At 52.3% G+C, this 72,089-nt stretch overlaps 2 protein-coding genes across 5 annotated transcripts; both read right to left on the reverse strand.

Annotated features, from left to right (window-relative positions):
* Positions 1 to 1,325: 1,325 nt before the first annotated feature.
* On the reverse strand, positions 1,326 to 18,400 carry AEBP2 (AE binding protein 2). The gene is made up of 8 exons (XM_032978174.2): positions 18,046 to 18,400; positions 14,311 to 14,593; positions 13,079 to 13,186; positions 11,543 to 11,735; positions 10,047 to 10,171; positions 5,814 to 5,881; positions 1,806 to 1,919; positions 1,326 to 1,497 (listed from the first exon to the last, which is right to left on the reverse strand). Exons 1-8 carry the CDS (start codon positions 18,279 to 18,281, stop codon positions 1,464 to 1,466), a joined length of 1,161 nt encoding a protein of 386 aa, XP_032834065.2. The 5' UTR covers positions 18,282 to 18,400; the 3' UTR covers positions 1,326 to 1,463.
* Positions 18,401 to 31,242: 12,842 nt separating this feature from the next.
* On the reverse strand, positions 31,243 to 59,316 carry KRR1 (KRR1 small subunit processome component). Of its 4 annotated transcripts, none has more exons than XM_032978170.2 (10): positions 59,213 to 59,316; positions 55,416 to 55,624; positions 53,076 to 53,210; positions 51,893 to 52,018; positions 51,405 to 51,488; positions 50,143 to 50,199; positions 49,502 to 49,672; positions 46,343 to 46,420; positions 45,583 to 45,676; positions 31,243 to 34,517 (listed from the first exon to the last, which is right to left on the reverse strand). In XM_032978170.2, the coding sequence occupies exons 1-10, from the start codon at positions 59,259 to 59,261 to the stop codon at positions 34,027 to 34,029; spliced, it is 1,494 nt and encodes a 497-aa protein (XP_032834061.2). In that variant the 5' UTR covers positions 59,262 to 59,316; the 3' UTR covers positions 31,243 to 34,026. The 4 variants fall into 4 exon arrangements, with proteins under 4 accessions (XP_032834061.2, XP_032834062.2, XP_075910364.1 ...); XM_032978171.2 differs by having other exon boundaries at positions 55,416 to 55,621; positions 59,213 to 59,314; XM_076054249.1 differs by lacking the exon at positions 59,213 to 59,316 and adding an exon at positions 58,744 to 59,171 and having other exon boundaries at positions 55,416 to 55,621.
* Between the last annotated feature and the right edge of the window lie 12,773 nt (positions 59,317 to 72,089).

Consider the following 72,089-nt stretch of genomic DNA (forward strand, 5'->3'; position numbering starts at 1 on the left):
CGCGCACGGGTGCAAAGTAAGTTCAACACACGCACAACTCTCTCGGCCTGATAACGCCCGTCAGCTACCACACGCGAGACTCTCCCTGCCCAAGTTAGTGGGAGGGGGGAGGAGGTGGGGCTGTGTTAATAGACCACGTGTGTGTCAAACACGTGTGTGTGTGTGTGTGAGGGATGTGCGTTTAGTTGGCTACGTACGGTACCAACGAAGTTAAACGTACATACACAGGCTCACCTAGTCACGCGCACACACACACACACACAGTCACTCACCATCACACTCACCCATCCTCCGATGACCACGGTTGGCTATGTACGGCGGTGCGAAAGAAGTGCAACGTGCATACGTACACGTGCGTTCGTACGAAGGACGTGCGTGCGTGAATGCGTGCGTGCGCGAAAGCGTGAGACTCCACCGTGACGGCGGTTGTGACGGCGGCCATAACGACGGCCATGACGACGACCGGCACCGGTAGAGGTGAATCCGCGGGTGCGCGGCGCGGACCGTCTCCACTGCCGCCACGCCTGGGCACGCCTGGGCACGCCGGGCGGGCCGGTGGTGGACCATCGCCGAGGCCTCCTCCGGAGCGGCCAGCGTGCGCACGACCCTCTCCACGGACGCGCTCGGCGGCACAACATCCTTGTTGTCGTCTCGGGCGGACTCCGGTGGTCTCGGGTGCACGAGGGTGGACTCGGGTCGACTCCGGTGGTCTCGGGCGGACTCGGGTCGACTAGGGTGCACTAGGGCGGACTCGGGTCGACTCAGGTACACTAGGGTGGACTTGGGTCGACTCCGGTGGTCTCGGGCGGACTCGGGTCGACTCGGGTGCACTAGGGTGGACTCCGTCCTTGCCGTCATCGCGAGGGGCAAGCGAGGTCCGAGTGAGCGAGTGGTGAGCAGTTCAATTGGTGGGCGGTTCGAGTGGTGAGCAGTCTGAGTGAGCGATTGGAGAGGGGTCCGAGTGGGCGAGTCGTGAGCGGTCGGAGTGAGCGAGTGGTGAGCGGTGGGAGTGAGCGAGTGGTGAGCGGTCCGAGTGGGCGAGTGGTGAGCGGTCGGAGTGAGCGAGTGGTGAGCGGTGGGAGTGAGCGAGTGGTGAGCGGTCCGAGTGGGCGAGTGGTGAGCGGTCGGAGTGAGCGAGTGGTGAGCGGTCCGAGTGGGCGAGTGGTGAGCGGTCTGAGTGAGTGATTGGTGAGCGATCCGAGCGAGTGGTGAGCCGTCCGACTGAGCAAGTGGTGAGCGGTCTGAGTTAGCAAGTGGTGAGCGGTCTGAGTGTGCGAGTGGTGAGCGAGTGGTGAGCGGTCCGAGTGTGCAAGTGGTGAGCGAGTGGTGAGCGGTCCGAGTCAGCCAGTGGGTGAGCGGTCCGAGTCAGCGAGTGGTGAGCGATCCGAGCGAGTGGCGAGTTGTTCCGAGTGAGCGAGCGGTGAGCGAGCGGTGAGCGCTGGGTCCAGCCTGCGAGGCTACCGCTACTTCCTCTTGTAGCGCTTCTGTGGCATCGCTCTGAGCAGAGGGAAGCAGCAGAGGGCAGCACCAACAGCGGCGAGAAACAGCCGATTAAATCACTCGCGCACTCACCTCCACGCCGACCCACTCACTCACTCACCCACCCGCCCGCCCGCACGATCACTCGCTTCACCCACTCGCTCGCCAACTCGCCCAACCCACTCGACCCAGGTTCACCCTCTCAGGACTCCTCCACCTGGAGGAGCCCCACAGAGGAGTCTCAAACCGCGCCCGGTGTTCGGCGAGGGTCGCGGCGAGGGGCAACGCCGAGTGGGGCGGGGGTGGGGGGGGGTAGCGACGCTCACCGGTAGATGTTGGGGTCCAGGAAGCTCGTCGAGTCCTTGGGCAGCTTGGAGAGGTGGACGAGCTTGGTGCGGAACTCCAGCGAGTCGTTCTCGCTCACCCACACGTCGGGGAGTCTGCGGAGAGGACGCGGCGCACCGTCGTCGTCACGGCGTCAACGCGGCACAACGTTGTCACGGCGTCACCAACGCGGCACAGCGTCGTCACACCGCCACCATCACCGTCAACGCGGCACCACTGCCGTCGCCGGCGAAACACGGTCAACTCTGCCTCCCCCCACCCCCACCCACCCGGTGCCGACGTTTGCAGCAAAAGCGCAAGGAGCCAGCGGTGGAAATTCCACGTTCCGTGCGGCAGCGGCGAGGGACGGCCGCCGTTCGACTTCCGCATCGACCCCCCCCCCCCCCCCTCCCGAACGGACGACGGATTGGCTGAGTTAACCCACCCACCGCCACCACCACCACCCCACCCCAACCACCAACAAAACCGGGGTTTGAGAAAAGGTGTTATGAAACAGGATGCCGAAACACCAAACAGAAACCAGAGGACGCCAAAAGGCGAACGGGCACAAAGACAATGCCACCGTCAGGGGCATTGAGATGCCCAGGGTGGGCGGCTACAATATGGGACCTTTTCTTGCCAGTGTTAAAATACAAGAATTTAAGTTTTACCCTTTCTGGCGAAAAAAAACACAAACCAGCCGTTAAAGATGTTAAAACACCAAACGGAAACCTCTTACAAGGAATCCTGTCCGCAATTAACCACACACGGTACCTTGCGGTGAACGTGCAACCAACAAACACGTGCTCTGCTGGTGTATGACGATGCCATCGTCTTTGACACCGATTGGTCCACACCAGAGACAGCTTTCTTTAAAACCTCGTCTCACAACGGCGTCAGAGACAAGAGGACGAGGCCAAAAGGCGAACGGGCACAAAGACAACGGCACCGTCACGGGCATTGAGATGCTCGGGGTGAGCGGCTACAATATGGGACCTTTTCAGGGTTTGACCTCGCGACACATCGCGACCTTTGCAAGCGGCCTCGCTCGAACCGCACAGGGGGCGTGCGCGCTTGTCCGAGGCCACCGTGAGCCAAGGCCCCGGATTCGAACTCGGCTCGTCCGACGTTTCTGGAGCCACCGTGCCCCCCTACGGTCAAACGAACGGGGGGTGACGTTCCTGCCTGCCCGCCTGCAGGTCCCACCCCCCCCCCCCCCCCACCCCGCGCCGAACTTCTTTCGCGCAGTACGTAGTCGACCGCGCTCGATGGGAGCCTACGCTCGGATGTTCCGGCCGCGGTCCGCGAGAGGAGTTCACGTGGAAGGCGGGAGGAGGGGATTGTGGGTAGCAACCCCATGTCGGTTTACTGTGAAGGTCATATCGGCCGGCTAGCGTCAAGCCTTTACTTCCCCCCGCCACCCTCCACCAGACACGCGCACACACACACACACACACGCGCACACACACACACGCAGACACACACACACACACGCACGCACACGCAGACAGACACAGTCACGCGTGGACGCATACTCCAGCGTGCAGACGCATGCTCCAGGCAGACGCACGCGCAGGCACACAGGCACACAGGCACACGTTCGCGGACACGCAAACACCCGCGCGGACACGGGGGGCGGGGGAGACACGCACGCGGACCAAGGCACACACAGACCCACGCACACACAGATAAGGCAAAGATACACACACACTAGCAGATACGTGTACAGACAGAGACGTACACAAAGACAAACATCCCCCGTATAGCCTTAACAGACTGTTGGGGCAAGTGCTCGGTACAGAGCGCCAATGAAGGCCGGCGCGGCACACGAGGGGGTATAGGGTGGCCAGCACCACGCCCGGCCGCCTTTGTCTCCCCAGTGTGGCGATGTTTACACACCGCGCCAGGTTACTCATTTGAGGCCGAGTCGACCTAGGGGAGGCCCAGGACCGGTTCAGATAATCGTCGCTGGTGTTGGCAGTGAGCGGGAATCGAACTCGGGTCACCGGTTCCGCTACACTGCCGCTCCCCACACACACACACACACACGTAGGCACGCACACTCACACACACGCACTCTAGCAGATAGGCGTGCAGACACGCATAAGCAGATACGAATGCAGGCACACATAAGCAGTCCCACGCCCGCATACACACGGGATGCACGGGGAGGAACACGACATGCAGACACACATAGGCGTACCAACAAATGAAGAAAACTACAGGCACAGACACGAAGAGAAAGCTGCCCCGTGTAGCCTTTCACAACACTGTTGCGGGCCAGTGCCGTTCGGGAGCACCCACTCAGGCTGGGATGGGACACAGATACGCACACGGACACATGTACACACACTCGCTCGCTCAGACGCATGTACACACTAATGCACGCGCACACACACACACGCACACACACGCGCGCGCGCGCACGCTCAAGCAACACACGCACACAAGCAGGAGCCTGCACGCACGACCCCAGACGCACGCACGCACGCGCGGCCTCATTAGATTGCGAGTTCCAGGAAACGGGCTCTGCCGCTACAAGCGCGCACACTCGCACACACACGCACACACGCACACACGCACACACCCCCCACACACACGCTCCCCCATCTCCCCGCTCGCCCCCCATCTCCCCACCACGCCCCCCGCCCCCCCACTCGCACACCGTAGCGGAACGGGAGCTCCCGTTCAACTTTCACGCTCGCCCGCACCGCGGCCACCGCCACGCGAATCGACGTTCGCGCTCGACAAGGCGCCCGCCCGCCCGCCCGCCCGCCCGCCCGCGCGGAAACTGCCCGTCGGCATCCGCCAGCGCTCTCGCCGGTGTCTGCCGGTGCCAGCGCGGCACCGGCGCTGCCGCTGGCGCGGCTTTGCCCCGGCAGACACCGGCATCGAACCGACGGTCGGGCGGGCGGGCGGGCGGGCGAGCAGCCCTCGCTAACTCAATCAATGCTCGTTTAATCAGCAGCGCCCGCTCGGAGCGCTGCTGCAGGAACACGCAACCGCCGTCACGAGGGACAACGGTGGTGGCGGTCGTGGTGGGGGGAGTGGTGGTATAGCGGTGGTGGTGAGAGTGGTGGTGGTGGTGGAGGTGATGGTAGTGATGGTGGCAGTCGCGGTGGTGGCGAGAGTGCCGGCGTTCATGGCGGTGGTGGCAGTGGTGGTGGTTGTGCAAGTGGTGGTGGTTGTAGCGGTGGTTGTGCAAGTGGTGTCAGTGGTGGCGGTGGTGGTTGTAGCGGTGGTTGTGCAAGTGGTGTCAGTGGTGGTGGCGGTGGTGGCAGTGGTGGTGGTTGTGCAAGTGGTGTCAGTGGTGGCGGTGGTGGTTGTAGCGGTGGTTGCGCAAGTGGTGGCAGTGGTGGTGGCGGTGGTGGTTGTAGCGGTGGTTGTGCAAGTGGTGTCAGTGGTGGCGGTGGTGGTTGTAGCGGTGGTTGTGCAAGTGGTGGCAGTGGTGGCGGTGGTGGCAGTGGTGGTGGGTGTGCAAGTGGTGTCAGTGGTGGCGGTGGTGGTAGTGGTGGCGGTGGTGGTTGTAGCGGTGGTTGTGCAAGTGGTGTCAGTGGTGGTGGCGGTGGTGGTTGTAGCGGTGGTTGCGCAAGTGGTGGCAGTGGTGGTGGTGGTGGCGGTTGTGCAAGTGGTGTCAGTGGTGGTTGTAGCGGTGATGGGAGTTGTGGCGGTGGCGGCAGTCGCGGTAGTGGTGAGGTTGCCGGCGGCGGCGGCGCCGGGAACGCCGCCTGCAATCTGCAGCTTTGTAGGCGAGGGTTGGTGGAACACGAAAACAGATTTGTTGACGCGCACGCACGGCACATTGAGCACGCATGGTGGGGGGGGTGGGGGGTGGGGGGGTGGCGGTGTCCTTGAGCGGCGGTCTCCCCAGGAGCACCGCCAGCCCAGGAGCACCGAGGCGGGAGGGCAACGACTCGCCGCTCCGCGCCCCGCGGGTCCCGCGGCCCCCGCGGGAGCGTGCCCCATGCACGCGAGACGATAAACCGTCGTGAAGACGGCTTCGGGCTCACATGTCCTCGGGGGTCCAGTGCAGCAGCACCTTCACCTTGCCCGTCTCGTCCTTCCTGCGCGCCACCACCTGCTCGCTCACAAGTGCAAAGGCAAAGATTCCCGTCTCCGTGTAGCCTTAACAGACCGTTGGGGCAAGAGCTGTTAGCGAGCAGCGCCTACAAAGGCCGGCACGGCACACGAGGGGCATTTTGTCTCCGCAGTGGCGATGTTTACTACACACCGCACCAGGGCTCATTTGAAGCCGAGTCGACCTAGGGGAGGACCAGGACCGGTTCAGATAATTATCCGAACCAGTGACGATGATAATCGTCACTGGTGTTGGCCGTGAGTGGGAATCGAACCTGGGTCGCCAGGTTCTTAGCGCAGTGCGCTAACCGCTACAATACCGCTCCCCACACACAGACACACACACCGTCACACACACAGATTCAACAGTCACTCAACAAGGGCCATTGCCATGAATGTTGAATTTGATGTAAATGCTTTCGCTTTACAAACACAGAGGCCAGGAGACACATTTTGAGTCTATGGGTCTCCGTGTGAGTCTGTGTGCGAGTCTGTATGCGAGACTATGGCTCCCTATGTGAGTCTATGAGTCCCTGTGTGTGTCTACGGGTCTCTGTGTGAGTGTATGGGTCTGTGTGTGTGTGTGTGAGTCTATGGGTCTCTGTGTGAGTCTATAGGTCTGTGTGTGAGTCTATGGGTCTGTGTGTGTGCGAGTCTATGGGTCTCTGTGGATCGAGGGGCTGTGTGTGTGCGAGTCTATGGGTCTCTGTGTGAGTCAATGGGTCTCTGTGTGAGTCAATGGGTCTGTGTGTATGTGAGTATATGCGTCTCTGTGTGTGTGTGAGTCTATGGGTCTCTGTGCGAGTCTATGTGTCTGTGTGTGTGTGTGTGAGTCTATGGATCTGTGTGTGTGTGAGTCTATGGGTCTGTGTGTGTGTGTGAGAGTCTATGGGTCTGTGTGTGTGTGAGTCTATGGGTCTGTGTGTGTGTCTATGGGTCTCTGTGTGAGTGTATGGGTCTCTGTGTGTGTGCGAGTCTATGGGTCTCTGTGTGTGAGTCTATGGGTCTCTGTGCGAGTCTATGGGTCTCTGTGTGAGTCTGTGTGTGTGTGAGTATATGGGTCTCTGTGTGAGTCTATGTGTCTCTGTGTGTGTGTGTGTGAGTCTATGGATCTGTGTGTGAGAGTCTATGGGTCTGTGTGTGTGTGAGTCTATGGGTCTGTGTGTGTGTGAGGCTATGGGTCTGTGTGTGTGAGTCTATGGGTCTGTGTGTGTGTCTATGGGTCTCTGTGTGAGTGTATGGGTCTCTGTGTATGTGTGAGTCTATGTGTCTCTGTGTGTGTGAGTCTATGGGTCTCTGTGTGAGTCTATGTGTCTCTGTGTGTGTGAGTCTATGCGTCTCTGTGTGTGTGTGTGAGTCTATGGGTCTCTGTGTGAGTCTATGTGTCTCTGTGTGTGTGAGTCTATGGGTCTGTGTGTGTGTGTGAGTCTATGTGTCTCTGTGTGTGTGAGTCTATGCGTCTGTGTGTGTGTGTGAGTCTATGGGTCTGTTTGTGAGTCTATGTGTCTGTGTGTGTGTGAGTCTACGGGTCTCTGTGTGAGTCTATGGGTCTCTGTGAGTCTATGAGTCTCTGTGTGTGTGTGCGAGTCTATGTGTCTCTATGTGTGTCTCTGTGTGTGAGTCTATGTGTCTGTGTGTGTGTGTGAGTCTATGTGTCTCTGTGCGAGTATATGTGTCTGTGTGTGTGTGTGAGTCTATGGATCTGTGTGTGTGTGAGTCTATGGGTCTGTGTGTGTGTGTGAGAGTCTATGGGTCTGTGTGTGTGTGAGTCTATGGGTCTGTGTGTGTGTCTATGGGTCTCTGTGTGAGTGTATGGGTCTCTGTGTGTGTGCGAGTCTATGGGTCTCTGTGTGTGAGTCTATGGGTCTCTGTGCGAGTCTATGGGTCTCTGTGTGAGTCTGTGTGTGTGTGAGTATATGGGTCTCTGTGTGAGTCTATGTGTCTCTGTGTGTGTGTGTGAGTCTATGGATCTGTGTGTGTGTGAGAGTCTATGGGTCTGTGTGTGTGTGAGTCTATGGGTCTGTGTGTGTGTGAGGCTATGGGTCTGTGTGTGTGAGTCTATGGGTCTGTGTGTGTGTCTATGGGTCTCTGTGTGAGTGTATGGGTCTCTGTGTATGTGTGAGTCTATGTGTCTCTGTGTGTGTGAGTCTATGCGTCTCTGTGTGTGTGTGAGTCTATGGGTCTCTGTGTGAGTCTATGTGTCTCTGTGTGTGTGAGTCTATGGGTCTGTGTGTGTGTGTGCGAGTCTATGTGTCTCTGTGTGTGTGTGAGTCTATGCGTCTGTGTGTGTGTGTGTGAGTCTATGGGTCTGTTTGTGAGTCTATGTGTCTGTGTGTGTGTGAGTCTACGGGTCTCTGTGTGAGTCTATGGGTCTCTGTGAGTCTATGGGTCTCTGTGTGTGTGTGCGAGTCTATGTGTCTCTATGTGTGTCTCTGTGTGTGAGTCTATGTGTCTGTGTGTGTGAGTCTATGTGTCTCTGTGTGAGGGGCTGTGCTGCCACCTGGTGGCGAGTGGCAGCCATGGCGGGAGAGAAAAGGGGCCCCTGGTGTAGTGCTGAACGATTTGGGGAAAATATTTAATTGCGATTTTTCTGACGATTGCGACTTGATTTGCGATTAAAATGTTTTAAGTCAAGCTCCAGTTCAATATTCACTGTGTAATAGATTTTAAACGCGTCATGGAGCATTACCACGTGACACCATCAACATATGAACTGCTCCATATATTCTAATGCAGGGATGATAACTTAAAAGACACGAATTGCTTCCAACGTGTATTTATAAAAAAAAAAAAATTCAATTGAAATAGAACAATCAAACATGGAACAATTGTTAAGTTAAATAAACAAAGTTAGAATAACATTAAAGTAAACCAATTCCAATAAGAAAGTCACAGGACCTTTTCAAATCGCAAAAAAACATTTGCAGCCTTTGCGATTTGCTAATCGCATTGTTTCAAATTGCGATTTCGATTTGAAATCGATTAATCGTTCAGCCCTAGCCGGGTGTGATTGTTGGCCACCCACCCCCTCGTGTGCCGAGCCGGCCTTCATAGGTGCTGCTCGCTAAGCGCACTTGTCCCAACAGTCTGTTGAGGCTCTACGGGGGATCTTTGTCTCTTTTGCGTGTACCGTGGTTTATACCGTGGCGTGTGTGTGTGTGTACTATGGTGTGTGTGTGTACTATGGTGTGTGTGTGTGTACTATGGTGTGTGTGTGTACCATGGTGTGCGTGTGTACCGTGGTGTGTGTGTGTACCATGGTGTGTGTGTGTACCATGGTGTGTGTGTGTGTACCATGGTGTGTGTGTGTACTATGGTGTGTGTGTGTACTATGGTGTGTGTACCATGGTGTGTGTGTGTACCGTGGTGTGTGTGTGTACCGTGGTGTGTGTGTGTACTGTGGTGTGTGTGTGTATCGTGGTGCGCACTGTGGTGTGTACCGTGGTGTGTACCATGGTGCGTATCGTGGTGTGTACCGTGGTGTGTACCGTGGGGCGTGTGCGTACCGTGGTGTGTACCGTGGAGCATACCGTGGTGTGTGTGTGTACCGTAGTGTGTACCGTGGTGTGTGTGTGTACCGTGGTGTGTGTGTGTACCGTGGTGTGTACCGTGGTGCGTACCGTGGTGTGTACCGTGGAGCGTACCGTGGTGTGTACCGTGGTGTGTACCGTGGTGTGTGTGTGTACCGTGGTGTGTACCGTGGAGCGTGTGTGTACCGTGGAGCGTACCGTGGTGTGTGTGTGTGTACCGTGGTGTGTGTGTGTGTGTACCGTGGTGCGTACCGTGGTGCGTACCGTGGTGCGTACCGTGGTGTGTACCGTGGTGTGTACCGTGGAGCGTACCGTGGAGCGTGTGTGTACCGTGGTGTGTACCGTGGAGCGTGTGTGTACCGTGGTGTGTACCGTGGTGTGTGTGTGTACCATGGTGTGTACCGTGGTGTGTGTACCGTGGTGTGTACCGTGGAGCGTGTGTGTACCGTGGTGTGTACCGTGGAGCGTGTGTGTACCGTGGTGTGTGTGTGTACCGTGGTGTGTGTACCGTGGTGTGTACCGTGGTGTGTGTGTGTACCGTGGTGTGTGTACCGTGGTGTGTACCGTGGTGTGTGTGTGTACCGTGGTGTGTACCGTGGTGTGTGTGTGTACCGTGGTGTGTACCGTGGAGCGTACCGCGCTGTGGAACACCACGCTGTGGCCCCCGCCCTGGCTGTCCACCTGGGTGTTGAGGTTGAAGCTCATGAGCCGGTGCCGGATGGCGTCCATCATCTGTGCGTCGAAGAAGTCGTCCGGCTTCGCTGTGCCGTGACAACACAGAGAGCACGCTCACCAGCCGCTCGCTCCCACGCTCACCAGCCGCTCGCTCCCACGCTCACCAGCCGCTCGCTCCCACGCTCACCAGCCGCTCGCTCCCACGCTCACCAGCCGCTCGCTCCCACGCTCACCAGCCGCTCGCTCCCACGCTCACCAGCCGCTCGCTCTCACGCTCACCAGCTGCTCACGCTCACCAGCCGCTCGCTCCCACGCTCACCAGCCGCTCGCTCTCACGCTCACCAGCCGCTCTCTCACGCTCACCAGCCGCTCGCTCTCACGCTCACCAGCCGCTCGCTCCCACGCTCACCAGCCGCTCTCTCACGCTCACCAGCCGCTCGCTCTCACGCTCACCAGCCGCTCTCTCTCACGCTCACCAGCCACTCTCTCTCACGCTCACCAGCCACTCTCACGCTCACCAGCCGCTCACTCCCACGCTCACCAGCCGCTCTCTCTCACGCTCACCAGCCACTCTCACGCTCACCAGCCGCTCGCTCTCACGCTCACCAGCCGCTCGCTCTCACGCTCACCAGCCACTCTCACGCTCACCAGCCGCTCGCTCTCACGCTCACCAGCCGCTCGCTCCCACGCTCACCAGCCGCTCGCTCCCACGCTCACCAGCCGCTCTCTCTCACACTCACCAGCCGCTCTCTCCCACGCTCACCAGCCGCTCTCTCCCACGCTCACCAGCCGCTCTCACGCTCACCAGCCGCTCTCTCCCACGCTCACCAGCCGCTCTCACGCTCACCAGCCGCTCGCTCTCACGCTCACCAGCCGCTCTCTCCCACGCTCACCAGCCGCTCTCACGCTCACCAGCCGCTCGCTCCCACGCTCACCAGCCACTCGCTCCCACACTCACCATCCGCTCTCTCCCACGCTCACCAGCCGCTCGCTCCCACGCTCACCAGCCGCTCTCATGCTCACCAGCCGCTCCCACGCTCACCAGCCGCTCGTTCCCACGCTCACCAGCCGCTCGTTCCCACACTCACCATCCGCTCTCTCCCACGCTCACCAGCCGCTCTCACGCTCACCAGCCGCTCTCTCCCACGCTCACCAGCCACTCTCACGCTCACCAGCTGCTCGTTCCCACACTCACCATCCGCTCTCTCCCACGCTCACCAGCCGCTCTCACGCTCACCAGCCGCTCTCTCCCACGCTCACCAGCCACTCTCACGCTCACCAGCTGCTCGCTCCCACGCTCACCATCCGCTCTCTCTCACGCTCACCAACCGCTCGCTCTCACGCTCACCAGCCGAGCGTCAGTCACTCGGGGGTCGCCCCGGGGTCACTCGTCGGCGTGGGTGGGGGGGGGGGGGTCCGCCAGGCGAGGGTTCGGGGGGGGCGGGCTGCCGACTCACGCAGAGAGAAGCGCCGCTTGCAGCGCAGACGCTGCTTGCGCTTGCCGGCCAGCGCCTTGCTGGGGGACTCCTCCTTGAGGCGGGGCTGGCTGGGCGGGCGCCCCGCCGAGGGCGAGCTGCTGAAGTGAGTGGGCACGTGGCGCGCCAGCCCCATCTGGGACGCGAACGTCGCCGTGCAGCCATCGATCACGCACTGCGGGGGCGGGGGGCGGGGGGCGGGGGGCGGGGGGCGGGGGGCGGGGGGCGGGGGGCGGGGGGGGCGGTGAGGGACGCGGCGCGTGGGGAGGTTGCCGGGCTGTGCCGGGCCCGGGTTGAAGTCCGCCACTCGGGCTCCTGGCTGGGCGGAGTTGGCGGAGTGTCAGTGAGAGCGTGTGCAACTGCGAGTGTGCGTTGGTGTGAGAGTGCGTGTGTGCGAGCGTGTGTGTGCGCGAGTGTTCGAGTGTGTGCGGGTGTGTTCGAGAGTGTGTGTGTGCAAGTGTGTGTGTGCGCGAGTGTTTTAGTGTGTAAGTGCGCGAGTGTGTGTGTGTCTTCGAGAGTGTGTGTGTAAGTGTGTGTGTGTGCGAGTGTTTTAGTGTGTAAGTGCGCGAGTGTGTAAGTGTGCGAGTGTGTGTGTGTGTGCGAGTGTGCGTGTGTAAGTGTGCGAGTGTGAGTGTGCGAGCGAGTGTATGTGAGTGCGAGTGTGTGTGTGAGTGTGGTGTGTGTGTGCGAGTGTGTGTGTGTGCGAGTGTTCGAGTGTGTCCGAGTGTGTGCGAGTGTGTTCGAGAGTGTGTGTGCAAGTGTGTGTGTGTGTGCGAGTGTTTTAGTGTGTCAGTGTGCGAGTGTGTGTGTGTGTCTGCGAGTGTGCGTGTGTAAGTGTGCAAGTGTGAGTGTGCGAGCGAGTGTGTGTGAGTGCGAGTGTGTGTGTGCGAGTGTGCGTGTGTGTGAGTGTGCGAGTGAGTGTGTGTGAGTGCGAGTGTGTGTGTGCGAATGTTCCGAGTGTGTGCGAGTATGTGCGAGTGTGTTCGAGAGTGTGTGTGCAAGTGTGTGTGTGTGCGAGTGTTTTAGTGTGTCATTGTGCGAGTGTGTGTGTGTGAGTGTGTGCGAGTGTGTGTGCAAGTGTGTGTGTGTGTGCGAGAGTGTGCGAGTGTGTGTGTGCGAGTGTGTGTGAGTGTTTTAGTATGCACGGAGTGAGTCTGTGCGAGTGTGTGTGTGTGAGTATGTGTGTGTGCGAGAGTGTGTGTGCGAGTGTGTGTGTGCGAGTGTGTGCGAGTGTTTTAGTGCGTACGAGTGAGTCTGTGCGAGTGTGTGTGTATGTGTGTGTGCGAGAGTGTGCGTGCAAGTGTGTGTGTGCGAGTGTTTTAGTGTGTACGAGCGAGTCTGTGCGAGTGTGTGTGTGAGTATGTGTGTGTGCGACAGTGTGTGTGTGCGAGTGTGTGTGTGCGAGTATGCGCGGAGTGTTCGAGTGCGCGTGCTTTTGTGCGATTGTGCGTGTGCGGAGTTTTGTTTGTTTGTTGACAAGAGCGATGGGGGAGGTGAGGGAGGGCGCGGCCGTGTCACCTTGAAGGGCTTGTCTCCGCTGTGCGACAGCACGTGCCTCTGGAGCCAGCTGTGGCTGGAGGACGGCGTGTTGAACACCTTGCAGCCCTTCCACAGGCACACGAACACCTGCCCGCGATTAGGGGGGGCGGGGGGGGAGACACATGCCGGCCGCTTGTTACGCTACGCGCGACCGGTGCGGATTCGTGGAGCATCCGAGGACGTGGAACCGAGCGGGCTGGCCGATGAGCGGAACCAGCGGTGTCAGGATCGGCCTCTGTGGAGGAGGAGGCTCGCAAAGGGCGCCGGCGCCGCCGCCGCTGCTGAGCAGTTGGAGGCAGTCGCCCCCCAGCAACAATGGGGGGCGGAGGGAGCGACGCTCACAACAACGAGCGGAGCGTTCACTGGTTGGCACAGTAGGGGGGGGGGGCACAGCCTGGCACATCGGGCCAGTCGCCTCGGTCGGTCAACCAACGACACCTGCTGGGTCTCTCCCGTGACCTCCGACCAGCAGCGAAAGCCTTCGACACTTCGCGTGGCCTTAACGTGCACCTGGCCTGGCACGAGCGCCGTGGTGATGTCGCCACCCCCAAGCGTTGTTGTGCGTGTTCGTACGAGTCTGTGCGTACGTGTCTGTGCGTCCGTACGTGTCTGTGTGTACGTGTCTGTGCGTGCGTACGTGTCTGTGCGTACGTGTCTGTGCGTCCGTACGTGTCTGTGCGTACGTGTCTGTGCGTCCGTACGTGTCTGTGCGTCCGTACGTGTCTATGCGTACGTGTCTGTGCGTCCGTACGTGTCTGTGCGTACGTGTCTGTGCGTCCGTACGTGTCTGTGCGTACGTGTCTGTGCGTCCGTACGTGTCTGTGCGTACACGCGCGCATGCCTGTGTATACGTGCATGCGCATCTGTGTGTACGTGTGCGCATCTGTGCGTGCGTGACAAAAGGCGGCGGGGCGTGGCGCTGGCCACCCCAACCACCTCGTGCGCCACAGTGCCGGCCTTCATAGGCGCTGCTCGCCAACAGCACTCGCCCCAACAGTCTGTTACAGGCTACACGGGGGATCTTTGTCTTTGCTTTATAGGCGCTGCTCGCTAACAGCACTCGCCCCCTACAGTCTGTTACAGGCTACACGGGGGATCTTTGTCTTTGCTTTATAGGCGCTGCTCGCCAACAGCACTTGCCCCCGACAGCCTGTTGCAGGCTACACGGGGGAGCTTTGTCTTTGCGTGCGCGCTCGGCGCTGCCCCCTCACCTCCCGGCTGGCCTGCCGGTCCACGTGCGCCGTGCGGATGTGCTCCGCCAGGTCGGGGCTGCAGCCGAACGCCGCCTGGCACTTGTCCCAGCGGCACACGCACGCGGCCGCCAGCGGGTGCACTGTGGGGGGCGCGTGCGGTGGGGGGCCTCCGCCGCCTCCGCCGCCTCCGCCGCCTCCGCCGCCTCCGCCGCCGCCCGCCGTGAACGCCGTGAACGCCGTGAACGCCGGGGTGGAGCGGCCCGACGACACGGTGCTCTCCGCGTCCGGGAACGTGCTCACGCTACAAAGAGAGAAAAGAGAGAAAAAGAAAAAAAAAAAAAGATCCTTTCTAGATTTGAAGCTTTCGTGACTGCAAGGATCCATACTCTTTGGTTCTATTCGGTTAAAGTCGCGTAGGTCAAAAAAATTTAAACAACCAAAAAATCACGGCGTTTCGGCCACAACACAAGCGGCCTTCGTCAGGTGAAGGGACCGGCGCCTGTCTCGAAGACTGCGCTGGAGCGAAACAGAGCACAAGCTCAGACCGCGGACCTTTAAGCTGTGTGAGAGGGATTAAGGTGCCTCGACAAAGGAATTGGCGTAAAAAAAATTCGCATTTGATTGGCGGACTTAGCATGATGAAAACAAAAAAAAAGAGATCCCCCACCCCAGCAGTAGCCTCAGAGCGGTTAAGGCCAAGCACGGCACACAAGGGGGAGCGGGTGGCCAGCACCACGGGCCCGGCCGTGACCGGCTTCTCATTCGAGACCGATTCGACTCGGCAGGGGGTGGGGGAGGAGGCCCAGAACCGGTTCAGATAATCAACGCCGCTGTCGACCACGAGCTGGAATCGAAAGCTCGGCCCGCCGGGTTCGTGGTGCGACGCGGCGGGGGCTGGGTGCACGATGAGGCGACGGGAAACGCGTAAAGCTCGCTGGGAGATGGCATAACGGACCCCGTGCGTTACAGGTTGGCCGAGATGACTGGCTCGTACTCCCCCACTACGTTTTAGCCACCCGGGCGCTCCACTCGTTGTCGCGAGCGGATACCTCCACCGCTTCCAACTTTCCAAGCAGCACAAATCCTGGCACGGTCCAGGGGCATTGTGCGAGAGAATCCTCTGATCAAGACACCGCTGGTACCGGTCATCGGCAGGCCCACTCAGCTCCACGTCCTCCTGTACCACGTCACTCCATCTCTTCTCTGGCCCGTGCCGTGCCTGCTTAGCCCCCTCTATCCGCCATAAACAGAAGTTGCTTGGGCATGCGGTGAGTGGGCATGCGGGCTACATGACCCAGCCAGCGCAGCCTTGCCTCCCGGAGGACCTTACGGATGGGACTTTGTCCAGATCTTTAAAGGATTGGTGAGCTCCTCACAAAATCCAGCCTGGTTAAACCCAGGATGGATCGTAGGCAGGCCAGCCTGAATGTTTCTAACCGGGGAAGATGTTCCATTACGGGGAACCCTTCTCTACGCTTGCAAAACATGGAGGGAATGACCATGGCCGAGAAGACCCGAAGCTTCGTGCGGAGAGCCAGACCAGATAGCTTCCACACAGCGTTACGCGGCCGATTAAAAGATAATGCCGCTCGACTGATTCGAAGTTAGACCTCTGCTGTCAAACCGGAGCTGGTCATAAGCACATTGCCCAGGTATAGGAAACTCTCCACTCTCTCCACTACTGCTCCATCACCAATGAAGAGCCACGGGGGTAGAGTGTTTGGAGGCAGGTGTTTAGTGGCACGCTCCAGGTTCAGCAGCAGTGCCTCCAACTCCTCCTCTGAGTGAGCAGAAGTCACCAGATCATTAGCATACATGACATGGCTGACCAACAGGAAGCCATCCCTTTACCACACCCGGGCATCGATCAGCCTCCCGTTATATCTGTACCAGATGGAAATTCCTTGCAGTACAGCCATGGAAAGCTTCTCGAATTACGTGGCCAAAGATGATGTTTAATAATATGGGAGGACAACCCTGTCACACCCCAAGGTGTACAGGGAATGCCTCCGACTCCTGGCCACAAAGCTTTACCTGGGCCTGCCCACCATCATGAAGGCCATTAATGATTGTGAGCAGAAAGTCAGGGACTCCGAAAGCACGAAGAACTGCCCACAGCCCTGGCCTGTTGATGGTTTCATAGGCCTTGGCCAGGTCAACAAAGCAAAGATGTAGGTCTAGTTGGAATTCCCTACACCTCTGCTGTAGCAGACGGACAGAGAATATGGCATCCGTGCAGGACCGCCCTGGTCTGAAACCACATTTGGGGCTCCGTAATCCTCTCCTCGGCGTGCCTGGCAAGGCGGTGTTGAATAATCCTTGCGAGGATCTTTCCTGGCACACCGAGAAGAGTGATGCTCCTGTAGTTGTTACAATCTGTGCGGTCCCCCCTCTTAAGGAGGGGGGGGGGGACTGCCAGGGACAACCAGGGTGTCATTCCAATCCTGCGGAACCCGTCCTGTGGTCCAGACAGTTGTGATGATGTCATGTAGAGCAGCCTGCAGACAAGATGCCACCCTCCCTCGGCGTTTCACTTGGGAGATCGTCTCTGCCCTGCACGTTTCCTGGTCTCGGACGTCGGATCGCCTCTCGCGCTTTCTCCACAGATGGCACCTCAGCCAACCATTCAGAAGTGGGGTGGCTACTTCTGTTAATATTTGAGGCACGGCAGCCAAAGCATCACATAACCAACACACGCACAGATATACAGATACACACACATACAAGATACACACACACAAGACACACACACACACGCGCAAACACATTCCCAGATACACACACACAAAGACACACACACATGCAAACACATTCCCAGATACACACACACAAAGACACACACACATGCAAACACATACACAGATACACACACATGCAAACACATTCCCAGATACACACACACATACAAAGACACACACACATGCAAACACATACACAGATACACACACATGCAAACACATTCCCAGATACACACACACACATACAAAGACACACACACACGCGCAAACACATTCCCAGATACACACACATACAAAGACACACACATGCAAACACATACACAGATACACACACACATACATGCAATACACACTTGGAAGAGACAGAAGGACAGGGAGAAAGAGAAGGGCTGGCGAGAGAGAAGTGCAGGAGAGGGAGAGAGGACATGCAAGAGAGAAGGGCAGTGAGAGAGGGAGAGAAGGGCGAGAGCGAGAAGGGCATGGACAGAGAGGGCAGGGAGAGAAGGGCAGGCGAGAGAGAGAAGGGCAGGGGGAGAGGGAGAGAGAGAGGGGCAGGCGAGAGAGAGGGAGATCGACAAGGGCAGGGAGATATAGAGAGGGCATGCGAGGGCAGGGAGAAGGGCAGGCGAGAGAGAAGGGCAGGGATAGGGAGAAGGGCTGGGATAGAGGGAGGGAGAAGGGCAGTGATAGAGAGAAGGGCAGGGGAGGGTGGGGGGAGAGAGAGAAGGGCAGAGAGAGGGAGAAGGGTAGGCGAGGGAGGGAGAGAGAGGGAGAAGGGCAGGGAGAGAGAGAGGGAGAGAGGGAGAGAGAGAGGGAGAAGGGCAGGGATAGAGAGGGAGAGAGAGAAGGGCAGGCGAGGGCAGGGAGAGAGAGAGGGAGAGAGAGAGAGGGAGAGAGAGGGAGAAGGGCAGGGAGAGAGAGAGGGAGAGAGGGAGAGAGAGAGAGGGAGAGAGAGAGGGAGAAGGGCAGGGAGAGAGAGAGGGAGAGAGAGAAGGGCAGGCGAGGAGGTGTCCACCTGTCCTCGGAGTCCGCTCCACGCGGCCCCGCGTCTCCGGCGCCCTCCCTCGCCTTGCCGTTCGTCAGCGCTTCGGCCTTGTCGGCAGCCTTCTCGTCACCGTCGCCACCGCCTCCACCTCCCGCGGTCGCCGCCACCGCCGCCGCCGCCTCGGCCCTCACCTCGGCCCTCACCCCGCTCCTCACCTCGCCCCTCACCCTCACCACGCTACCATCACTCTGAGGCCTCGAGGCCATCACAACAACCACCACCACCACTACACTGCCCCGATCGATTCCCCGGATCGCGCTGACGACTCGGCGTCGCCTCTCCGATCGATTCTTTAAAGCGCTTCAACACGCGGGGGAATCGATAGCTACGGTGGAATCGTTGGCTCCGACAAAATGTTACCACAAATCGGTCGGCGGCTGCGCGCCGCTAAACGCGTCTCTCTCGCTCGAAGCGATTCGATTCCCCTGACAAAAATAAAATGGTGATATCGAGCGGCTGTCGATTCCTCAAACAACTCGATTATTTTATTGTTTCCCTTCAACGTGACTTTACCGAAAGAACCAAGAATATGAATCACTGCAGTCACGAAAGCTTTAAATCAAAATTTAACTCGATTACTCTTGGTGGACGCCTGATGTCGGTTGTCATTACTGCTGGCGAAACGTCGGACTCGAATTGTCAACGTTGTAGTGGCTTTACTATCCAACACACCTATATTAGGGGCCGTCCATAAATGACGTCACGCGATTTTGGACGATTTTTGACCCCCCCCCAGCCTCGTCACAAGGCGTCACAAAAAGTCAGACCCCCTCAAATTTGACGTCACAAAGCTCTGCCCCCCCCAAATTTTTTTTTAAACATGATTCAAATCGCTTTCAACTATTGTCATTGTATTCTTGGTTCTTTCGGTAAAGTCACCACGTAGAAGAGAAACAAATAATAAAAATATAAAACAATACAATTCTCACGACGTTTCGACTGCAACACAAGCAATCATCATCAGGTGTGAAAACCACAGCAAGAAATTTAAAAAAGTGGCGTTTATTTCACGTTAGCACCACGGATAGCGATTTGACACTTTGTTCCTGATGGACTCGTCCATCCGAACAAACTGTCAAATCGCTACTCGTCCATCTGAACAAACTGCCAAATCGCTACTCGTCCATCTGAACAAACTGTCAAATCGCTACACGTCCATCTGAACAAACTACCAAATCGCTACTCGTCCATCTGAACAAACTGTCAAAATCGCTACTCGTCCATCTGAACAAACTGTCAAATCGCTACTCGTCTATCTGAACAAACTGTCAAAATCGCTAATCGTCCATCTGAACAAACTGTCAAATCGTTACTCGTCCATCTGAACAAAGTGTCAAAATCGCTACTCGTCCATCTGAACAAACTGTCAAATCGCTACTCGTCCATCTGAACAAACTGTCAAATCGCTACTCGTCCATCTGAACAAACTGTCAAAATCGCTACTTGTCCATCTGAACAAACTGCCAAATCGCTACTCGTCCATCCGAACAAACTGTCAAATCGCTACTCGTCCATCTGAACAAACTGCCAAATCGCTACTCGTCCATCTGAACAAACTGTCAAATCGCTACACGTCCATCTGAACAAACTACCAAATCGCTACTCGTCCATCTGAACAAACTGTCAAAATCGCTACTCGTCCATCTGAACAAACTGTCAAATCGTTACTCGTCCATCTGAACAAAGTGTCAAAATCGCTACTCGTCCATCTGAACAAACTGTCAAATCGCTACTCGTCCATCTGAACAAACTGTCAAATCGCTACTCGTCCATCTGAACAAACTGTCAAAATCGCTACTTGTCCATCTGAACAAACTGCCAAATCGCTACTCGTCCATCTGAACAAACTGTCAAATCGCTACTCGTCCATCCGAACAAACTGCCAAATCGCTACTCGTCCATCTGAACAAACTGTCAAATCGCTACACATCCATCGGAACTAACTGTCAAATCGCTACTCGTCCATCTGAACAAACTGTCAAATCGCTACACGTCCATCTGAACAAACTGTCAAATCGCTACTCGTCCATCTGAACAAACTGTCAAAATCGCTACTCGTCCATCTGAACAAACTGTCAAATCGCTTTGTTCCTGATGGACTCGTCCATCCGAACAAACTGCCAAATCGCTACTCGTCCATCTGAACAAACTGTCAAAATCGCTAGTCGTCCATCTGAACAAACTGTCAAATCGCTACTCGTCCATCCGAACAAACTGCCAAATCGCTACTCGTCCATCTGAACAAACTGTCAAATCGCTACACGTCCATCGGAACTAACTGTCAAATCGCTACTCGTCCATCTGAACAAACTGTCAAATCGCTACACGTCCATCTGAACAAACTGTCAAATCGCTACTCGTCCATCTGAACAAACTGTCAAATCGCTACTCGTCCATCTGAACAAACTGCCAAATCGCTACTCGTCCATCTGAACAAACTGTCAAATCGCTACACGTCCATCTGAACAAACTGTCAAATCGCTACACGTCCATCTGAACAAACTGTCAAATCGCTACTCGTCCATCCGAACAAACTGTCAAATCGCTACACGTCCATCTGAACAAACTGCCAAATCGCTACACGTCCATCTGAACAAACTGCCAAATCGCTACACGTCCATCTGAACAAACTGTCAAATCGCTACTCGTCCATCTGAACAAACTGCCAAATCGCTACTCGTCCATCTGAACAAACTGTCAAAATCGCTAGTCGTCCATCTGAACAAACTGTCAAATCGCTACTCGTCCATCTGAACAAACTGTCAAATCGCTACTCGTCCATCCGAACAAACTGCCAAATCGCTACTCGTCCATCTGAACAAACTGTCAAATCGCTACACGTCCATCTGAACAAACTGTCAAATCGCTACTCGTCCATCTGAACAAACTGTCAAATCGCTACACGTCCATCTGAACAAACTGTCAAATCGCTACTCATCCATCTGAACAAACTGTCAAATCGCTACTCGTCCATCTGAACAAACTGTCAAATCGCTACTCGTCCATCTGAACAAACTGTCAAATCGCTACTCGTCCATCTGAACAAACTGTCAACTCGCTACTCGTCCATCTGAACAAACTGTCAAATCGCTACACGTCCATCTGAACAAACTGTCAAATCGCTACTCGTCCATCCGAACAAACTGTCAAATCGCTACACGTCCATCTGAACAAACTGCCAAATCGCTACACGTCCATCTGAACAAACTGCCAAATCGCTACACGTCCATCTGAACAAACTGTCAAATCGCTACTCGTCCATCTGAACAAACTGTCAAATCGCTACTCGTCCATCTGAACAAACTGTCAAATCGCTACTCGTCCACCTGAACAAACTGTTAAATCGCTACTCGTACATCTGAACAAACTGTCAAATCGCTACTCGTCCATCTGAACAAACTGTCAAATCGCTACTCGTCCATCTGAACAAACTGTCAAATCGCTACTCGTCCATCTGAACAAACTGTCAAAATCGCTACTCGTCCATCTGAACAAACTGTCAAATCGCTACTCGTCCATCTGAACAAACTGTCAAATCGCTACTCGTCCATCTGAACAAACTGTCAAAATCGCTACTCGTCCATCTGAACAAACTGTCAAATCGCTTTGTTCAGATGGACGAGTCCATCTGAACAAACTGTCAAATCGCTACACGTCCATCTGAACAAACTGTCAAATCGCTACTCGTCCATCTGAACAAACTGTCAAATCGCTACTCGTCATCTGAACAAACTGTCAAATCGCTACTCGTCCATCTGAACAAACTGTCAAATCGCTTCTCGTCCATCTGAACAAACTGTCAAATCGCTACTCGTCCATCTGAACAAACTGTCAAATCGCTACTCGTCATCTGAACAAACTGTCAAATCGCTACTCGTCCATCTGAACAAACTGTCAAATCGCTTCTCGTCCATCTGAACAAACTGTCAAATCGCTTTGTTCCTTCTGGACTCGTCCATCTGAACAAACTGTCAAATCGCTACTCGTCCATCTGAACAAACTGTCAAATCGCTACTCGTCCATCTGAACAAACTGCCAAATCGCTACTCGTCCATCTGAACAAACTGTCAAATCGCTACACCTCCATCTGAACAAACTGTCAAATCGCTACACGTCCATCTGAACAAACTGTCAAATCGCTACTCGTCCATCCGAACAAACTGTCAAATCGCTACACGTCCATCTGAACAAACTGCCAAATCGCTACACGTCCATCTGAACAAACTGCCAAATCGCTACACGTCCATCTGAACAAACTGTCAAATCGCTACTCGTCCATACAAACTGCCAAATCGCTACTCGTCCATCTGAACAAACTGTCAAAATCGCTAGTCGTCCATCTGAACAAACTGTCAAATCACTACTCGTCCATCTGAACAAACTGTCAAATCGCTACTCGTCCATCCGAACAAACTGCCAAATCGCTACTCGTCCATCTGAACAAACTGTCAAATCGCTACATGTCCATCTGAACAAACTGTCAAATCGCTACTCGTCCATCTGAACAAACTGTCAAATCGCTACACGTCCATCTGAACAAACTGTCAAATCGCTACTCGTCCATCTGAACAAACTGTCAAATCGCTACTCGTCCATCTGAACAAACTGTCAAATCGCTACTCGTCCATCTGAACAAACTGTCAAATCGCTACTCGTCCATCTGAACAAACTGTCAAAATCGCTACTCGTCCATCTGAACAAACTGTCAAATCGCTACTCGTCCATCTGAACAAACTGTCAAATCGATATCCGTGGTGCTAACGTTAAAAAAACGCCACTTTTTTCAAATTTTCTTGTTGTGGTTTTCACACCTGATGATGATTGCTTGTGTTGCAGTCGAAACGTCGTGATAATTTAATTGTTTCATATTTTTATTATTTTATTGTTTCCCTTCTACGTGACTTTACCGAAAGAACCAAGAATATGAATCCCTGCAGTCACGAAAGCTTTAAATCAAAATTTATTGTCATTGTTGTGCGTATTTATTAATGTGGCGCTGCACTCTTATGTTGTAGAATTATTTGTATTAAAAAGTCTATTTAATTAAGTAGAACGTTGATTTAAAGCTTTCGTGACTGCAGGGATTCATATTCTTGGTTCTTTCGGTAAAGTCACGTAGAAGGGAAACAATAAAATAAATAAAAAATTGTTTTATTTTTTTTATTATTTTATTGTTTCCCTTCTACGTGACTTTACCGAATGAACCGGGAGTATAATGTAGCACGTGTTGTCGATATTTATTTAAAGTTGCGCATTTTGATGTGACGTCACATTCATCAAACCCCCCCTCCCCCCTCCCCCCAGAGACGGCCCCTGATTGATATCGATCGCGCAAAGCGGACTTTACTGCAGAGCAAAATTCGTTCCGCAGAGCGGATCGAATTTTAAGGATCCGAAATCGATTCCTCCGCTGCATTAAGTCAACGGCGAAGACAAACGCGTGGATCGACGCAGCGCCACCACGCGCGAATCGATTACTGAAGTCCCACGTGGTGCACGTGCGCGGGTGGTCTTTAAACTGCGGGGAGCGGTGGCGAAGTGGTTAGAGTAGCCGCGGGCGCTGACGAACTCCCAAGGGGCCGTCCATAAATGACGTCACGCACCTAGGGGTGAGGTGGGGGGTAGGTCAGACATTTGTGACGATATCAAACTAAAAAAACTTCTGTTTGCCAAACCGCAGGTGTCTTGAGCACACTGCACAGGTACGGGAATCTCATCCACACACCCTCTCTCTCTCTCTCAGCGGCCGCTCCATTTACTCACGGGAAGTTTTGAGAGGGCGGAGTGTTTGACGACTAAATGCTCAGCCATGTGCTTGTTAATCTAAATTGTCTTACGGTTGTTGTCGTTGTTGTTGTTGGCGACGGCGGCTTGCACCGCATTGTGATTTTTGGCACACAGCGTTTTAACACGTTTTTTTAAAAATATATATTTGCTGGTTTATTCCAGGATATTCCTGTTGCGCGTCGTCGCTTTTGGGATGTTCCGTGTTCAAATTTTGTTTGTTGCGGTTGCACCAGACGACTTAAGAGCCGCATGTCTCACAAGGCTACACCTTTATAAAATGAAACTTGGATTCACCGCTCGCACCCATCCTCGTGTGCTGCGTCAGCCTTCTTCACGTCGTGAACCGACAACTCAACAATGTAACCCTTCTCCCCGTCCCAAGGGGCCGTCCATGAATGCTCGATCCATCCACCCCCTTTATGGGCACCAACCAGATCTTTAAAAGAGTCCCTCACCACCCAGACCGTTATAACGCGGACCGTTATAACGCGGTTCGTTTGTTAACTGTCGACGACGAACTACTTTCTTGAGCTGCGTGTTGAGAGTTGGCGGAATGATACGGGAATGTGGCGGCGTCACTGCTGGGAACGCTGCTGCTGCTGCCCATCCTGGAGTCTCAGCACCCAGATCCTAGAGTCTCACCACCCAGATCCTGGAGTCTCACCACCCAGATCCTGGAGTCTCACCACCCAGATCCTGGAGTCTCACCACCCAGATCCCGGAGTCTCACCACCCAGATCCTGGAGTCTCACCACCCAGATCCTGGAGTCTCACCACCCAGATCCTGGAGTCTCACCACCCAGATCCTAGAGTCTCACCACTCAGATCCTAGAGTCTCAACACCCAGATCCTAGAGTCTCACCACCCAGATCCTGGAGTCTCACCATCCAGATCCTGGAGTCTCACCACCCAGATCCTGGAGCCTCACCACCCAGATCCTAGAGTCTCACCACTCAGATCCTAGAGGTTCACCACCCAGATCCTGGAGTCTCACCACCCAGATCCTGGAGCCTCACCACCCAGATCCTGGAGTATCACCACCCAGATCCCGGAGTCTCACCATCCAGATCCTAGATTCTCACCACCCAGATCCTAGAGTCTCACCACCCAGATCCTAGAGTCTCAACACCCAGATCCTGGAGCTCACCACCCAGATCCTGGAGTCTCACCATCCAGATCCTAGAGTCTCACCACCCAGATCCTGGAGTCTCAACACCCAGAACCTAGAGTCTCACCACCCAGATCCTGGAGTCTCACCATCCAGATCCTAGAGTCTCACCACCGAGATCCTGGAGTCTCAACACCCAGATCCTAGATTCTCACCACCCAGATCCTAGAGTCTCACCACCCAGATCCTAGAGTCTCACCACTCAGATCCTGGAGTCTCACCACCCAGATCCTAGAGTCTCACCACCCAGATCCTAGATTCTCACCACCCAGATCCTAGAGTCTCACCACCTAGATCCTAGAGTCTCACCACTCAGATCCTGGAGTCTCACCACCAAGGTCCTAGAGTCTCACCAACCAGATCCTGGAGTCTCACTACCCAGATCCTAGATTCTCACGACCAAGGTCCTAGAGTCTCACCACCAAGGTCCTAGACTCTCACCACGCAGACCTGGAGTCTCACCACTCAGATCCTGGAGTCTCACCACCCAGATCCTGGAGTCTCACCACCCAGATCCTAGTCTCACCACCCAGATCCTGGAGTCTCACTACCCAGATCCTATAGTCTCACCACCCAGATCCTGGAGTCTCACTACCCAGATCCTGGAGTCTCACCATCCAGATCCTGGAGTCTCACTACGCAGATCCTGGATGCTCCCCACCCAGATCCTGGAGTCTCACCACCCAGATCCTGGAGTCTCACTACCCAGATCCTAGAGTCTCACCACCCAGATCCTGGAGTCCCACCACCCAGATCCTAGAGTCTCACCACCCAGATCCTAGAGTCTCACCACCCAGATCCTACAGTCTCACCACCCAGATCCTGGAGTCTCACCACCAAGGTCCTAGAGTCTCACCACCAAGGTCCTGGAGTCTCACCACCCAGATCCTGGAGTCTCACCACTCAGATCCTGGAGTCTCACCACCCAGATCCTAGATTCTCACCACCCAGATCCTAGAGTCTCACCACCAAGGTCCTAGAGTCTCACCACCAAGGTCCTAGAGTCTCACCACCCAGATCCTGGAGTCTCACCATCCAGATTCTGGAGTCTCACCACCCAGAATCCTGGAGTCTCACCACCCAGATCCTAGATTCTCACCACCAAGGTCCTAGAGCAGTGGTTCTTAACCTTGTTGGAGGTACCGAACCCCACCAGTTTCATATGCGCATTCACCGAACCCCTCTTTAGTGAAAAATAAAATGTGATTTTTTTCAAATTAAAGACTTAGATATGTTTTTTACTGGTACACAAAATGAGCCGTGCATGAACATTACCTTGTTCAAAGAATAAAACCAACACAATGCATAAACTCACAACAAATTACATACCTGGAAATCAATGTGACTTCTGCTGTTGCCTTTGAGAGATCAGTTCAGATATGCGTGGCTTCACCTTGGCAAGTGCCACTCTCATGTCATTTTCACAGCAAAGTCTGTTCCTTTTCTTCGTTTTTATGTCCAGCATCCTCGAAAAGGATTGCTCACAAAGATATGTTGTAACAAATGGTATAAAAAAAATCCAGGGCTTTCTTAGCAATAACTGGATACTTGTTCATTTGTCGACACCAAAACGTTGAGAGCGTTGTTGTTCTGAAGAGTTGCTGTTGAACCTGGCTCTGCTGAATTTCAATGATTTCGTCGAGGAATTCATCATTGACATCTGCTGCTTCAACAGCAAACGTGAACGGCTGTCTCACCCATGCTGGATATGACTCTCTTGTAGGGAAATATCCGTCGAGAGACTTTGCAAGCTCATCTAAGTGCGTGGCAATTGTTTGCTTCAGTTCCGTGGATACAGAAATATCTCCGATTCCAGACACATCTTCGATCTTACTTGCACAGTCGTCCAGAAGCGGGAAGTTTGTGAAGTTATTGTTCTCTATTCGTCGTTTCCATAACGGTAGCTTTTTTTGAAAAGCCTTCAGGTGTTCTTCCGCTTCCATGATATTGACTCCACCACCCTGCATCTGCTGATTGAGATGATTGAGAGCTGCGAATATATCAGCCATATATGCTAAAATGAGAATGAACTCAGGATTTTTGAAGCAATCTGCATGGCAGTGTTGGTGCTCTTGCAAAAACAGGGCTAATTCCACACGCATGGCAAAAACACGATTCAGCACCTGTCCCCGGGATAACCACCGAATATTAGAATGGAGCAGAAGTACCTCAAATTCAGAGCCCATTTCTTTACACAGCTCACTGAAGATGCGGTGCCTCAGAGCACTTTTTCGCACATAGTTCACACATTCCACCACAGTTTTTAATACTTCTGCCATTTTTGGAGGTAAGGTTTTTGTTGCCAACGCATGCCTGTGCAGAATACAATGCGTCACAATGATGTGTGGTGCATCGGCCTTTACTAGCGCACCAAAACCAGACTTTCTTCCCAGCATGACTGGAGCTCCATCCGTACAAACTGCAGAAACCATATCCCATGAAAGATTGTTGTCTCTGAAGTCATCCACAAGCTTCTTCACATCGTCTGCCTTCGTTGTTGTTGTAAGAGGCTTACAAAATAAAAACTCTTCTTTTATCATGTCGTCTTTCACATAGCGTACAAAAACAGCAAGCTGGCTTAGATCAGAAACGTCTGTGGTTTCGTCGAGTTGAAGGCTGAATTTTGCCGGGCTTGAAATCAGATCCGCGACTACTTGAGCCAAGATGTCTTTACTCATGTCTTCTATTCTGTCACTGACGGTGTCATTTGAAAGGGGAATTTGGGATAATTTACCTTCGGCCGCTGTTCCGAGTATCAGATTCGCCATCTTTAATGCAGCTGGTTTCACAAGTGTTTCACCAATGGTGTGTGGCTTGCCCTGCTTTGCGATCAGGTAAGCAACTTCGTACGATGCTGTCAGGATCGGTTTGTTAACAGGTACAAATCCAAGAGCAGGCAGAGTGGCCCTTTCATCGAATCTGGCTCTCTTCACCCTGAATTCAGCAAGTGTTGTGTTCTTGTATTCCCCGTCTCCATGCAGCTTCAAGAAGTGTTCCTTTAGTTTTGCCGGTGCAAGACTAGAGTTGCTCAACTTGGCGTTGCAAATCATGCAGATAGGACGCTCACTCCCATCACGTTCCGTGATACATGAGAATCCATGTTGTACATATTCGTCCGACCACTTTCTTCTTTTGCCCGACATAGTTAGTATGGATAAAATATTAAAGAAATCACACGACGTACGACAACAACAGTCACACGTTGACTACTGAGTACGCACTAAATTCCCCGCAGCACTGATTGGCCAAGCAGTGTAGCATGATCATCTGCAGCCAGTGATGGCCAAGCGGGCCGTGTGTGTCATCACAAATTTACACAATAATTCAAGTGTGTCCGGACCTCCGTGGCGGGGGCTCTGCCGAACCCCTGAGATCGACTCACCGAACCCCTGGTGTTCAATCGAACCCAGGTTAAGAACCACTGTCCTAGAGTCTCACCACCCAGATCCTGGAGTCTCACCACTCAGCCCGTTATAACGCCGAAACGCGACCGTGATAGCGCGGTTTCTCAACGGTTCACTACTTTCTTGAGCTCCGCGGCTGAGCGGCGTGATGGAGTAGGCAGAGTGATACAGTAATGTGGCGCCGTACCCTCAATTATTTGTCCGGCCATCTCACTGTGCTGCGCCTGTCACGTATCTCGCACGAACTTTATCGTTACATTCGCGGGGAATTTTTCGTTTCGCTTAACGCGTTTTTCTCTTTTAACCTGGCACAGCGGGCAGCTGCCACCAAAACTGGCTGGGTAACTGGCTAGACGGGATTTCCCATGCATTAAATAAACGTCTATTTGAATTTAAACGTTCGGAAGACAATAATATTAGCGACACCGAAGCGGTGGTAGTCGTGAATACAGAGGACTGACAGCTCGTGCAAAAACGCAATAACGTTTCAAATTGTGCTGCAATTAAAGTACTTATTTCGCTAGCATTTTCCTTAAATTCCAGAGAATGTCAACAAAATCTTGCAATCCGTATTATCTCGGCATTTTATTTGGTCAAAAAAAAAAGAGGACTGGATGCTCCGAGTACACGAGGGTTGTAAGAATAAAATCGACATCTCTTTATCAGGCCACGTGAACCCCCCTGGGTCAAATCTCACCCTGGGTCAAATCTCACACCTGGGTCAAATCTCACCCTGGGTCAAATCTCACCCTGGGTCAAATCTCACCCTGGGTCAAATCTCACCCTGGGTCAAATCTCACCCTGCGAACCCTCCGCTCCCCGTAACGAGGCCCTAAAATTAAAATCCGTCGAGCGGCGGCGGCGGTTACGTCCTCGCCGCAAGGGGCTGGCTCCCGCAGCGATCGTGAGACGCGAGGACGCCGACGCCGCTCGCCACGCGGTGCCATCGTCGGCGGGGGGGGGGGGCACAAGCCGGCAAGTCGGCACAATCCCGATTGGTTTTACAGCTGCCGGCTTGGGCCCCCCCGTGGGGGTCGGGTTTATTCGCGACGTTAAAACGTGCCCGCATCGCGCCCGTTGCTCAACATTCCACCCCCCACCCCCCCCCCAAAAAAAACCCGATTCGCTCGCTACAACCGTTCCATATCCGAGGGACACTTTGTTTTGGTCGGTCACCAAGTCCAGCGAAGGGCCCTCCCCTCCCCCCTCCTCTCCTCCTCCTGCTGCTGCTCCTGCACCTCAGTGGGCCGCAAGCTCCACGTCGCCCTTGAGCACTCCTCATCGAGACACCCCCCCCCCCCCCCACCACGCATCGCCCGAGACGCACCGAGACCCGGACACTACGAGGGGCTCCCACGGGTTCACGGGTTGCCCCCCACCACCACCCGCAAGTTGCCCCCCACCACCACCCGCAAGTTGCCCCCCACCACCACCCGCAAGTTGCCCCCCACCATCACCCACAAGTTGCCCCCCCACCACCACCCGCAAGTTGCCCCCCACCAACCGCAAGTTGCCCCCGACCATCACCCGCAAGTTTCCCCCCACCAACCGCAGGTTGCCCACCACCACCACCCGCAAGTTGCCCCCCACCACCACCCGCAGGTTGCCCACCACCATCACCCGCAAGTTGCCTCCCACCACCCGCAAGTTGCCCCCCACCAACCGCAGGTTGCCCCCCACCACCACCCTAAGGTTGCCCACCACCCGCAGGTTGGATTGTTTTTGGGTTGGGGCCACGCGTAGTGATGAGTTGTGTAACCCCCCCCTCCACCACCCATCCGTGATTAAACCAAGCTACTATGCTTTTGTATTCTTAGCTCTTTCGGTAAAGTCACGTTGAAGGGAAACAATAAAATAATAAAATATATATAAGACAATAAAAATTCTCACGTTTCGACCATAACACAAACGGTCGTCATCAGGTGTGTCGGTTTGCATTAAGTTATTTATTTTTAAACGGTGTATTTATTTATTTATAAAAACGTCAGCGCCACGCGCAGCGATTTGGCAGTTTATTTAGAAGGACTAGTCCATCTATGTTCTAAAAAGAGGGGGAAGACGAAAAATTAATGTATGCTGTCTGAAAGCCACCGTAAGCGTGAACAATCAATTAAGACCTGAAATGGTTTATCAAATCTTTCCAATGATTGCTAAGCCAGAAATCCATCTTCTCGGTTGAAATTGTCTCTGTACTTGTATATGTGGATAGCCTCATGAACGAATCTCTCATGGTAGCCAGATGGCTTACAAAGAACCTCTGTCTTGGAGAAGTCAATGTCACGTGAGCCTACTGAATTATAACAATGATCTGCCACGGCCGAGGTGTTGGTCCTACCGTGTTTAAGGTCTGCTTTGTGTTCATGATGTGGTCCGAGACATGGCGTTTGGTTTCTCCAATGTAACTACTACCACAGAGGCAACTTAGTTTGTAGACGCCAGGGTACTGTATGTCCGGAATCACATCTTTTACAGACGGAACCAGATCACGGATTTTATGTAATGTGTTGAAACGGACCTGGATCTTGTGTTTATTCAAGATTTTGGAGATCTTTTTTGTGATCCCCGCAATGTAGGGTAAAGTGATAGTTTTGAGAGGCTCCTCAAGAGGGTCATTCTTCATGGTTTGAGTGATAGCTTTGCGGATTGTATAGTCGGAGTAACCATTAGCCTTAAGAGCTTGGTGTACGTACCCCGTGCCCCTACTGCTGGACATCTTTGAACAAAAAGACCTTTATAGCGAGGGAAAAAAGTATTTGATCCCCTGCTGATTTTGTACGTTTGCCCACTGACAAAGAAATGATCAGTCTATAATTTTAATGGTAGGTTTATTTGAACAGTGAGACAGAATAACAACAAATTCCAGAACTAATGTCAAAAATGTTATAAATTGATTTGCATTTTAATGAGGGAAATAAGTATTTGACCCCCTCTCAATCAGAAAGATTTCTGGGTCCCAGGTGTCTTTTATACAGGCAATGAGCTGAGATTAGGAGCACACTCTTAAAGGGAGTGCTCCTAATCTCAGCTTGTTACCTGTATATAAGACACCTGTCCACAGAAGCAATCAATCAGATTCCAAACTCTCCACCATGGCCAAGACCAACGAGCTCTCCAAGGATGTCAGAGACAAGATTGTAGACCTACACAAGGCTGGAATGGGCTACAAGACCATTGCCAAGCAGCTTGGTGAGAAGGTGACAACAGTTGGTGCGATTATTCGCAAATGGAAGAAACACAAAATAATTGTCAATCTCCCTCGGCCTGGGGCTCCAAGATCTCACCTCGTGGAGTTGCAATGATCATGCGAACGGTGAGGAATCAGCCCAGAACTACACGGGATGATCTTGTCAATGATCTCAAGGCAGCTGGGACCATAGTCACCAAGAAAACAATTGGTAACACACTACGCCGTAAAGGACTGAAATCCTGCAGCGCCCGCAAGGTCCCCCTGCTCAAGAAAGCACATATACATGCCCGTCTGAAGTTTGCTAATGAACATCTGAATGATTCAGAGAACTGGGTGAAAGTGTTGTGGTCAGATGAGACCAAAATGGAGCTCTTTGGCATCAACTCAACTCGCCGTGTTTGGAAGAGGAATGCTGCCTATGACCCCAAGAACACCATCCCCACCGTCAAACATGGAGGTGGAAACATTATGCTTTGGGGGTGTTTTTCTGCTAAGGGGACAGGACAACTTCACCGCATCAAAGGGACGATGGACGGGGCCATGTACCATCAAATCTTGGGTGAGAACCTCCTTCCCTCAGCCAGGGCATTGAAAATGGGTCGTGGATGGGTATTCCAGCATGACAATTACCCAAAACACACGGCCAAGGCAACAAAGGAGTGGCTCAAGAAGAAGCACATTAAGGTCCTGGGGTGGCCTAGCCAGTCTCCAGACCTTAATCCCATATAAAATCTGTGGAGGGAGCTGAAGGTTCGAGTTGCCAAACGTCAGCCTCGAAACCTTAATGACTTGGAGATCTGCAAAGAGTGGGACAAAATCCCTCCTGAAATGTGTGCAAACCTGGTGGCCAACTACAAGAAACGTCTGACCTCTGTGATTGCCAACAAGGGTTTTGCCACCAAGTACGAAGTCATCTTTTGCAGAGGGGTCAAAGACTTATTTCCCTCATTAAAATGCAAATCAATTTATAACATTTTTGACATGCGTTTTTCTGGATTTTGTTGTTATTCTATCTCTCACTGTTCAAATAAACCTACCATTAACATTATAGACTGATCATTTGTCAGTGGGCAAACGTACAAAATCAGCAGGGGATCAAATACTCACTTTTTCCCTCACTGTATAGCTCATCTGATTCCTCCAGTATAAATATTCTGATTCTCAAGCTGTCAAGTACAATTGAATTTGATGGTCCCAACCCACTCACATCAATTACTTCACAAACCCTAACCCCCCCCCCCCCCCCCCCAAGGCAGAGTCAGGATTTTCAGGTAGGGGGGGCAACCCCTCCAGCAATGAAAAATGATAGAGTTGTTAGTAAGGAGTTGTTAGTAAGGAGTTGTTAGTAATAAGGAGTTGTCCCTTGCTTGTTACTCGAGGCGTGTGCGGCGATGACGCAGCCATCGATCGAGGGTCAAATTCGAACCACGTTGTTAGTGATCGGCATCGCGCTCGCTGAAGGTGTCGATGCCTTCAGGGAAGTCGTGGACTCTGTAGACGCAACTGCGCACAATTCTGTGAGTCACTTATAACCGCTTTGCCGTTACTTATTGCCAATTATGGACTCAGAATATTGTCCTGTCATCTCGTAGAGTCCCTGGCACGTAATAATCTGCTACACAGTGGCAGTCGCCAATTTATTACTAATAAACCCAAATGATCCGATCTAAATTAGGAATTTCGATCGGATTATTGGGGGGGGGGGGCACGTGTCACCCCACCCCACCCACCCCCCCCCCCGGCTCCGCCATCGCCCCCCCCCCCACCAATGCTAAACTTGGCTTACCGCGATAAATGCGGCCCGATTGACCATCTTCAAAGATTTCGAAGACAACAAAAAAAGACCCAATCACAGCTCTCTTTGGGGCTGCCACGTGACGGAGACAACCCCTCCGTGTACGCTGGGCGAGCTAGGAGGAGCAATCCCACCCCCCTCCCCCGCCCCCCCACCCACCCGAGTGTGTGTGTGTGGATCGAGAGGCAACGGGACGGGGCCGCTCGGGAGAAGCAGCTCCTGGCCGTTCTCCCGACACAGGCGGTGGGCGGTGATGCAGCTGCCGCCGCCGCCGCCGCTGCTGCCGGATCCCCTGCGACAGCTCCGAATAATGAACCCCGCCCCCCCCGTCCCGTGACAGGACAAGACCGACGGCAGCGGAACAAAGGAGAGAGGGAACACGGCGGCGAAAAGCAACAAATTTCGTTTAACAAAACGGTGGTTCGGGGTCCAACGGGATAGACAGGGGTCTGACGGGCTAGACAGGGGTCTGACGGGCTTGACAGGGGTCCGATGGGATAGACGCCCCTCCCTCCCGCCCATCCCCAACCATGTGACGATCGACTGCGCAATAACTCCCCCCGAGCTACCCCCCTCCCCAACTCCTCCCCCGCCGCGTCAGTCTCGGCCATCAAGCCCTCTTCTTGCCCTTCGAGGCGCCGGCCTTGCCCTTCGAGGTGCCCTTCGAGGTGCCGTTCGAGGTGCCAGCGGCAGCAAACTTCGGGGCAGAGGCCTTGCCCTTCGAAGCGACGGCCTTGCCCTTGGAGGCGAAGGCCTTGCCCTTCGAGGCGAAGGCCTTGCCCTTGGAGGCGAAGGCCTTGCCGCCCTCGCCGGCACCGCTCGCCGCCCCCGGCCTCGCGTCGATGGCGGCGCCGCCCTTCGCACGGCCAGCGTCCTTCGTCTGCTCCGACGAGGCATCGTCGGCGTTGCCCTTCGTCGTCTTCTCGAACTTGGTCTTCTTCTTCTTGTTCTTCTTCTTGCTCTTGTCCTTGTCCGCCTTGGAGGTGCTGCTCTCGAGACGGAGCACCAGCTCCTGCTCGGTCGGCGCCCCCAGCTTGCGCTTCTTGCCTCGCTCCACCTTCCTCTTGAGCGCCAGCACGTCCAGGGGCTCGGCCGCGCGCGCTGAGAGGACGGAGGGCACCCGCACGCGGGGGTCAGCGGCAGAGACACGGAGACGCACCGAGTTAGTGAGAGAGACGCACGGAGTTAGTGAGGGAGACACACAGAGTTAGTGAGAGAGACACACAGAGTTAGTGAGAGAGACACGCAGAGTTAGTGAGAGAGACACGCAGAGTTAGTGAGAGAGACACAGAGTTAGTGAGAGACACACAGAGTTAGTGAGAGAGACACACAGAGTTAGTGAGAGAGACACACAGAGTTAGTGAGAGACACACAGAGTTAGTGAGAGACACACAGAGTTAGTGAGAGACACACAGAGTTAGTGAGAGAGACACAGAGTTAGTGAGAGAGACACAGAGTTAGTGAGAGACACACAGAGTTAGTGAGAGAGACACACAGAGTTAGTGAGAGAGACACAGAGTTAGTGAGAGAGACACAGAGTTAGTGAGAGAGACACACAGAGTTAGTGAGACACACAGAGTTAGTGAGAGAGACAGAGTTAGTGAGAGACACAGAGTTAGTGAGACACACAGAGTTAGTGAGAGACACAGAGTTAGTGAGGGAGACACACAGAGTTAGTGAGAAAGACACACAGAGTTAGTGAGAGAGACACACAGAGTTAGTGAGAGAGACACAGAGTTAGTGAGAGAGACACAGAGTTAGTGAGAGACACACAGAGTTAGTGAGAGAGACACACAGAGTTAGTGAGAGAGACACACAGAGTTAGTGAGAGACACACAGAGTTAGTGAGAGACACACAGAGTTAGTGAGAGACACACAGAGTTAGTGAGAGAGACACAGAGTTAGTGAGAGAGACACAGAGTTAGTGAGAGACACACAGAGTTAGTGAGAGAGACACACAGAGTTAGTGAGAGAGACACAGAGTTAGTGAGAGAGACACAGAGTTAGTGAGAGAGACACACAGAGTTAGTGAGACACACAGAGTTAGTGAGAGAGACAGAGTTAGTGAGAGACACAGAGTTAGTGAGACACACAGAGTTAGTGAGAGACACAGAGTTAGTGAGGGAGACACACAGAGTTAGTGAGAAAGACACACAGAGTTAGTGAGAGAGACACACAGAGTTAGTGAGAGAGAAACAGGGTTAGTGAGAGACACAGAGTTAGTGAGAGAGACACACAGAGTTAGTGAGGGAGACGCACGGAGTTAGTGAGAGAGACACACGGAGTTAGTGAGAGAGACACACGGAGTTAGTGAGAGAGACACACGGAGTTAGTGAGAGAGACACAAAGAGTTAGTGAGAGACACACAGAGTTAGTGAGAGAGACACACAGAGTTAGTGAGAGAGACACGCAGAGTTAGTGAGAGAGACACAGAGTTAGTGAGAGACACACAGAGTTAGTGAGAGAGACACACAGAGTTAGTGAGAGAGACACACAGAGTTAGTGAGAGACACACAGAGTTAGTGAGAGACACACAGAGTTAGTGAGAGAGACACACAGAGTTAGTGAGAAAGACACAGAGTTAGTGAGAGAGACACAGAGTTAGTGAGAGAGACAGAGTTAGTGAGAGACACACAGAGTTAGTGAGAGAGACACACAGAGTTAGTGAGAGAGACACAGAGTTAGTGAGAGAGACACAGAGTTAGTGAGAGAGACACAGAGTTAGTGAGAGACACACAGCGTTAGTGAGAGAGACACAGAGTTAGTGAGAGACACACAGAGTTAGTGAGAGACACACAGAGTTAGTGAGAGACACACAGAGTTAGTGAGAGACACACAGAGTTAGTGAGAGACACACAGAGTTAGTGAGACACACAGAGTTAGTAAGAGACACACAGAGTTAGTGACAGACACACAGAGTTAGTGAGAGACACATGGAGTTAGTGAGCGAGACACAGAGTTAGTGAGAGAGACACAGAGTTAGTGAGAGACACACAGAGTTAGTGAGAGACACACAGAGTTAGTGAGACACACAGAGTTAGTAAGAGACACAAAGAGTTAGTGAGAGACACACAGAGTTAGTGAGAGACACACAGAGTTAGTGAGAGACACACAGAGTTAGTGAGAGACACAGAGTTAGTGAGAGAGAAACACAGAGTTAGTGAGAGACACACAGAGTTAGTGAGAGAGACACACAGAGTTAGTGAGAAAGACACAGAGTTAGTGAGAGAGACACAGAGTTAGTGAGAGAGACACACAGAGTTAGTGAGAGAGACAGAGTTAGTGAGAGAGACACAGAGTTAGTGAGAGAGACACAGAGTTAGTGAGAGACACACAGCGTTAGTGAGAGAGACACAGAGTTAGTGAGAGACACACAGAGTTAGTGAGAGAGACACACAGTGTTAGTGAGAGACACACACAGAGTTAGTGAGAGAGACACACAGAGTTAGTGAGAGACACACAGAGTTAGTGAGAGACACACAGAGTTAGTGAGAGACACACAGAGTTAGTGAGAGAGACAAAGAGTTAGTGAGAGAGACACAGAGTTAGTGAGAGAGACACAGAGTTAGTGAGAGAGACACACAGAGTTAGTGAGAGACACACAGAGTTAGTGAGAGACACACAGAGTTAGTGAGAGACACAGAGTTAGTGAGAGAGAAACACAGAGTTAGTGAGAGACACACAGAGTTAGTGAGACACACAGAGTTAGTGAGAGACACACAGAGTTAGTGAGAGAGACACACGGAGTTAGTGAGAGACACACACAGAGTTAGTGAGAGAGACACAGAGTTAGTGAGAGAGACAAACAGAGTTAGTGAGAGACACGCAGAGTTAGTGAGAGAGAAACGCAGAGTTAGTGAGAGAGACAGAGTTAGTGAGAGACACACAGCGTTAGTGAGAGAGACACACAGAGTTAGTGAGAGAGACACACAGAGTTAGTGAGAGACACACAGAGTTAGTGAGAGAGACACAGAGTTAGTGAGAGACACACAGCGTTAGTGAGAGAGACAGAGTTAGTGAGAGACACACAGAGTTAGTGAGAGAGACACACAGAGTTAGTGAGAGACACACAGAGTTAGTGAGAGACACACAGAGTTAGTGAGAGACACACAGAGTTAGTGAGAGAGACACAGAGTTAGTGAGAGAGACACAGAGTTAGTGAGAGAGACACAGAGTTAGTGAGAGAGACACAGAGTTAGTGAGAGACACACAGAGTTAGTGAGAGACACACAGAGTTAGTGAGAGAGACACACAGAGTTAGTGAGAGAGACGCACAGAGTTAGTGAGAGAGACACACAGAGTTAGTGAGAGAGACACAGAGTTAGTGAGAGACACACAGTTAGTGAGAGAGACACACAGAGTTAGTGAGAGAGACACGCAGAGTTAGTGAGAGACACACAGAGTTAGTGAGAGACACACAGAGTGAGTGAGAGAGACACACAGAGTTAGTGAGAGACACACAGAGTTAGTGAGAGAGACAGAGTTAGTGAGAGAGACAGAGTTAGTGAGAGACACAGAGTTAGTGAGACACACAGAGTTAGTGAGAGACACAGAGTTAGTGAGAGACACACAGAGTTAGTGAGAGACACACAGAGTTAGTGAGAGAGACACACAGAGTTAGTGAGAGAGACACACGGAGTTAGTGAGAGACACACAGAGTTAGTGAGAGAGACACACAGAGTTAGTGAGAGAGACAGAGTTAGTGAGAGAGACAGAGTTAGTGAGAGACACAGAGTTAGTGAGACACACAGAGTTAGTGAGAGACACAGAGTTAGTGAGAGACACACAGAGTTAGTGAGAGACACACAGAGTTAGTGAGAGACACACAGAGTTAGTGAGAGAGACGCAGAGTTAGTGAGAGAGACACACAGAGTTAGTGAGAGAGACACACAGAGTTACTGAGAGAGACACACAGAGTTAGTGAGAGAGACACACAGAGTTAGTGAGAGACACACAGAGTTAGTGAGAGACACAGAGTTAGTGAGAGACACACAGAGTTAGTGAGAGAGACAGAGTTAGTGAGAGAGACAGAGTTAGTGAGAGACACAGAGTTAGTGAGACACACAGAGTTAGTGAGAGACACAGAGTTAGTGAGAGACACACAGAGTTAGTGAGAGACACACAGAGTTAGTGAGAGAGACACACAGAGTTAGTGAGAGAGACACACGGAGTTAGTGAGAGACACACAGAGTTAGTGAGAGAGACACACAGAGTTAGTGAGAGAGACAGAGTTAGTGAGAGAGACAGAGTTAGTGAGAGACACAGAGTTAGTGAGACACACAGAGTTAGTGAGAGACACAGAGTTAGTGAGAGACACACAGAGTTAGTGAGAGACACACAGAGTTAGTGAGAGACACACAGAGTTAGTGAGAGAGACGCAGAGTTAGTGAGAGAGACACACAGAGTTAGTGAGAGAGACACACAGAGTTACTGAGAGAGACACACAGAGTTAGTGAGAGAGACACACAGAGTTAGTGAGAGACACACAGAGTTAGTGAGAGACACAGAGTTAGTGAGAGACACACAGAGTTAGTGAGAGAGACACAGAGTTAGTGAGAGAGACACAGAGTTAGTGAGAGAGACACACAGAGTTAGTGAGACACACACAGAGTTAGTGAGAGACACAGTGAGAGAGACACACAGAGTTAGTGAGAGACACAGTGAGAGACACAGAGTTAGTGAGAGAGACACAGAGTTAGTGAGAGAGACACACAGAGTTAGTGAGAGACACACAGAGTTAGTGAGACACACAGAGTTAGTAAGAGACACACAGAGTTAGTAAGAGACACACAGAGTTAGTGAGAGAGACACGCAGAGTTAGTGAGAGAGACACACAGAGTTAGTGAGAGAGACACAGGGTTAGTGAGAGACACAGAGTTAGTGAGAGAGACACACAGAGTTAGTGAGAGAGACACACAGAGTTAGTGAGAGAGACACAAAGAGTTAGTGAGCGAGAGAGAGACAGAGGGCTAGTGAGAGACACAGAGTTAGTGAGAGAGACAGGGGGGTACAGGAGACACAGGGTTAGTGAGAGACACGGGGACACAGGGAGAGACACGGAGACACACAGGGTTAGTGAGAGGGAGAGACACACAGAGAGACATACAGAGTTAGTGAGAGACACACAGAGTTAGTGAGAGAGACACACAGAGTTAGTGAAAGAGACACACAGAGTTATTGAGAGACACACAGAGTTAGTGAGAGACACACAGAGTTAGTGAGAGAGAGTTAGTGTGAGACACAGAGTTAGTGAGAGAGACAGGGGGATACAGGGTTAGTGAGAGACACGGGGACACAGGGAGAGACACGGAGACACACAGGGTTAGTGAGAGGGAGAGACACACAGAGAGACACATGGAGTTAGTGAGAGACACACAGAGTTAGTGAGAGAGACACAGAGTTAGTGAGAGACACACGGAGTTAGTGAGAGACACACGGAGTTAGTGAGAGACACACAGAGTTAGTGAGAGACACACAGAGTTAGTGAGAGACACACAGAGTTAGTGAGACACACAGAGTTAGTGAGAGACACACGGAGTTAGTGAGAGACACACAGAGTTAGTGAGAGACACACAGAGTTAGTGAGAGACACACAGAGTTAGTGAGAGAGACACAGAGTTAGTGAGAGAGACACAGAGTTAGTGAGAGAGACACAGAGTTAGTGAGAGACACACAGAGTTAGTGAGAGACACACAGGGTTAGTGAGAGAGACACAGAGTTAGTGAGAGAGACACACGGAGTTAGTGAGAGAGACACACAGAGTTAGTGAGAGAGACACAGAGTTAGTGAGAGAGACACAGAGTTAGTGAGAGAGACACACGGAGTTAGTGAGAGAGACACACAGAGTTAGTGAGAGAGACACAGAGTTAGTGAGAGAGACACAGAGTTAGTGAGAGAGACACACAGAGTTAGTGAGACACACAGAGTTAGTGAGAGAGACAGAGTTAGTGAGAGACACAGAGTTAGTGAGACACACAGAGTTAGTGAGAGACACAGAGTTAGTGAGGGAGACACACAGAGTTAGTGAGAAAGACACACAGAGTTAGTGAGAGAGACACACAGAGTTAGTGAGAGAGAAACAGGGTTAGTGAGAGACACAGAGTTAGTGAGAGAGACACACAGAGTTAGTGAGGGAGACGCACGGAGTTAGTGAGAGAGACACACGGAGTTAGTGAGAGAGACACACGGAGTTAGTGAGAGAGACACACGGAGTTAGTGAGAGAGACACAAAGAGTTAGTGAGAGACACACAGAGTTAGTGAGAGAGACACACAGAGTTAGTGAGAGAGACACGCAGAGTTAGTGAGAGAGACACAGAGTTAGTGAGAGACACACAGAGTTAGTGAGAGAGACACACAGAGTTAGTGAGAGAGACACACAGAGTTAGTGAGAGACACACAGAGTTAGTGAGAGACACACAGAGTTAGTGAGAGAGACACACAGAGTTAGTGAGAAAGACACAGAGTTAGTGAGAGAGACACAGAGTTAGTGAGAGAGACAGAGTTAGTGAGAGACACACAGAGTTAGTGAGAGAGACACACAGAGTTAGTGAGAGAGACACAGAGTTAGTGAGAGAGACACAGAGTTAGTGAGAGAGACACAGAGTTAGTGAGAGACACACAGCGTTAGTGAGAGAGACACAGAGTTAGTGAGAGACACACAGAGTTAGTGAGAGACACACAGAGTTAGTGAGAGACACACAGAGTTAGTGAGAGACACACAGAGTTAGTGAGAGACACACAGAGTTAGTGAGACACACAGAGTTAGTAAGAGACACACAGAGTTAGTGACAGACACACAGAGTTAGTGAGAGACACATGGAGTTAGTGAGCGAGACACAGAGTTAGTGAGAGAGACACAGAGTTAGTGAGAGACACACAGAGTTAGTGAGAGACACACAGAGTTAGTGAGACACACAGAGTTAGTAAGAGACACAAAGAGTTAGTGAGAGACACACAGAGTTAGTGAGAGACACACAGAGTTAGTGAGAGACACACAGAGTTAGTGAGAGACACAGAGTTAGTGAGAGAGAAACACAGAGTTAGTGAGAGACACACAGAGTTAGTGAGAGAGACACACAGAGTTAGTGAGAAAGACACAGAGTTAGTGAGAGAGACACAGAGTTAGTGAGAGAGACACACAGAGTTAGTGAGAGAGACAGAGTTAGTGAGAGAGACACAGAGTTAGTGAGAGAGACACAGAGTTAGTGAGAGACACACAGCGTTAGTGAGAGAGACACAGAGTTAGTGAGAGACACACAGAGTTAGTGAGAGAGACACACAGTGTTAGTGAGAGACACACACAGAGTTAGTGAGAGAGACACACAGAGTTAGTGAGAGACACACAGAGTTAGTGAGAGACACACAGAGTTAGTGAGAGACACACAGAGTTAGTGAGAGAGACAAAGAGTTAGTGAGAGAGACACAGAGTTAGTGAGAGAGACACAGAGTTAGTGAGAGAGACACACAGAGTTAGTGAGAGACACACAGAGTTAGTGAGAGACACACAGAGTTAGTGAGAGACACAGAGTTAGTGAGAGAGAAACACAGAGTTAGTGAGAGACACACAGAGTTAGTGAGACACACAGAGTTAGTGAGAGACACACAGAGTTAGTGAGAGAGACACACGGAGTTAGTGAGAGACACACACAGAGTTAGTGAGAGAGACACAGAGTTAGTGAGAGAGACAAACAGAGTTAGTGAGAGACACGCAGAGTTAGTGAGAGAGAAACGCAGAGTTAGTGAGAGAGACAGAGTTAGTGAGAGACACACAGCGTTAGTGAGAGAGACACACAGAGTTAGTGAGAGAGACACACAGAGTTAGTGAGAGACACACAGAGTTAGTGAGAGAGACACAGAGTTAGTGAGAGACACACAGCGTTAGTGAGAGAGACAGAGTTAGTGAGAGACACACAGAGTTAGTGAGAGAGACACACAGAGTTAGTGAGAGACACACAGAGTTAGTGAGAGACACACAGAGTTAGTGAGAGACACACAGAGTTAGTGAGAGAGACACAGAGTTAGTGAGAGAGACACAGAGTTAGTGAGAGAGACACAGAGTTAGTGAGAGAGACACAGAGTTAGTGAGAGACACACAGAGTTAGTGAGAGACACACAGAGTTAGTGAGAGAGACACACAGAGTTAGTGAGAGAGACGCACAGAGTTAGTGAGAGAGACACACAGAGTTAGTGAGAGAGACACAGAGTTAGTGAGAGACACACAGTTAGTGAGAGAGACACACAGAGTTAGTGAGAGAGACACGCAGAGTTAGTGAGAGACACACAGAGTTAGTGAGAGACACACAGAGTGAGTGAGAGAGACACACAGAGTTAGTGAGAGACACACAGAGTTAGTGAGAGAGACAGAGTTAGTGAGAGAGACAGAGTTAGTGAGAGACACAGAGTTAGTGAGACACACAGAGTTAGTGAGAGACACAGAGTTAGTGAGAGACACACAGAGTTAGTGAGAGACACACAGAGTTAGTGAGAGAGACACACAGAGTTAGTGAGAGAGACACACGGAGTTAGTGAGAGACACACAGAATTAGTGAGAGAGACACACAGAGTTAGTGAGAGAGACAGAGTTAGTGAGAGAGACAGAGTTAGTGAGAGACACAGAGTTAGTGAGACACACAGAGTTAGTGAGAGACACAGAGTTAGTGAGAGACACACAGAGTTAGTGAGAGACACACAGAGTTAGTGAGAGACACACAGAGTTAGTGAGAGAGACGCAGAGTTAGTGAGAGAGACACACAGAGTTAGTGAGAGAGACACACAGAGTTACTGAGAGAGACACACAGAGTTAGTGAGAGAGACACACAGAGTTAGTGAGAGACACACAGAGTTAGTGAGAGACACAGAGTTAGTGAGAGACACACAGAGTTAGTGAGAGAGACAGAGTTAGTGAGAGAGACAGAGTTAGTGAGAGACACAGAGTTAGTGAGACACACAGAGTTAGTGAGAGACACAGAGTTAGTGAGAGACACACAGAGTTAGTGAGAGACACACAGAGTTAGTGAGAGAGACACACAGAGTTAGTGAGAGAGACACACGGAGTTAGTGAGAGACACACAGAGTTAGTGAGAGAGACACACAGAGTTAGTGAGAGAGACAGAGTTAGTGAGAGAGACAGAGTTAGTGAGAGACACAGAGTTAGTGAGACACACAGAGTTAGTGAGAGACACAGAGTTAGTGAGAGACACACAGAGTTAGTGAGAGACACACAGAGTTAGTGAGAGACACACAGAGTTAGTGAGAGAGACGCAGAGTTAGTGAGAGAGACACACAGAGTTAGTGAGAGAGACACACAGAGTTACTGAGAGAGACACACAGAGTTAGTGAGAGAGACACACAGAGTTAGTGAGAGACACACAGAGTTAGTGAGAGACACAGAGTTAGTGAGAGACACACAGAGTTAGTGAGAGAGACACAGAGTTAGTGAGAGAGACACAGAGTTAGTGAGAGAGACACACAGAGTTAGTGAGACACACACAGAGTTAGTGAGAGACACAGTGAGAGAGACACACAGAGTTAGTGAGAGACACAGTGAGAGACACAGAGTTAGTGAGAGAGACACAGAGTTAGTGAGAGAGACACACAGAGTTAGTGAGAGACACACAGAGTTAGTGAGACACACAGAGTTAGTAAGAGACACACAGAGTTAGTAAGAGACACACAGAGTTAGTGAGAGAGACACGCAGAGTTAGTGAGAGAGACACACAGAGTTAGTGAGAGAGACACAGGGTTAGTGAGAGACACAGAGTTAGTGAGAGAGACACACAGAGTTAGTGAGAGAGACACACAGAGTTAGTGAGAGAGACACAAAGAGTTAGTGAGCGAGAGAGAGACAGAGGGCTAGTGAGAGACACAGAGTTAGTGAGAGAGACAGGGGGGTACAGGAGACACAGGGTTAGTGAGAGACACGGGGACACAGGGAGAGACACGGAGACACACAGGGTTAGTGAGAGGGAGAGACACACAGAGAGACATACAGAGTTAGTGAGAGACACACAGAGTTAGTGAGAGAGACACACAGAGTTAGTGAAAGAGACACACAGAGTTATTGAGAGACACACAGAGTTAGTGAGAGACACACAGAGTTAGTGAGAAAGAGTTAGTGTGAGACACAGAGTTAGTGAGAGAGACAGGGGGATACAGGGTTAGTGAGAGACACGGGGACACAGGGAGAGACACGGAGACACACAGGGTTAGTGAGAGGGAGAGACACACAGAGAGACACATGGAGTTAGTGAGAGACACACAGAGTTAGTGAGAGAGACACAGAGTTAGTGAGAGACACACGGAGTTAGTGAGAGACACACGGAGTTAGTGAGAGACACACAGAGTTAGTGAGAGACACACAGAGTTAGTGAGAGACACACAGAGTTAGTGAGACACACAGAGTTAGTGAGAGACACACGGAGTTAGTGAGAGACACACAGAGTTAGTGAGAGACACACAGAGTTAGTGAGAGACACACAGAGTTAGTGAGAGAGACACAGAGTTAGTGAGAGAGACACAGAGTTAGTGAGAGAGACACAGAGTTAGTGAGAGACACACAGAGTTAGTGAGAGACACACAGGGTTAGTGAGAGAGACACAGAGTTAGTGAGAGAGACACACGGAGTTAGTGAGAGAGACACACGGAGTTAGTGAGAGACACACAGAGTTAGTGTGAGCGAGAGAGAGAGACACACAGAGTTAGTGAGAGACACACGGAGTTAGTGAGAGGGAGAGACACACAGAGAGACACACAGGGTTAGTGAGAGGGAGAGACACACAGAGTTAGTGAGAGACACACGGAGTTAGTGAGAGACACACGGAGTTAGTGAGAGACACACAGAGTTAGTGAGAGACACACAGAGTTAGTGAGAGACACACAGAGTTAGTGAGAGACGCACAGAGTTAGTGAGAGACACACAGAGTTAGTGAGAGACACACAGAGTTAGTGAGAGACACACAGAGTTAGTGAGAGACACACAGAGTTAGTGAGAGAGACACAGAGAGTTAGTGAGACACACACAGAGTTAGTGAGACACACACTGAGTTAGTGAGAGAGACACACAGAGTTAGTGTGAGCGAGAGAGAGAGAGACCGAGGGTTCGTGAGAGACGCAGGAAGAGACATGGGGCTCCCCCACCCATCCCGCCCCGCCTTGCCCACTCCGTACCAGGCGCAGGCTTCTTCAGCGGCTTCTCCACGGGGGGGATGAACGCTTTGTTCCGCTCCCGCTGACGCCGCTCCTCCCCCTCTTGCTCCCGCAGCTGAGCGGGGGTCACGCGCGGTGGCGGGGGGGGGTGGGGGGGGGGGAGACGGGCGCGTGAGCAGGCGCGCGGGGCACGTTCGCACGCACAATGGCAGCAACAGTAGCGACGTCAACGGGACAGTCGGTTCTCCCGTGACGCGATGGGAGTTGCTGTCGCCTTCCGGATGGGGGTGGGTGTACAGGGCGCGGGCCGAGGTAACTCGCGAGATGCGCTACGCAGGCCCGAACAAAGACGGGAGTATGGCGCGTGGTGGAAGCGTCCGGGGGGGAGGCGGGGAGGGAGGGGAGGGGAGGCAGCATCCCCAACGCCTCGAGGTGTCGAGGGCGGCCGTTACGACCGCTTGTCCCCAGCTCGCCGGGCGGAGCCGCGCCGCGTTAACCAGTTGGCGAACCGCGTTGCGAAGGTAACCCCAAAAAAGCGTTCCATAATACATTCGCCGCGTTATAACCAACACCCGGCGTTGCGGAGGGGGGACAAGACCGTGCGTATGTACGGTGAACACGTCTTTCGCACCGTACGTAGCAGCCAACCGTGCTATTACTGTTGAACAACAACGACAACAACGACAGCAGCAGCAGCAGCAGCGACAGCTGCCACCGACCGGCGTGGCGAAGCGCTACGTTTGGCTGCGTCTGCTGCGGGGTCAGGGGGCCACGTGCCTACCTTTCGCTCCTCCAGCTTCTTCCTGTGTCGCTGGGCGTCCTGAAGGAAGTACTCTCCACTCGCCAGCTCACGGTCAACCTGGGCGACACGGGCAGCGGACATGCGCGCAGCACGTGACACACTGCTAGGTAAGTGATAGCCCAACGACGGGGGGGGGGGGGGGGGCTTGTCGCCGCGTGGATGTTTACGGCGGCCAAATACTCTTGATTCTAAATGCGGAGGGAAAAACCGGAGGGCCCGGACAGAAATCCGCACGACCACGGGGGGAGAGACAGGAGATGTACAGCAGCAGCAGCACGAGGGTCGAGATTGAAGTCACGACCTCCCTGAATACCAGGCGAAGGAGTTAACATCTCCTAGCCACCGTGGCGCCCACACAGAGCGCACGGTCCCACATGGGACACCACGAGCTCGAAACAGTGCACAACACACGCGACACACACAACACACGTGACACACAACACACGTGACACACGCGACACACACAACACACGTGACACACAACACACGTGACACGCGACGCACACAACACACGTGACACACAACACACAACACACGTGACACACAACACACGTGACACACACAACACACGTGACACAGGCGACACACGTGACATGCGACACACGTGACACACGTGACACACGCGACACGCAACACACGTGACACACACAACACACGTGACACACGCGACACACACAACACACGTGACACACAACACACGTGACACGCGACGCACACAACACACATGACACACAACACACAACACACGTGACACACAACACACGTGACACACACAACACACGTGACACGCGACACACACAACACACGTGACACGCGACACACACGTGACACGTGACACACAACACACGTGACACACAACACACGTGACACGCGACACACACGTGACACGTGACACACAACACACGTGACACACAACACACGTGACACGCGACACACACGTGACACGTGACACACAACACACGTGACACGCGACACACACAACACACGTGACACGCGACACACACAACACACATGACGCACACAACACACGTGACACGCGACACACACAACACACGTGACACACAACACACGTGACACGCGACGCACACAACACACGTGACACACAACACACAACACACGTGACACACAACACACGCGACACACACAACACACGTGACACAGGCGACACACGTGACATGCGACACACGTGACACACGTGACACACACGACACGCAACACACGTGACACACACAACACACGTGACACGTGACACACAACACACGTGACACACAACACACGTGACACGCGACACACACGTGACACGTGACACACAACACACGTGACACGCGACACACACAACACACGTGACACGCGACACACACAACACACATGACGCACACAACACACGTGACACGCGACACACACAACACACGTGACACACAACACACGTGACACGCGACGCACACAACACACGTGACACACAACACACAACACACGTGACACACAACACACGCGACACACACAACACACGTGACACAGGCGACACACGTGACATGCGACACACGTGACACACGTGACACACACGACACGCAACACACGTGACACACACAACACACGTGACACACGCGACACACGCGACACACGCGACACACGTGACAAGCGAGACACACAACACAGGGTACCCTACCTGGGGGTACCAAAGGCGTGAAAACGTCGCACGACGCGCGACACAGAAACACAAAGCGGGACACACGAGACACACAACACACACAACACACGTGACACACACAACACACACAACACACACAACACACGTGACACACACAACACACACAACACACACGACACACAACACACGTGACACACACAACACACACAACACACGTGACACACAACACACGTGACACACACAACACACGTGACACACACAACACACGTGACACACACAACACACGTGACACACAACACACGACACACACAACACACACGGCACACACAACACACGTGACACACATAACACACGTGACACGCCACACCACACAACACACGTGACACACACAACACACGTGACACACACAACACACAACACACGACACACACAACACACACGGCACACACAACACACGTGACACGCCACACCACACGTGACACGCCACACCACACAACACACGTGACACACACAACACACGTGACACACACAACACACGTGACACGCCACACCACACAACACACATGACACACACAACACACGTGACACACACAACACACGTGACACACACAACACACACGTGACACACACAACACACGTGACACACACAACACACGTGACACCACACAACACGCCACACCACACAACACACGTGACACACCACACAACACACGTGACACACACGACACATGTGACACCACACAACACACGTGACACACACAACACACGTGACACACACAACACACGTGACACGCCACACCACACAACACACGTGACACACCACACAACACACGTGACACACCACATAACACACGTGACACACCACACAACACACGTGACACACCACACAACACACGTGACACACCACATAACACACGTGACACACCACACAACACACGTGACACACCACACAACACACGTGACACACACAACACACGTGACACACCACACAACACACGTGACACACCACATAACACACGTGACACACCACACAACACACGTGACACGCCACACAACACACGTGACACCACACAACACACGTGACACACCACACAACACACGTGACACACCACATAACACACGTGACACACCACACAACACACGTGACACACCACACAACACACGTGACACCACACAACACACGTGACACACCACACAACACACGTGACACACCACACAACACACGTGACACGCCACACAACACACGTGACACACCACACAACACACGTGACACACCACACAACACACGTGACACACACAACACACGTGACACACCACACAACACACGTGACACACCACACAACACAACACACAACACACGTGACACACACAACACACGTGACACACCACACAACGTACGCGACAGAAGGGGCACGACGCGACCACGCACGAGCGACACGGGGGGTGGGGGTGGGTGTGGGGGGCCACCGGCCGGGGGGGGGGGGGCCCACCTTGCTCTCGATCTGTGCGGGAGGGAAGGGCGTGTACTCCTTTTTGTCCCGAAGCTTGTGTGGCGTCCGGCGCTTGGACAGGTTCTTGTGCTTGAACTTGGGCAGGAAGCGCTCCCAGCTCTGGCTGCGCAGCTCCGGGTCCTTGGCCAACTCACGCTTAATCATCAACGTCTGTCGGGTGGGCGGGGAGGTGGGGGGGCAAGCGTCACGGGGGGGGGGGGGGGCAAGCGTCACGGGGGGGGGGGGGGGGGGAGCAAGAGTCACGCACAGCCACGCACGCACAGCCACGCACGCACAGCCATGCACGCACGCACATCCACGCACAGCCACGCACAGCCACGCACAGCCACGCGAGGAGCGGCGCATGGGAGTGGCAAGCGGGGTCACCCGCAGTCACACACAGAGCGGCACGCAAGGGGTATAACACACGGAATGGCACAGGGGGTCACTCGCAGTCACACACGCGGTCACACACACACACACGCGGTCACACACACACACGCGGTCACACACACACACACAGAGTGGCACGCGTGGTCACACACGCGGTAGCCACAAACGGAGCCGTCGACACGCGAGGGTGCTGCTGCCCCGAAGCCCCCCCCACCCACCCCCCCGATGGGATGGGTGCCGAGGGCTACCTTTATGCTGTAGATGGGATGAACGTTCTTCATGGTCTCCGTCACCACCTTGCGCACCTGCGGAGTTTAAAGAGCGCCACAGCCCCGCCCCGACAACGGGTGAGTTCCCCGTCGCTCGGCTCGCCACGCTCCGCGACAAACTCCGCATTTGCGCGACAGGAGTGAGACACAGAGACAGGGGGGCCGGTCGTTGTGATTACCTGGTGAAAGGTCGCACGGCGCTCGAATTGTCAATGTTGTAGTGGGTTGACTCTCCAACACACAACCTGTGTGGTGCTGTACTAGTATACTACACTATACACTACGCTATACACTACGCTATACACTACGCTATACACTACACTATACACTACACTATACACTACACTATACACTACACTGTAATTGTCAATGTTGCAGTGGGTTGACTCTCCAACACACAACCTGTGTTGTGCTGTACTAGTATACTACACTATACACTACACTACAGATCTACACTATAGACTACACTATATACTACACTATACACTACACGACTATACACTACACTATGCACTAGACTACTTTACACTATGCTATACACTACACTATACACTACACTATATACTACACTATACACTACACACTATACACTAGACTACTATACACTACACTACTATACACTACTATACACTACACACTAGACTACTATACACTACACTACTATACACTACACACTATACACTAGACTACTACACACCTCACGACTATACACTACACTATACATTATACTATACACTACACTATACACTACACGACTATACACTACACTATACACTAGACTACTATACACAACGCTATACACTACACTGTACACTAGACTACAATACACTACACTATACACTACACTATAGACTACACTATACACTACACTAGACTACTATACACTACACTATACACTAACTAGACTACTATACATTCTACTATACATTCTACTATACACAACGCTATACACTACGCTATACACTACACTAGACTACTATACACTACACTATACACTACACTGTACACTAGACTACAAAACACTACACTATACACTAGACAACTATACACTAAGCTATACACAACACACTAGACTACTATACACTACACTATACACTAGACTACTATACACTACACTATACACTAGACTACTATACACTACACTACACACTAGACTACTATACACTACACTATACACTAGACTACTATACACTAGACTATACTACTATACACTAGACTACTATACACTCCGCTACACTCACCTCCTTGAGTCCCCGGTAGGAGCCGAGAGCAGAGACGGTGTTGCCCTGCACCATGATATAGCAACTGGTGAGCAGCTCCAGGGCCTGCCAGCCACGCAAAGACAAAGATCCCCCACATAGCCTTAGCATACTGTTGGGGCAAGTGCCGTTCGCGAGCAGCCGGCATGATACACGAGGCGGGCGGGGGGGGGGGGGGGCTGGGCGAGTGAGTGGCCAGCATCATGCCCTTTGGTTCCCCAGTGGCGACGTTTAAACACCGCACCAGGTACTCATTCGAGGCCCCAGTCGAAGGCCCAGGCGACTGGTTCAGATAACCGTCGCCGGTGGGCCACGTTGGCCGCGAGCGGGAATCCAGCTCGGGAGCGCCGGATTCGAAGCGCTCGAGATCGGTCGGGCAGGGAGGGCGGGGGCTGAGGGTGCTGGAGGGAGGGGGGGGGGGGGGGGGGCGGGGGGTGCCGGAGGGGGGGGCGGGGGGGGGGGAGGCCCACCTTGAGCGTGGAGCCGTTGGGGCCGATGAGACGCTGGCGCCGCTTGACGAAGCGGTCGCGGTTGCGCACCAGCGAGCCGATCTTGACGATGTCACAGGCGATGTCGTCCTGCAGAATGCGCGCGGCCTGACATGGTGCGTGCACGCAACATACAAAGACACCCGCCCCACAGTTGTAGGCTCAGTAGATTGTTGGGGCCAGTGCCGTTAAGCGAGCGGCAACCTTGAAGGCGGGCACGACTCGCGACGGGAGGTGGGGGTGGCCTAGGAGCACGCCCGACCGCCTTTGTCTCCCCCCAGTGGCGATGTTGACACACACACACACACCGCACCAGGTGCTCGTTTGTCAACGCCGCGCTATTACGACTGCTGGCGTTTCTCAGAGTGTTTTAGGTAGACTACGATATGTGGGAAAAACTCAGCTGCGCGGGTTTTTTAAACCTCGATTTAAATGGTGTGACCATATCACTCCTACTCTCCTCCTCCTCCCTGCACTGGCTCCCTGGAAAGCACAGAGACTCGACTTTAAGAGTATTCTTCCGATTCATATTCTTGGTTCTTTCGGTAAAGTCACGTTGAAGGGAAACAATAAAATAATAAAATATATATAAAGCAATTAAATTATCACGACGTTTCGACTGTAGCACAAACAGTCATCATCAGGTGTGAAAACCAACGGCAAGAAAAAAATGTTTCAAATGTGTTCTTGCCGTTGGTTTTTCACACCTGATGATGGCTGTTTGCGTTACAGTCGAAACGTCGAGAGAATTTTTATTGTTTTATATATATTTCATTGTTTTATTTTTTTCCCTTCAAACGTGACTTTACCGAAAGAACCAAGAATATGAATTACTGCAGTCACGAAAGCTTGAAATCAGTATTCTTCCTCTCACGTTCGAGGCCTCGAATGAATTGGAACTCCGAAATATCTCACCACCGATCGGCGTGAGCTTTACACATATGCACCGTATATAATATTCAACGCCGAGATCAAGCTTGGCTTATTTAATTTTTGTCTCGTCACGCTACACGGTGCCGTTCGCCCGGACTGGTTAACAGCCTTTGGTAGCCGGTTTCGCCGGACAATCGCACGCCGGGTAATCACTGACCAACTGCATCGATAGAAATTATCATCATGACGTACGCACTCGCGTTTTCCCCGTACCGCTATCCCGGGGTCTCACCTGCTCGAAAGCCACGCTGCGCGCGAGCAGCTTGATGAGGTCGCGCGCCTTGATGATGATGTAGGGGTCGAAGGTCTTGCGGGTCGTGGCGACGGTCATGCTGCCCTCGATGAGGTCCAGGGAGGCCTGCACGCCCTGTCGCCGGCCAAACAGGGCGCAGTCAGGCGCTGATAGTCACCCGTGGCCGCCAGCTGGCGTCCAGCCACACGGTGGAGCCAATCACAGCTGGCGCCCAGCCACACGCTGGAGCCAATCACAGCTGGCGTCCAGCCACACGCTGGAGCCAATCACAGCTGGCGTCCAGCCACACGCTGGAGCCAATCACAGCTGGCGTCCAGCCACACGCTGGAGCCAATCACAGCTGGCGTCCAGCCACACGCTGGAGCCAATCACAGCTGGCGTCCCAGCCACACGCTGGAGCCAATCACAGCTGGCGTCCAGCCACACGCTGGAGCCAATCACAGCTGGCGTCCAGCCACACGCTGGAGCCAATCACAGCTGGCGCTATCAAGGGCCGTCACAGCGCGGGTACACGCAAAGATCCCCCAAAGTATAGCCTGTTGGGGCAAGTGCTGTTAGCGAGTAGCAGCAGCTGTGAAGGCCGTCACGGCACTTGAGCGGGTGGGTGGCCAACACCACGCCCGGCCGCCTTTGTCTCCCCCCAGTGGCGATGTTTACTACACACCGTACCGGGATACTCATTTAGGTGCTCGGTCGACCTAGAGGAGGCCCAGGGCCAGTTCAAATATTCGCTGCTGTGATCGGTCGCGAGCGGGACTCCAACTCGGGTCTAACCTGGTTCGCACGCACGTACAGGACGCGCACGGGAGGACACACACGGGACACGCACAGGACACACACAGGAGTACATGCACAAGACGACACGCACAGGAGTACACACACAGGATACACACACAGGAGTACACACACACAGGAGTACACAAAGATCCCCCATATAGCTTGTAGGGGCAAGTGCTGTTAGCGAGCACCTATGAAGGCCGGAACGGTACACGAGGGGGTGGGTGGCCAGCACCACGCCCGACCGCCTTTGTCTCCCCAGTGGCGATGTTTACACACTGCACCAGGTACTCATTTGAGGCTGAGTCGACCTAGGGGAGGCCCATGACCGGTTCAGATAATCGTCACTGGTGTTGGCCATGAGCGGGAATCAAACCCAGGTTGCCGGGTTCATAGCGCAGCGCAGCGCTAACCGCTACACTACCGCTCCCCCAGAAGTACACACACAGGACACACACACACAGGAGTACACACACACAGGACACACACAGGAGTACACACACACAGGACACACACACACAGGAGTAAACACACACACAGGACACACACACACAGGACACACACACAGGAGTACACACACAGGACACACACACACAGGACACACACACACAGGAGTACACACACAGGAGTAAACACACACAGGAGTAAACACACACAGGACACAACACACACAGGACACACACACACAGGAGTACACACACAAGAGTACACACACAGGACACACACACACAGGACACACACACAGGACACACACACAGGAGTACACACACAGGAGTAAACACACACAAGAGTAAACACACACAAAGGACACACACACAGGAGTACACACACAGGACACACACACACAGGAGTACACACACACAGGACACACACACACACAGGAGTACACACACACACAGGAGTACACACAGGACACACACACAGGAGTACACAGACACAGGAGTACACACACACAGGACACACACACACAGGACACACACAAAGGACACACACACAGGAATACACACAGGAGTACACACACAGGAATACACACAGGAGTCACACACAGGACACACACACAGGACACACACACAGGAGTACACACACACACAGGACACACACACACAGGACACACACACACACAGGACACACACACACAGGAGTACACACACACAGGACACACACACAGGAGTACACACACACAGGAGTACACACACAGGAGTACACACACAGGACACACACACACAGGAGTACACACACACAGGAGTACACACACACAGGAGTACACACACACAGGACACACACACACAGGAGTACACACAGGACACACACAGGAGTACACACACACACAGGAGTACACACACACAGGACACACACACACACAGGACACACACACAGGACACACACACACACAGACACTCACACAGGACACACACAGGAGTACACACACAGGAGTACACACACAGGAGTACACACACAGGACACACACACACACAGGACACACACAGGAGCACACACGCGAGTACACACACACACAGGACACACACACGCGAGTACACTCACGTGCTCGGCGAGGGCGTTCTGCACGAGCGGCCAGCACTCCTTGAGGTAGGCCTCACGGTACTTGGGGAAGAGTGTGGCGAAAGAGCTCTCCTCCAGCAGGCCGCTGGGGTTGTCCTCGCGCGTGAACCCCGGCTCCTTCCAGCCATCGGGGACCGTCAGCAGATCCTCCTCCTCCTCCTCTTCTTGCTTCTTCTTCTGCTTCTCCACTGCTGGATGGGTGGGGTGGGTGGGTCAGGGTCGGACACGTAAAATGAATACTTGAGAGGACACCCAACCAGACATATTCACTCAACGCACAAGGACCTGAGCCCGACCTCCTCCTCTTGCGTAGATTTGCAGGGCGCTTCAAGAGAAATGTTTCAACACTCGCGAGAATTTGCAACAAGGACGCCAAGAGAAATGACCTGCCTCCGGGGGCTCTGCAGCCCACCGGGAGAAGATTCCAGGCGTGCGTTGACAATGATGGCGAACTAATGGCGACTCGTTGACTTTTCTGAAGCCCTAAACATCACATTTGTTCTAGATTTGAAGCTTTCGTGACTGCAAGGAATCACACTCTTTGGGTTGTTGTTGTTTTTTTCCGGTAAAGTCACGTAGGTAAAACAAAAAATCAATAAAAGAGCCGTTTTCATTTATTTTTTACTTTATTTATTTTTTTACCTATGTCACTTTACCGGAAAAAAAAACGAAGAGTATATCACATTCATATTCTTGGATCTTTCGGCAAAGTCACGTAGAAGGTAAACAATAAAATAATACAAATATCAAACAATAAAATTCTCACGACGTTTCGACTGAAACACAAGCAATCATCATCAGGTGTGAAAACCACAGCAATTTTCTTGCTGGTAGGTAATTTTCTTGCTGTGGTTTTCACACCTGATGATGATTGCTTGTGTTGCAGTCGAAACGTCGTGAGAATTGTATTGATTTATATTTTTATTATTTTATTGTTTACCTTCTACGTGACTTTACCGAAAGAACCAAGAATATGAATCCCTGCAGTGACGAAAGCTTTAAATCTTAATTTATATTACATTTGTTATTCACCTTTAGTCTCTGGTCTGACACTGGCGGTGAGGCTGGGCCGTAGAGAAGGCAGCCGTCTCTGGTGTAGGCCAATCCGTTTCAAAGACAATGATGCATCGTAGACTATTATCAGAGACATGTACGTTTGCATGCTCACCATAAGTACCGTGTGCGGTTAATGCAGTAACTTTATTCCTTGCAAAAGTTTTCTATTTGTTGTTTGAACATCTTAAACCCGCAACTGTTTTATTATTACACGCTTTTATTTAACTCGCTGTCTGTTGTTGTATCCTCAAATCTTGTAACTTAATTTTAACCCACTTCCCAATGTGGTATCGTCTGAAAACTCGGTATACTTATGTCATCCTGATGACAATACGATAGTCTATCATAAAATATAAAAAACATGTATTTTAAACATTACTTTTTTATATTTTATGTTTCGGCCTGGGTCTCATTGTCCAAGGTAAGCTGACGTTGGCTGTAGTTGGCCACGGTCCCCTTACGTTGTGTCAAACTTCGGGGCCACTTCCTGGAAGTCGTGGATTTCTTCCATTACTAGTGCATTTAATTAAAGCGTGTTTTTTTTTAAAGTTTTTTTTTAAAATATTACTTATTTCCCAGAAAGGGCAAAAACCTCTTCTTCTTCTTCAGGAAAATGACGATTGCTTGTGTTGCGATCGAAACGCTGGAGCCTTTTTGTATCATTGTTTTGTTCTACGTGACTTTATCGAAAGGCCCGAAGAACATGAATTCATGCAGTCACGAAAGCTTTAAGTCAACCTCTCTTCTTCATCTTAAAACCACACAACTCCTATTTTATAGCGAAAACATAAACTAAACATCATGGTACCTCCTTTGCCAGTACCAAACTATGAGAATAGAGGGTTTCCACTTCTTTCTTGGCAACACAACAAGCTGTGTTGAGATGTTAAAACACCAAACCGAAACCTTTTTACAAGGAATCGTGTTACTACGTTAACCACAATGCTTGTGGTCAGAATACAAACAAAAAACGCACTCTGATAATATATAATGGCATTGTCCTTGAAACTGATTGGTCCACACCAGACAGCTTTCTTTAGAGCCTCGTCTCAAACGGCGTTAGAGACCAGAGGACTAAAACAATGCATATACTGTCAGAGTATATTCTTGGTTCTTTAGGTAAAGTCACGTATATGGGAAATAATAAAAATAAAATACAATTATCACGACGTTTCGATTGCAACACAAGTAATCATCATCAGGTGTGAAATCCACAGCAATAATTTTTTTAAACGCCACTTTTTTAAAAAAAAATGTTCTTGCTGTGGTTTTCACACCTGATGATGATTGCTTGTATTGCAATCGAAACGTCGTGAAAATTTTATTGTTTTATATTTTTATTATTTTCCCTTCTACGTGGTGACTTTACCGAAAGAACCAAGAATATGAATCCCTGCAGTCACGAAAGCTTTAAATCGAAATCTCTCAAGAGTGTGTGTATTTTGTTTGCATTCTGACCACAAGCATTGTGGTTAACGCAGACGTGATTCCTTGTAAAAAGGTTTCAGTCTGCCGTTTTAACATCCCGACGACACGACTGTTTGGTTGCTAGAAAAAAAAAGAGGGGGGTAAACCTCGATTCTCAATAACTAAACACCCCCCTCCAATCCGCCCGTGTTTCCCTTCTCTCCTTAAACCTCGATTCTCAATAACTAAACACCCCCCTCCAATCCTCCCGTGTTTCCCTTCTCTCCCAACTTCATTGCGACCGACGTGTCGAACAATAACACCAACAACAATAACACCAACAACAATAACACCAACAACAACCTATAACGCCCGTGAACAAATTCGCGCGGCAATCATTCGCTACAAGCACCTCTGCGCCTTCACACAACCGGCCACCACAGGCACCAGCCGTGGTGAAGTATGGTCAAACGAAAAACCGCAACGCGTACCGGGGGGGGTAGGAGGAGCGCCCATCCAGCAGTGGAGTGGCAACAGCTGCGGAACCGCCGCGTCTCTGGCACGGCCACGTGGGCCCTAGGGGACCCCCCCCCCCCTAGGGAACCCCCCCAGGGCCCCCCCCCTAGAGGACCCCCTCCCCCTAGAGGACCCCCCCCAGGGGACCCCCCCTCACGGGACGTAGTGTAGGTGTGTGTGTGTGTGGGGCCACACTTAAGAGACCCCCATTCGTACCCCCTAGCTAAGCCCCCTCGGAGACCCCTTGAGACGCGAGGGCTGGGGGGGGGGGGACGATGCCATCGACACCAGCCGTGGTGAAGTATGGTCAAACAAACACCGCAACGCGTACCTGGAGGTGGGGGGGTAGGTAGGGGGGTGGAACGCTCATCCAGCAGTGGAGTGGCAGCGGCTATCGGACCCCCGCTCGGCAGCAGCATCTCGGCACGGCCACGTGCTGCGGAATGTCGGAGACGCCGTGGGCCCTAGGGGGACGCCTCCCCCCCCCCACTACGGGACGTAGTGTAGGGGTGTGCGTGTGTGGGGGGCCACACTTAAGAGACCCCCACACGCCTCGGTACCCCTTAGCCAAGCCCCCTCGGAGACCCCTTGAGACGCGACGGGGGTCCTGTTCGGGCCTACCGAGCGCCTGGAAAGCCCTGCGGTAATGCCAAGACGCCACTCGTGGTTCTCGCAGCAACAACAACAACAAAAACACCTCGAAAGGCGGGAAGGGGGGGGGGCACGGGGACACCCCTCTGAGGAGGACCCCCTTGGCACCCTGAGCCCCCCTGAGGGCCCCCTCGCTGCACTTTACCCACCGGGATCGGCCCCGCCACGCCGCCGGCTCCGCTCGCTCGCCTCCATCATCCCAGCGAGGATCCGGTTCCTGTGCGGATCCGGATCCACGACCCCAAACCCCAACCACCCCTAGACTCTACCCACCCCCGTGACCCCCCACCCCCCCCAACCTCCCCACCGCCCCAACCCCCCCACCCCCCCGACCTCCGCACTCACCAAACCCCAACCCCCCCACCCCCCCAACCCCCCCACCCCCCCCACCCCCCAACGTCAGGAATCACATTTACAAATCCAGTTCTGTTCAGCACTCATCTTCTGCTTTGGAGTCTATCTCTTATTAGTGTGTTCTCTTTTTTTTTTGGGGGGGGGGGAGGGGTGAGGAAGGAAGATTTAATGAACCGGTAACCGCTTCGAGATATCGGTTACCGGTTCGGGGAAGTCATCCAGCCAGCATAAAGCCCGCCTGCCCCCCCCTCCCCAAACCCGTGACGGGTTGGCACAACCCAGACGCGTGGGACCTCGTTCATCCAGCAGTGGAGTGGAATTTTTGCTGGTTCGTTCCAGGGGGGTAAGGGTCAGACATTTGTGACGATATCAAACTAAAAACTTCTGTTTGCCAAACCGCAGGTGTCTTGAGCACACTGCACAGGTACGGAATCTCATCCACACCCTCTCTCTCTCTCAGCGGCCGCTCCATTTACTCACGGGAAGTTTTGAGAGGGCGGAGTGTTTGACGACTAAATGCTCAGCCATGTGCTTGTTAATCTAAATTGTCTTACGGTTGTTGTCGTTGTTGTTGTTGGCGGCGGCTTGCACCGCATTGTGATTTTTGGCACACAGCGTTTTAACACTTTTTTTTTATATTTGCCGGTTTAATCCAGGATGTTTCTGTTGCCCGTCGTCGCATTTGGGATGTTCTGTGTTCATATTTTGTTTGTTGCGGTTGCACCAGACGACTTAAGAGCCGCATGGCTCACAGGGCTATACCTATAAACCATTTCGGGTGTTAATTGATTGTTCACGCTTACGGTGGCTTTCAGACCACATCCATTATTTTTCGTCTCCCCCCCCTCCTCCTCTTTTCCGAACATAGATGGACTCATATTCTTAGTTTTTTCGGTAAAGTCACGTTGAAGGGAAACAACAAAATAATAATATATATATAAAAAATAAAAAAATTCTCACGACGTTTCGACCATAACTCAAACGGTCGTCTTCAGGTGTGTTGGTTTGCATAAATGTATTTTTAAACGGTGCATTTATTTATTATTTATAAATTTATAAATAAATTTATGCAAACCAACACACCTGAAGACGACCGTTTGAGTTATGGTCGAAACGTCGTGAGAATTTTTTTATTTTTTATATATATTTTATAATTTTTTAAACGGCGCATTTATTTATTTATAAATAATAAATAAATACATGCGCCGTTTCAAAATAAATTTATGCAAACCAACACACCTGAAGACGACCGTTTGTGTTATGGTCGAAACGTCGTGAGAATTTTTTTATTGTTTTATATATATTTTATTATTTTGTTGTTTCTCTTCAACGTGACTTTACCGAAAAAACTAAGAATATGAATAACTGCAGTCACGAAAGCTTTAAATCAAAATAGATGGACTCGTCCATCTGAACAAACTCAAATCGCTCTCCGTGGTGCTAACGTTAAAAAAACGCCACTTTTTTCAAATTTTCTTGCTGTGGTTTTCACACCTGGTGTGATGATTGCTGCTTTGTGTTGCAGTCGAAACGTCGTGAGAATTTTTATTGTTTTATAATTTTTATTATTTTATTGTTTTCCCTTCTACGTGGTGACTTTACCGAAAGAACCAAGAATAGGGTTATACCTAATAAATGAAACTTGAAATTGCGCTGGAGTGGCACTGCGCTGATGCGGAATCGCACCATAAGGGGGCCCTGTAACCCCAGGGATACAAAGGGGGGCGCTGTGACCTAGGGGAGGGTGGGGGGTAAAGTGATGAATAATTTTTTTAATATTCTTCTTGGTTCTTTCGGTAAAATCACGTAGAAGGGAAATAATAAAATAAATATATTTATAAAATTTAATATATTTATTTATTCTGTTTTATTTTTGTTATTTTATTATTTCCCTTCCACGTGACTTTACCGAAAGAACCAAGAAGATGAATCCCTGCAGTCACGAAAGCTTCAAATCGAAATGTTTTAATCTTAATTGTAAACTTACTGAAAGTAATTCTAGATTCGGAGGCAACACAAGCTTCCGTCATCAGGTGTAACTAGTACAGAAAATTACTGTAATTTTAGCTGTGCTAGTTACACCTGATGCCCCCCTATGGGCAGAGTTTAGGAGAGGGACACGGGGTAGGTGGGGGGGGGCAAGGCCCCCCACCCCCAAACTGCACAATTTCATGAACCTACTTTCAGTAAAAAATAAAGCTAATCAAATTTTACAATCAAGATTAAACGAGATTATTCATATTCTTGGTTCTTTCGGTAAAGTCACGTTGAAGGGAAACAATAAAATAATAAAATATTTAAAAAACAATAAAATTCTCACGACGTTTCGACTGTAACACAAACAGTCATCATCAGGTGTGAAAACCAACGGCAAGAAACATTTTTCTTGCCGTTGGTCGTGAGAATTGTATTGTTTTTTAATAAATTTTATTATTTTATTGTTTCCCTTCAACGTGACTTTACCGAACGAACCAAGAATATGAATCACTGCAGTCACGAAAGCTTTAAATCAAAATTTTAGATCATTCATCTTAATTTGAAGCTTTCGTGACTGCAGGAATCCACGTAGGTAGCAAATAAAATAAATCACGACGTTTCGGTCCCAACACAAGCGGCCGTCATCAGGTGAGAAAATTATCTGCTGTTGTGGTTTTCTCTAGGCACCAGCGATTCCTCATGTGAGAGACAAAGCGAACCCATGCCCCCTCCCCCCTGCCTCCCCCCTGCCTCCCCCTGCCCCCCCCAAATATTGAAATTAAAGTTTGCCAATGCCCCCCCCCAACTCCCCCCATACTGCCGTACCCCCTAGGAACACCCCACCAGCGGCTCCCACAGGACCAACGCCGTCTGACTTCGTCAACTCATCGTGGGGGGGGGGCGCGGCCCTCACCGCCTCGGCAGATGAGACACGGAGGTGGGGTGGGTGGGGTGGGATGGGTGGAGTGGGTGGGGTGGCTGGGTGCGATGGGTGGGGTGGGTGGGGTGGGTGGGGTTGAGGTGGGTGGGATGGGTGGAGTGGGTGGGGTGGACGGGTGCGGTGGGTGGGGTTGGGGTGGGTGGGTTGGGTAGGGTGGTGGGGTGGGGTGGGTGGGGTGGGTGGGATGGGTGGGGTTGGGGTGGGTGGGGTGGGTGGGCTGGGTAGGGTGGTGGGGTGGGGTGGGTGGGGTGGGTTGGGGTGGGTGGGGTGGGTAGGGTGGTGGGGTGGGGTGGGTGGGGTGGGGTGGGTGGGGTTGGAGTGGGTGGGCTGGGTGGGCTGGGTAGGGTGGTGGGGTGGGGTGGGTGGGGTGAGGTGGGGTGGGTGGGGTGGGGTGGGTTGGAAACGGCATCCCAACATCGCTGCCACGCTACGCTCAATGCACAGCTGTCAACCCCTTATCAGTGCCCTACCTTGTTACAGACCAATTCAGACCTCATTGGTCACCCCGTGCCCCTTATAAATCTCAACATTTACGGTACAAAGTCCCATCACAAGGGAGAAACACCAACAAATAGATACCAAAAACATCTTGTTGCCCGTACACCGTATGGAACTGAAAACTCAGTTTCCCTGTAAAAGTATACGGGGTAAACCGGAAAGGTTGACAGGTATGGTCAATGGGTGGCAGCGCTGAGTCTATGCGTGTCAGTGCTGAGTCTATACACTATACGCTACACTATAAGTCTATGGGTCGCAGTACTGAGTCTATGGGTGGCAGTGTTGAGTCTATACACTATACGCTTCACTATAAGTCTATGGGTCGCAGTACTGAGTCTATGGGTGGCAGTGTTGAGTCTATACACTATACGCTACACTATAAGTCTATGGGTAGCAGTGCTGAGTCTATGGGTGGCAGTGTTGAGTCTATACACTATACGCTACACTATACATATATGGGTAGCAGTGCTGAGTCTATGGGTGGCAGCGTTGATTCTATACACTATACGCTTCACTATAAGTCTATGGGTCGCAGTACTGAGTCTATGGGTGGCAGTGTTGAGTCTATACACTATACGCTACACTATAAGTCTATGGGTAGCAGTGCTGAGTCTATGGGTGGCAGTGTTGAGTCTATACACTATACGCTACACTATACATCTATGGGTAGCAGTGCTGAGTCTATGGGTGGCAGTGTTGAGTCTATGGGTGGCAGTGCTGAGTCTATACACTATACGCTACACTATACATCTATGGGTAGCAGTGCTGAGTCTATGGGTGGCAGTGTTGAGTCTATACACCATACACTACACAATAAGTCTATGGGTAGCAGTGCTGAGTCTATGGGTGTCAGTGCTGAGTCTATACACTATACGCTACACTATAAGTCTATGGGTCGCAGTGCTGAGTCTTTGGGTGGCAGTGCTGAGTCTATACACTATACGCTACACTATAAGTCTATGGGTCGCAGAGCTGAGTCTATGGGTGGCAGTGTTGATTCTATACACTATACGCTACACTATTAGTCTATGGGTCGCAGTGCTGAGTCTTTGGGTGGCAGTGCTGAGTCTATACACTATACGCTACACTATAAGTCTATGGGTCGCAGAGCTGAGTCTATGGGTGGCAGTGTTGATTCTATACACTATACGCTACACTATAAGTATATGGGTCGCAGTGCTGAGTCTATGGGTGGCAGTGTTGAGTCTATACACTATACGCTACACTATACATCTATGGGTAGCAGTGCTGAGTCTATGGGCGGCAGTGTTGAGTCTATGGGTGGCAGTGCTGAGTCTATACACTATACGCTACACTATAAGTCTATGGGTCGCAATGCTGAGTCTATGGGTGGCAGTGTTGAGTCCATGGGTGGCAGTGCTGAGTCTATACACTATACGCTACACTATAAGTCTATGGGTCGCCATGCTGAGTCTATGGGTGGCAGTGTTGAGTCTATACACTACACTATAAGTATATGGGTCGCAGTGCTGAGTCTATGGGTGGCAGTGCTGAGTCGATACACTATACGCTACACTATACATCTATGGGTAGCAGTGCTGGGTCTATGGGTGGCAGTGTTGAGTCTATGGGTGGCAGTGTTGAGTCTATACAATATACGCTACACTATACATCTATGGGTAGCAGTGCTGAGTCTATGAGTGGCAGTGTTGAGTCTATACACTATATGCTGCACTATAAGTCTGTGGGTAGCAGTGCTGAGTCTATGGATGGCAGTGTTGAGTCTATACACTATACACTACACTATGTCTGTGGGTAGCAGTGCTGAGTCTATGGGTGGCAGTGCTGAGGCTATCATACCTGTCAACCCCTTATCAGTGGCCAACTTATTACAGACCAATTCAGATATTATTGGACACCCCGTGCCCTCATAAATCTCAACGTTCATCCTGCCCGCATTGAAACGGCTGTACGCCGTACGGACCTGAAAACTCAATTTCCCTGTACAAGAATACGGGGTAAAACGTTTATGGCTTGACAGCTCCGGCAAGACAGAATGTCTCGGCGTCTCACTACAGGCGAGGTGGGGTGTGCGTACCCACAGTTCATCCACACCATGGTGGGCAGTGGCGGTGTGCGGACGTGGAAGAGGCTCGCTCCATTGTGTCCCACACCGCAGCACCCCAGAGACGGAATCAAACCGGCGGAAACTTTGCATTTGTAATGACAGTGGAGCCTACATGCGCTGTGAGTGGACTAGTGGCCACGGGAGGTAATGACAGGGGAGTCAGCCTGCAGTATGTATGCACTAGTGGCCAACTAGTGGCCACGGTAGGTAATGACAGGGGAGTCAGCCTGCAGTACGTATGCACTAGTGGCCAACTAGTGGCCACGGTAGGTAATGACAGAGGAATCGGCCTGCAGTACGAATGCACTGGTGGCCACGGGAGGTAATGACAGTGGAGTCAGCCTGCAGTACGAATGCACTGGTGGCCACGGGAGGTAATCACAGGGGAGTCAGCCTGCAGTACGAATGCACTAGTGGCCACGGGAGGTAATGACAGGGGAGTCAGCCTACAGTGTGATTGCACTGGTGACCACGGGATCAGTTGCGAGTGCGAAGGGACCGGTGGCTACAGGGATGACCGAGAAGGGAGCGCGGTCAGGAGATGGAAGAGGACGGTGGAGTCTGCCGGTTGAGCGAGCGTCCACAGTCAAGAGAGAATGATCGAGAAGGGGGGCGTGGCCTCGTGTTGGGTATATAAGGAGGGAGATGCGCGGGAGACTCGGGGCTGTCGCAGTGGGGGTCTCACGCCTGGTGTCAAGTGAACGCGCCTTCAATAAAGTGCCATCTCAAGTCGTCGTTACACATTCGTCCGGTCCTATCGGTGGTGCTGCTGACAGCTCCTCGCGGCGACCGCGGCTTGGCCGCGCGAAGCCGAGCTCTCGCTAATAATATCGATTCGAAGCTGAGCGTGGTTTTTATTGTTTTATTCTTTTACAAAGGTAAAGGCCAACTGAGCCTAACGAAGCTCCGTTGCCCGTGTGTCTGTGGCCTTCACAGGTGCTGCTCGCTAAGAGCACTTGCTCCAAGAGTCGTTTAAGGCTACACGGGGGGAGGGGGTGGGGGTTTGTCTGTGTGTGTGTGTGGGCTGGGGTGGGGAGCGGTGGTGCAGCGGTGAGCGCTACGAACCCGGCGACCCGAGTTCGATTCCCGCTCACGGCCAACACCCAGTGACGATTACCTGAAATGGTTCTGGGCCTCCCCTAGGTCGACTCAACCTCAACTGAGAAATTGGTGCGATGTGTAAACATCGCCACTGGGGAGACAAATACGGCTGGGGGTGGTGTTGGCCACCCACCCCTTCGTGTGCCGTGCCGGCCTTGCCTCGACATTCTGCTAAGGCTATGCAGGGGATCTTTGTCTTTATTTTGGCGCTCACTATCAGCACTTGCCCCAACATTCTGCTAAGGCTATGCAGGGGATCTTTGTCTTTGTACAGGTGCTCACTAACAGCACTTGCCCCAACAGTCTGCTAAGGCTATACCGGGGGGGTGACCTTTGTCTGTGGTGTCCGCTCACTAACAGCACTTGCCCCAACAGTCTGCTAAGGCTATACCGGGGGGGTGACCTTTGTCTGTGGTGTCCGCTCACTAACAGCACTTGCCCCAACAGTCTGCTAAGGCTATACCGGGGGTGGGGGGGTGACCTTTTGTCTGTGGTGTGTGCTCACTAACAGCACTTGCCCCAACAGTCTGCTAAGGCTATACCGGGGGTGGGGGGGTGACCTTTTGTCTGTGGTGTGTGCTCAAGTGGTGTCCTCAGGCGGCATCGACGGCGCGACCTCTCCACTCGCCAAGGGCCCCAAGCGACACTCAGAGGCGCCCTTACACGCCCCATCGACTGGCACTCCAGCAACAAAGACAAAGGTGCCCCAACCCCACGGTATAGCCTCAACAGGGCTGTTGGGGCAAGTGCCGTTAGCGAGATGCAGCACCTACGATGGGGGGCCCCCCTGGGGGGGGGGGGGGACGGGTGGCCAGCAAGCCACTTCCGGCCCGGCCGCCTTTGTCTCCCCGGTGGCGATGTTTTTTTTTCTAAACACACCGCTCAAGTCACTCTATTTGTGGCTGAGTCGACCTAGGGGAGGCCAAGGTGCGATTCATATAATCATCGGTTGTCGTTGGCCGTGAGCGGGAATCGAACTCGAGTTCCACGGGTTCGAAGCGCAGTGCGATAACCACTACACTACCGCTCCCCACACACAAACACAGCACAGATAGACAGACACAAAGACAAAGATCCCCCGTATAGCCTTAACAGACTGTAGGGGCAAATGCTGTGAGCGAGCACCTATGAAGGCCGGAACGGTACACAAGGGGGTGGGTGGCCAGCACCACGCCCGACCGCCTTTGTCTCCCTAGTGGCAATGTTTACACAACGCACTCATTTGAGGCTGAGTCGACCTAGGGGAGGTCCGGGGCCGGTTCAGATAATCGTCACTGGTGTTGGCCGTGAGCGGGAATCGAACCCGGGTCGCCAGGTTCATAGCACAGCGCGCTAACCGCTACACAGACAGACAACAACAACAACCGCCATTCGCCACTAAGTGGCGGTGACGTCACCACGACGCTTGTGCCAGGCTATGTGCACCCTGAGGCCACGTGAAGTGTCGAACGCCCGCTGGCAGGAGGTCACGGGGCAGACCCAGGTGCCACGGGTCGACTGACTGAGATGACTGGCTGATGCACCACCTGTGCCCCCTACTGTGCCAACCTGCTGTGCTTTGGCCACCCGGCGCTCCGCTCGCTGTTGTGAGCGTCGCTCCTCCGCCCTCCGTTGTTGTTGGAGGGCGACTGCCTCCAACTGCCCAGTAGCATCCTTCACGAGCCTCCTCCACAGAGGCCGATCTTGACACCGCTGGTACCAGTCATCGGCAAGTCCACTCAGCTCCACGTCCTCCTGTACCACATCACTCCATCTCTTCTCTAGCCCGTGCCGCGCCCGCTTAGCCCCCTCAATCCGGCCAAACAAAAGCTGTTTCGGCATGCGGTGGCTGGGCATGCGGGCTACATGACCCAGCCATCGCAGCCTTGCCTGCCGGAGGAGCTCACCGATGGGACCCTGCCCAGATCTTTCAAGGATTTGTGAGCTCCTCACACAATCCAGTCTGGTTAAACCCAGGATGGATCGTAGGCAGGCCAGCCTAAATGTTTCTAACCGGCGTAGATGTTCCATTAGGGGGGTCCACGTTTCGCAAGCGTAGAGAAGGGAGGGAATGACCGTGGCCGAGAAGACCTGAAGCTTAGTGCGGAGCGACAGACCAGGTAGCTTCCATACAGCGTTACGCAACCGATGAAAAGATATTGCCGCTCGACTGATTCGGAGTGAGACCTCTGCTGTTAAACTGGAGACAGACACACACACAGACACACACACACACAGACAGACACACACACAGTCAGACACACACACACAGACAGACACACACACAGACAGACACACACACAAACAGACACACAGACAGACACACACACACACCATGAGAGTGAATCGGGCATCCCAGAGTATGAGGAATTGAAATGTTAAGGGAGGTCGTGGAGTAGTTTTAGTTCCTGCATCTGTAGGGACGTCGTTCTCTTCTGGGTTCAAAGATTTGCTCGATCGGCAGGAGGAAACCCGTTCATGAAATATGCGTGCAGTGGTGGGTGGGTGTAAGGAAGTGGGTGGTTGGATGTGGTGGGTGGGTGTACTGGCGGGGCCAGTTGGGGTGGGGGGGGGGGTGGCACGTGCCCCCCAATGATCCGATCGAAATCCCTAATTTCGATCGGATCATTGGGGTTTATTAGTAATAAATCGGCATTTTGTGACCCCTACTGCCACCGTGTAGCATATTATTACGTGGCAAGGGACTCTACGAGATGATAGGACAATAGTCTGAGTCCATAACTGACAATAAGTGACGGCAAAGCGGTTATAAGCGACTCACAGAATTGTGCGCAGCTGCGTCTACAGAGTCCACGACTTCCCTGAAGGCATCGACACCTTCAGCGAGCGAGATGCCGATCACTAACAACGCGGTTCGGATTCGACCCTCGATCGATGGCTGCGTCATCGCCGCACACGCCTCGAGTAAAAAGCAAGGGACAAGTCCTTACTTATTACTCACAACTTCTTACTAACAACTCCTTACTTACTAACAACTCCTTACTTACTAACAACTCCTTACTTACTAACAACTTCTTACTTACTAATTCCTTACCTACTAACAACTCCTTACTTACTGACAACTCCTTACTTACGAACAACTCCAACTCCTTACTTACTAACAACTTCTTACTTACTAACAACTCCTTACTTACTAACAACTCCCTACTTGCTAACAACTCCTTACTTACTAACAACTCCCTACTTACTAACAACTCCTTACTTACTAACAACTCCTTACTTACTAACAACTCCTTACTTACTAACAACTCCTTACTTACTAACAACTCCTTACTTACTAACAACTCCTTACTTACTAACAACTCCCTACTTGCTAACAACTCCTTACTTACTAACAACTCCTTACTTACTAACAACTCCTTACTTACTAACAACTCCTTACTTACTAACAACTCCTTACTTACTAACAACTCCTTACTTACTAACAACTCCTTACTTACTAACAACTCCTTACTTACTAACAACTCCTTACTTACTAACATTGTAGTGTAGTGGTTAGCGCTACGCTGCGCTACGAACCCGGCGACCCGGGGTTCGATTCCCGCTCAGGGCCACCACCGGTGACGATTATTTGAACCGGTCCTGGGCCTCCCCTAGGTCGACTCAGCCTCAAACGCGTAACTGCTGTGGTGTGTGAACATCGCCATTGGGGAGACAAAGGCGGCCGGGCGTGGTGAATCCAAGTCCCGGGCGAAGCCGGCTAGTTAAGCTAGTCCATAATAAATATTCAACGTAACTGCACAAGAAGGCGTCTCTGAAAGCTACATTTACACAAGCGACAGCCGCGCAAAGTACGGGAGGATAGGGGCAGCGTCTACTGAGAAACACGATTTGGATTTGGCCTGCAGTAGGTGGGGGTTGTGGTGGTGGTGGTGGTTGGGGCATAAATGAAGGTGCGGCGAAAACGGATGCCGAGCCATGCTCGTGATCAGCTATAAAAATAAACACGGCCAATAAATCACGGAGTTCCTTGGGGGAAGCTGGAAGGGAACAAGGGGGGGAGGGAGGGTGGAGTGGATGGTAGGGGGTGGTGATAGCAGTCGATTTCCTGTGGTCCCCTAGAATTGTCCAAAACAAACACGTGGGTCGCCGCCGAGAACATTCGGAATATCAATCGCCGATTCATGCGGACGACAACCGGTGATCGTGTGTGTGTGTCACACGGAGGTGGGGGGGAGAGACACGTGTGTGTGTGTCACGCGGAGGTGGTGGGGGAGAGACACGTGTGTGTGTGTGTGTCACGCGGAGGTGGGGGGGGAGAGACACGTGTGTGTGTGTGTCACACGGAGGTGGGGGGGGAGAGACACGTGTGTGTGTGTGTGTCACGCGGAGGTGGGGGGGAGAGACACGTGTGTGTGTGTGTCACGCGGAGGTGGGGGGGGGGAGAGACACGTGTGTGTGTGTGTGTCACGCGGAGGTTGGGGTGGGAGAGACACGTGTGTGTGTGTGTGTCACACGGAGGTGGGGGGGAGAGACACGTGTGTGTGTGTGTCACGCGGAGGTTGGGGTGGGAGAGACACGTGTGTGTGTGTGTGTCACGCGGAGGTTGGGGTGGGAGAGACACGTGTGTGTGTGTGTCACGCGGAGGTGGGGGGGGGAGAGACACGTGTGTGTGTGTGTGTGTCACACGGAGGTGGGGGGGAGAGACATGTGTGTGTGTGTGTGTCACGCGGAGGTGGGGGGGGGGGGAGAGATACGCGCGTGTGTGCGTTGTTGGTGAGGAGTGGTGAGCGCACCACCATTTGAACCGGTGTTTGGTCCTCCCTTAGGTCGACTCAGCCTTAAACGCGTACCTGGTACGGCGTGTAAACATCAGCACTTGGGGGAGACAAAGGCTGTCCACAACATCACGCCTCGGTATGACGTTGCGGCCTTCATAGGTGCTGCTGCTTGCTAACCAGGGCAGCATTATCAAATATGCCACAGCAGACACCGTGCCGAGGGTCTACTCACTCACCCAGCCACTCACCCACTCACTCACCCACTCACCCACTCACCCACTCACCTACCCACTCATTCACTCACTCACCCACTCACTCAATTCACCCACCCACCCACTCACCAACCCACTCACCCACCCATCAGGGCAGCATTATCAAATATGGCACAGCAGGCACCGTGCCTAGGGTCTACTCACTCACCCACCCACTCACTCACCCACTCACTCACTCACCCACCCACTCACCCACCCATTCACTCACCCACCCACTCACCCACCCACCCACTCACCCACCCACTCACTCACCCAGCCACTCACCCAGCCACTCACCCACCCACTCACTCACCCACTCACCCACTCACCCACCCACCCACCCACTCACCCACCCACCCACTCACCCACTCACCCAGCCACTCACCCACCCACTCACCCACTCACCCACCCACCCACTCATTCACCCACTCACTCACCCACCCACTCACCCACCGACTCACCCACCCACTCACTCACCCACCCACTCACTCACTCACCCACTCACTCACTCACCCACTCACTCACCCAGCCACTCACTCAGCCACTCACCCACCCACCCACTCACTCACCCACCCACCCACTCACCCACCCACTCCGGCCATATCATCCAACTTCGAAACTCCGGAATTTGTTTTTAATCCACGGTTTGTTTGTATGATAAAACCAAATCAACGGCATCCTTTTGAAGCGGCGTCATCCGATACGAAAAAAAACAGTTTAAATCTTATTTTAAAAAGTTTAAATTCGTAAAAAAATGTTGAGGCTCACCTTTTTTTTTAATTTCTCAATAATTTCAAAATAAATCTCGCTTCTCTGCGGCATCACGCAACGCCCCCCCCCCCCCCCCCCCCCATCGAACGAGGGACACGGACTGAGTAAGGATGGACCGCATCGGCAGTGAACGACGACTTATCCAGCGGCTGGGATCGAGTCCCGCGTGAGAAAGCGGTGGTGGTGGTGGTGGCAGTGACATTGGGGCAGCAGCAGCAGTAGCGGCTGTTTAGAAAGTTATCACTGAAGGCCCTACCGCACAGAAGTAACCCTAGGGCTTACACGAACCTGAATCCGGCACTGTCGCTAACGACACTTGCCCCT

This window comes from Petromyzon marinus, chromosome 65, assembly GCF_048934315.1.
Source record: "Petromyzon marinus isolate PM22_M1 ecotype Great Lakes invasive population chromosome 65, UKy_Petmar_22M1.pri1.0, whole genome shotgun sequence".
NCBI lineage: Eukaryota > Metazoa > Chordata > Hyperoartia > Petromyzontiformes > Petromyzontidae > Petromyzon > Petromyzon marinus.

Excerpts from the sequence above, each read along its gene's own strand:
- AEBP2 (XM_032978174.2), bottom strand. The coding sequence starts at position 18,281 with ATGGCCTCGAGGCCTCAGAGTGATGGTAGCGTGGTGAGGGTGAGGGGC. Across the intron at positions 5,882-10,046 it reads GCGTGGTGTTCCACAGCGCG|GTGGTGGCGCGCAGGAAGGA; the intron begins GTACGCTCCACG and ends GTGAGCGAGCAG. Across the intron at positions 1,920-5,813 it reads CACTGGACCCCCGAGGACAT|ACTCCCCGACGTGTGGGTGA; the intron begins GTGAGCCCGAAG and ends TCCTCTCCGCAG.
- KRR1 (XM_076054248.1), bottom strand. The coding sequence starts at position 58,831 with ATGCTGCTGCCGAGCGGGGGTCCGATAGCCGCTGCCACTCCACTGCTG. Across the intron at positions 51,489-51,892 it reads CCAACGGCTCCACGCTCAAG|GCCCTGGAGCTGCTCACCAG; the intron begins GTGGGCCTCCCC and ends CGTGGCTGGCAG. Across the intron at positions 50,200-51,404 it reads CCTACCGGGGACTCAAGGAG|GTGCGCAAGGTGGTGACGGA; the intron begins GTGAGTGTAGCG and ends TAAACTCCGCAG.